A 72,089-nucleotide genomic window follows, 5' to 3' on the forward strand; every position below is an offset into this window, starting at 1 on the left:
TAGATTTTTTTCTTCTTCAGATATTCAGATGTCGATTGGTTCGTGTGCTTGGGATCAGTGTCCTGTTGCATGACTCAGTTTCATTCCAGCTTAAGCTGCTGGACAGCTGGCCTCAAATTTGTCTCAAGAATATTCTGGTATAAAGTGGAGTCTATCATTGTTTCAACAGCTAGAAGTTTCCCAGGTCCTTTGTCTGCAAAGCAAACCCAAATAATCACCCTCCACCACCATGCTTGACAGTTGATATGGAGTGTTTGTGGTGATGCACTGTGTTTGGTTTTTGCCAAACTTGGCTCTGTGCATGTTGACTAAACATTTCCAACTTGCTCTCATTGGTCCAGAACTTTTGTGGTTTGTTCACATATAATTTTGTGAACCTAAGTCATGCATTTTGGAGAGAAGGGGCTTTTTCCTACCCACCCTTCCATGAAAGCCATACTTGCTGTCTTTTCTGATTGTGTTGTTATGAATAAATAAAGAGGTCAACTGATATTGGATTTTACAGATACCGATAAGTTGGTCAGTACCTGCTGATAACCAATAGTTTTTAATATTGTACTGAATGAAAACATAACACTCAAAGTAAAATAATGCTGAACTTTATAAAGTTCAATAAATTACTTTATAAATAAAGTCATTTCTGTACCATGAAAATGTACTGTACTTTATAAAATGATATATAAACTATTAAAGAATACTGGAGAAAAAATATGTACATCTAAAAAGTAACACTCCTTTTCGTTTGTCGATGTTTTAAGTCGGCATCTGAAGTATCCCGCTCTGTGCAGAGTGTAGTCTCACGTGTCAAAATCAAACACCACAATAGAGGCCGCTCTTGTACTGTATGACGACAGCGGACCCTTCTCACCTGTTTATTTATGCAGTTCTCCATTTTGCGTGTCATCTCTACAGTTATCCAATCAGCCAATCATATGGCGGCAGCAGCAGAATGCACAAAATCATGCAGATACAGGCATGGTTGTTGCCAGATGGGCTGGTTTGAGTATTTTCCAAAACTGCTGATCATCTGGGATTTTCACACTCAACAGTCTCTAGAGTTTACAAAGTGTGGAATGATGTGGAAAACAAAAAATACTGAGTGTGTGACAGTTCTGTGGGTGCAAATGCCTCGTTGAAATGATAGGTCAGAGGAAAATTGCCAGACTGGTTTGAGCTGCCAGTGAGGATATAGTAACTTGTATAATCATTCTTTACAACTGTGGTGAGCAGAAAAGCATCTAAAAAAAACAACAACCTGTAAATCCTCAAATACGCTTAGGAGTAGGGATGCACTGAATGTTCGGCAACTGAAATTATTCGGCTGAAAATGGCAAAAAAAAGCACTTTCGCTGTACGAGCTACATGCACGAGTGCTCAGCGAGCGCATGCTCTTCGGCTTTTGATAACCATGACATTGTTTACTGTGGACACGTGTGTTTGTTTTGTTTCTGTTCTGCATCCTATTTTGTCATTGGTGGTTGTTCAGGGGTGTGGCTTTATTGTTTTCAGCTGCCAGCGCTTAGTGCTGATTTATATTCAGGATATATACCGCTCGTGTCCCTGTATACCTCGCGGAGTATTCTGTCACGTCGCGAGACCTAAGGGAGTAGAGTACGGAAGCAGGTGCAAATAAAGACGTATTTATTTAAGGACAGGCAGATAAATCCAAATCGTAATCCAAAAAACTTAGTCAAGACAGGCAAAGGGTTGGGCGATCAGCAAACAGGCATAAAAGGGGCAAAGCAGGAATCAAAGTCGCAGTCACAGAAAACAGGGTCAAAACAAGAAACATGAACTAGTACTATGGACTGGAAGTGGGAGTGGAAAAACCAGCAGGGACTAAATGAACTAATCTATAGATTAAACTAACTAAATCTATCAAGGAACATAACATTAACGTATCTAACTATACTATATCTACTATAATACTCCGAGGTGTACGGGGACGCGAGCGGTATATATCCCGAATATAATAGTGCTTATATTATATATATTATATTATAATATAATATATAGTGCTTTGTTGGTAGCCTATGCCTGCTTGAATGAAAAAAATGTTGTGTTAAATAAATATTTTGAAATTGTAGTTTTTGTAATTGATTATTTTCTTGGAAAAGCAAGACAAAATAGTAAAAAGCACATTTTGACTACTTAATTTATGCAATGGTGAAAAAAATGGCAAAATCAATGGAAAAAAACACAAAAAAAACGTATTCATTTTTCATTATATTCGGGTTCAGCTTCGGCCAAGAATTTTCATTTCGGTGCATCCCTACTTAAGAGTGCTTGTAAGGATACAAGTTTGACTGATATATGGAGGGAGTTGCATCCTGCACTCTTAGAAGAAACGGTTCTGTATAGAACATTAAAGGGTTCTATCGGGTGTTTCATATTTTGAACCCCTAAAAGACAGGACCCTTTGTTAAGGGTTCAATCAAAAGTGAACCCATTTGATTGAACTGTGAAAAGGTTCTGTATAAAACCTCTTATGGGTTCATTCATTTTCATGGATTAAATTATTATATTGTTGCTTTGTCCTTTACTGAAACTATTATGGATATGTGAAATAAATATTTTATGTTATTGACATCTTAAATAACCACAGTAGAATTATTTTTTTAATTAATAACTATTATTTAATAACACAGAATGGGGAAGATTTCAATGACTGTAAACATGACAAATGTCACTCAAATAATGGGGGGGGACAATGAATAGTGCATCGTGTAAGAAGTATGTTACCTATAACAACTATTATTATGCAAACAACAAACACAAAGTAATTTTTGTGTTAAAGCATTCAAAATTAATATTTTCTTAAATGTACAAACTGACATTAAAACATTAACCACAAATAAAGTTTGTTATGGCTAAACTATTTATATACATCAACAGTTTATAATAGTCTTTATTGATCTCACATACACTACAACACAGTTTTCTTCGCACACCCCAACATGTCAGGAAGCTGGGGTCAGAGCGCAGGGTCAGCCATGATGCAGCGCCCCTGGAGCAGAGAGGGTTAAGGGCCTTGCTCAAGTACCCAACAGTGGCGCATTGGCAGTGCTGGGAACCCCCCACCTTCCGATCAGTAACCCAGAACCTTAACCACTAAGCTACCACTGCCCCTAATATTGTAGTATACTATACTATGATAGTTAGTTGTACATTTTGAGAATGTCTTTTGTGGCCACTGGAATGTTTAAACAATGAAATTCATTGTGCGAATGATGTGTTTTGGATAGGTCACACTGAACATGAAATAGATAGCAAAGAGACACTCCACTGCCTCTGACCTTCCATGTCTTCAGTCATGATATTGACACCATCCATTCTGATGCTGGCTCTTTTCACATCAAGCAGGTTTGAAGCTCCATGAAAAATGATTGTGGGTTTTGGATTTGCTGATTTCTGTAAATTGGGAAAAATATTGTACAGATCTGTTGATTAACTGAGAATACAATAAAGTCCTTTTGAGTTAAAGGGATTTTTCACCAACAATCAAAACTCTATCATTTAGTCAAACCCATTTCATCCCAAACCTGACTTTTTTTCCCCTTTGGTGAGAGAAAATATCTTGGACAGAATGATGGCCTCAGTCATTTTTATGGTGCCCAGGAAGGGCCAGGATCAGTTCACTTAGTTTTGTTGTGGGCACGATATATTAACTCATGGGAACGTGATATGTTGTGGCCGCGAGATAATAGGATAATAGAAGCCCAAGATCATTTTGTCAAGGTAACAGCGTCCTTAAGTTGTGTCTATGTAATGTGAAGTCGTGGCCTAGAGACCTTGTGTTGACGGAACGACATATCACGTTCCCGTAAGTTAAAATGTTTTGGCCACAACAAAACTTAGTTAACCCTTCCTGGACACCATAATTTTACTTTTAATGCATCCTTCTTTCCATAAAATCAAAGTGAATGGTGACTGTGGCTGACAATTCCTTAAAGTTCTGTGATCTCAAACATCTACTTATCAAAGAAAAATGCAAGATTGGAATAAAATGAGGTTGAGAAAATGACAGAATTTTCTTAGTTTTCTCATTTTTAGCATAAAAAACAAAACAGAAACAAGACCACTCAAAACTTACATTATCCAGACAGAATAGAAACTTGCTGTCTTCTTGAAATAAAGATGGTAAAATGAGCAGTGCAGCATTCTTCTCCACATCTGCAACACCAGTGTAAACATAAAAAGAAAACATATGTTCTTGGCACACAGTTTGAAACGAACTATAAAAGGATATTTGTAAAGGATAATGTACAGTGAACATGTACACTCATCAAGTTTGATCTTGTTCTCAATTATGTCAACTGAACCTCAGTGTTTCCCACAGGTTGACAATTTATTTGTTGTGGTGGTTGATGCGCAGCATATGACGGTGCGGTTTCTGTAATAAATTAGTCAAACAAAGGTTTATGAATGAACTATTTATTGCAAACGAATAACTACTCAAAATAACTGTCAGCATAAATAACTTAAGAAATGCATAACTGCATATTAAAAAACATTTTCCATTTTCAAAATATATTAAAGAACAAAACACAGACTGATTTTTGATGAACATATCAAAATAAGTAACTTTGAAAATAAATAGCTATTTACATTATGGAATACATTTTCAAATGTCCCTGTTTGCACAGTTGTCATTGCTTGCTGGAATATTTAATTTTCCTTGGCTTGGAAAAAAACTTTTCCAACGCCTGTCTGTAGGGGTATGCTTCAGGGGCAGGCCCATTGATGGAGATTCTGAGGTGTTCGGCCATAAACTGATTACGCTGGTTGCCCACCATCGTTTTCCTTATTTTTAAAAATAGAAATAAAACCAGTTTAGTTCATTTTGCGTATCAACACCCACATTTATCAAGTAAAAAACACTCTAATTTGTAAAATACTAAGTGTATTATCAGTACTTATTTGGATGATGGATGCTACAATTATAAACAAAGTGTCTGCTCCACGACTGTCCACAGCAGCAGTCACAACAGAGTTTAGCAATCAGACTGATCAGAGCAATTCAACCCTGTCATGAGTACAAAGATGTTACTCGGACGAAGGGAGGACGTCTCTCTTCGTTTGATAACGTTAAAAGTAAAGTCAGGCTTGTTGTTGGCTTCCTGACTCATTTTTGAAAAGATGAGAAAGCGAGCTGACAGCGTGGAGCGATAGAGGGAACGAGAGCAGTGGTGGTTGAGCGAGCTAGACAGTGAATGAAGAGAGCGAGTGGTGGTAGCGAGAAAGCTGGTGAATGGGAGCAAAACATCCACAAACGTTGGTAGTTGTACACTCTTGATAATGTTACGTAACGCCAGTAAGCTGTTGTCTTAATTTATCGATAACGTTAGAGCTACGTCACTTTGCATTGAGTGTTCAGTTCGGTGTCGAAGCTAGCTCTAACCTTAGACAGCTAGCTAGTCAGACCAACTAACGTTACTGTACCCTCGTAAGTTAAAATAACGCTTAACGTTAACACGTTAAATGCGAAAAAGCATTCTTTTTTTTAGGCATCCAATACACAAACTGCTAAGTGTGGTGTTTTTATTATCGAGTGTAGGGAAATAGCCCGTGAGGGGCGGAGCACAGACACGCAGGAGACGTTGGATGCAGTGATCAAGGGATTAACTTTATTTTTTCTTACTCGGGTGATGTCGGAAGTGAGGAGGTGTGAGTGTGTGAGGGTTTGTGTGAGGCTGGCGTGGCAGCGCTCTCCAGGGCGTGTCGGGACTTCCCTGAAGCGTGAGGGCTTTCTCGTGCCGTCGGTAAACGCCGCGTGCGAGCTCACCAAGCTGCGTTCTCGTCTGCACCCGAGCCTTCTGGAAAGAGAGAGAGAAAGCGATTAGAAAAAAATGCAGAAGTATGGATATCGGGAAGATTAAGGAGAAGCGACTTCTCCCGCCCGACTCCCCAATCACCGGCCGGGGTGGTGTCGGCGGCTCCGCCCCAGCGTGACGGGCCTTCCGGTTGTGGGAAGGAGCGACTTTCCTACCACGCGCGCCGGCTGTCGGTCCGTCGCGACACGAGTTAGGAAAAAAAGTTGCTGCTGCTGTTGAATACCAACTGAATCGCAGCATTGTCTTGAGTAGCGGGGGGGTTGACCGTCTGCTGGTTTGTGTTCATTATGAACTGACAATTCCGCGTCTTGATTAAAAAGAAAAATTGGGATTCGGATTTTATCTACCTGGGTGGGCCATGCCCAAGTAGAGCCTATGTATGGGAAACACTGAACTTGCCACATGTTGCGTTCCCAAATGTTATAAGTGGCTTAGCACATGCTCAGCCCCTATAGGTTGCATGGTTTTAGTAGATGTGGTTTCTAAAACTAGGACCAGTCTTGTAGCTTCTCTTACACCCCTATATATTACATACTATTTTGAAGTCTCGCTGGTGTTGAAGTTGTAAATGTTTCAGGCACTTGGATATTGTACACTTAATGGCATCACAGAATGGCCATTTGTAGAACTCCATTAAATACCTCTGCAGATTTCTTTGAAATGGGATGGTACCCCGGGGGCCACACAGAAATTCTAGAATTTAAAAAAAAAAAAAAATTATTTATTTTTTTAAATGTGTGTCAGGATTGTGAACCTTTACACTATGATGTACATAAAAATGAGAAATATTAATAAATGAAATCAATTATACACAGCACATTAAGACCCACACCAAACAGAGACATCTGTTGATATACTAGTGTTACAGTACTGTTAGCCACATGCTGATTTATTTAAAATGACTATTTAAAATGGATAAGTTTTTAGATACAGATGTAGTCTCTAATCTGAGAAAGTTCATACAGAAGAGCCTAGTGTGAAAAAAAATTAAACTGCAAAAAATTTGATTACTCTAGGGGGCCACAAAGTGATGTGCCGTACACGAGGGGGTGCCTCACGCTGAAAAGGTTTGAGAACCACTAATGTAAATTCTAGTTATAAGTGGTAATCTAGGTTACTTGTTTCTCTCTTTCTCTTATTTAAAAGTTCTTAGGAAATGCACCTGAAAGACAAAAATAACAAATGTAATTTACAGGGACAATAAAGAAAACAAAATCACAGGATTTTGTTGGTTAAAATAAGCAACATTTTTTGTTACATTTTGCATATATTACAAGTGTTTTGAAGTCATACAATATCTTTGTGTGATAAACAGAATTAATTGTTATTCACTGATAGACTATTTTTATGGTAACTTTTATGGTATTTGAATTCTTCGGACACTTCAAAGCTCCCTGAAATTACATGGGAAGGAGTGGCGATACAAATCTTCAGAATAACATCGTTTGGTTTCTGCAGAAAAAGTAAGTCATACGGGTCTACTCCAACATGAATGAAAATGGATATTTTGCATATTAAACAGAATTATTGAAAGAGAATTATTGGCAGTTGGTTGTGGTTGAGACATTAGTGGTCATAACTAAATGTTACTACAATGAAAAATATTTTGATCTATTTATACACATTAACTTACAACTGTCAAAATCAAGCATAAAAAACCCCACAAAATCCTGTACAGACTGGATAAAGACCCAATATTTAAAGGTGGATCAGAGTCAGAATTTTTTCAGTAGATCAAAGGTAGTTTGGGTGGAGCTGAACTTTTGCATTAAATAATTTCAGTATTGTCTTCTTTCAGAGTCCGCAGCCCTCCCCAATTGTCTTTTGAAGAGAGTGAGCGAAGGGGACTGCTGCTTAAGGTATGGTCCAGATACAAGAACTCCCAGCACCAGGCTGAGATGGCAGCTATTGAAGAGGCTCTAAAGGCCCAGACAGAAGCTTTAAAAGAGCTTCAGCTGGAATCAGAAGAGCTTTACAAAGCAGCACTCAGCCCTGACAGTAGTCTTTTCCCCTTCCAGCACCATGGTCCCTGCTATACTCCACCTATTCCAAACCAAGAGGCCCCTGATGGCAAATATAATAACATTACACGAGTGTACACACAATAATGGAACTTAGTGACTGCTGCTAGTACTAATGAAAAATGTGTGATGGAACTCTACTTCTGGTTTGTAATTTCTGTGCTGTTTGAAATCATTTCATGACTAATATTGAGCAGTTGTATTAAATGCATATCTGTAGAAAAGCAGACTGTGTTAATTTGTTCTTAAATTAAAGTTTGTGTTCTTACAGGCTAAGTGTGCCATAGTACAACCCCTGGCAAAAATTATGGAATCACCACCCTTTTTTATTTCATAATAAATAAACAAATCACAGATATGAGACAAACAATTTTTGTTTAATAGCTGAACATTCTGGCTTCATGAAACATACCTCAAACAAATTAAATTAAATTGTTTTAATTAATGGCATTTTTTCCCAGATCAAGTAGAGGAAAGAATTATGGAATCATCAACAAAAAAAATTAACATGTCATTGAGTTGATATGCCTGTCCTGAAGAAAAGTTTAACACTCTTTGCTCTGTGGCAAGATGCATTATCATCCTGAAAAATGACTTCATCACCAAACCTATTTTCTATCAATGGAACGAGTAAAGTGTCCAAAATTTTTGTGTACACCTGTGCTTTGACTGTTGAGGTCTCCTCTGGTCGTTTACCTGACATGCAACCCCATATCATAAATGTGTGGGGAAATTTTATTGTTTTCTGCAGCCAGTCCTCTTTATATGTTTCATTAGAACAGCAAAAGATAAAAATTCCAGCATCATCTCCTTGGCAATGAATATCACATCCAATCATCCACATGCCATGATTGCTTCTCTTTAGCCCACTGTAACCTTTTTTTCTTCTGTTTAGTGTTTAGGTGTTGGTGCTGGTTTTCATTTACCTTTTCTATATATAGATGGAACGACAATTGAAAGAGTTAGCGCTTATAAATACTTAGGTATATGGTTGGATGAAAAACTAGCTTTTAATGTACACATAATCTGTTGAAGAAGCTTAAACCAAAATTGCGGTTCTTTAATCGTTTAAAAAACTGCTTTCCTTATGAGGCTAGAATGAAAATAGTGCAGAGTTGTTGTTTTTTTTTTGTTTAATCTGTAATTGATTATGGTGACCTTGTTTATATACATGCAGCTTTATCTTTGTTAAGGAAACTGTACTCTATCATGCAGCATTACGCTTTGTGGTGCAGATTCACATACTCATCACTGTATACTATATGAACCCTTGGCATGGACATCTTTGCATCATCGGAGGAAATTGCATATGTATATGTTCATTGCTAAGGCACTTCTAGGTAAATTGCCCTCTTATATTTCTAATTTCTTAACTTTTTATACAAATAGTTATTGTACTAGATCTCAAACACACATTCAGTTAAAAGTCCCGAAGGTATACTCAGAATTTGGCAAACATGCTTTTTCTTCTTATGCTCCCTGGGTCTGGAACAATCTACAAAATGTAGTAAAACTAGAGATATTGCCACCTCTGAATACTTTTAAATGGCTTTTGAATACAGTGTGAAACAAGTGTTGTAAGTGCTTTTCATGATTTTACTCATTGTTTTCTGTGGTTATTGTTTTCTGTGATTATCTCTGTGTGAAAATATGTGCTGCGTCTTGACCAGGTTTCCCTGGAAGAAGAGCTTGTGATATCTCAATGGGATCTTCCTGGTTAAATAAAGGATAAACAAATAAAATAAATAAATTAAAATCCCATTTCATTCAGCCAGTTTCTTGCAGTTCTGTCACAAACATTGACTCCTGTTTCTGCCCTCTTTTTTTCATTTGTTTTGTTGTGCATTTTTTACAACCCCAATTCCAAAAAAGGTTGCTGTATAAAATGTAAATAAAAACAGGATGCAATGAATTGCAAATCTCATAAACTCTCATGTTATTCACAATCTTGGTGAATAACATCTTGGTGAAGATCTTGGAAACTTTTGATGATATTATGTACTGTAGATGATGAGATATTCATAGTCTTCACAATTTTACGTTGAGGAACATTATTCTGAAATTGTTCCACAAATTGTAGATGCAGATTTTTGCAGATTGGTGAACCTCTGCCCATCTTTACTTCTGAAAGACTTTGCCTCTCTAAGATACTCTTTTTATACCCAATCATGTTACTGACCTGTTGCCAATTAACCTCCAGCTGTTTCTTTTTAATAACACTTATTTTTCAGCCTTTTGTTGCCCTGTCTGAACTTTTTTTTAGAGGTGTTGGGAATGAAATTCAAAATTAACTTATTTTTTTTTCTTAAAATGGTACATTTACTAAGTTTAAACATTGTATATGTTTTCTATGTTCTATTGTGACAAACATATGGGTTTATGAGATTTGCAAATCATTGCATTCTGTTTTTATTTACATTTTATACAGTGTCTCAACTTTATTGGAAACGTTGTTGTATTTTCAAGGCATATTGCTGTGAGTTTTCTATCCGATGTTTGGCGTCTTCCTTGGTTGACTTGTATGTTAGAGAGATGAATAGTTGGTATATATTGTAACCTTATTTTTCACAGGTCTAGGTCAAAGGTGAAAAAGATACACATTACTCTCTGTGTACAGGTCTAGGTCAAAAAAGGTCATCACAAACGTCATTGGACAGATGTAGTTAAAGATATCTATTGTTCCATATTCTTAGCTATAGATTAATCATTGATTTTGACAAGCCTAGGTCAAAAAGGTCATCATCAACGTCATTGGACAGATGTAGTTAAAGACTACTAATTTATCAGTAGTAAACTTTAAATCCAGTTCCGGTGCATTCACTCACGCGCGCGCATGCGCGCGCGCACACACACGCACACACAGAAGATAGGTCTAGGTCAAAAAAGGTAATCTCCAACGTCATTGGACAGATGTAGTTAAAGATATCTATTGTTCCATATTCTTAGCTATAGGTTAATCATATTTATTGTGACAGGTCCAAGTCCAAAAAAGGTCATCACCAACATCATTGAACAGACGTAGTTAAAGATATCTATTGTTGCATATTCTTAGCTATAGATTAATCATTGATCTTGACAAGCCTATACCTTTTAGTTATTGGAAATTTATAGCTAAACTACACTTTAGACCCGCTAAACATTTGTTCCGTATGTAAATGATGGATAGGGGCTACGTTCATCCACAGACCTACGTGGATTGTTATGTCCACCAGGCTGGAAACCCCTTCCGGAGTTTCAAGGCACCCCCACCATGTATGGGTCCGGGGTCAGGAGGTCTGTTCAAGGGTCTTTTTAGAATGGCGGTTCCGTTCCTCAAAAGGGGATTTGCTATTGCAAAACCTCATTTAAAAACAGCGGCTAAAGGTTTCGTAAGTGACATAGTGAGAAACATTATGAGCAAGACACAAAATCAAGACGGATTGGGCCTTGCATTGATTGTGGGTAAAAAATGTTAAAGGCTCCCAGGACGTCGACACGTGATTCCGAATAAAAGATGTAAGGTTACTAAACTTAAGACCAGTGTGAAAAAGACCAAGCAGAGAGGCAACAGGCATCCTTCCATCTCTCACAAGAGAAAGCGGCTGAACATTTTCTAACATCATGGCTTTCTTACGCAGTTTATCCTCAGAGTGTACCAAGACAGAATTGGATATTTTCACATTACCTTATACACAAACGAGTATCGAAAAGTACACGTCGAAATACCTCCACTTTCCGCTCTTACGGACAACGGGCCCCTGGAGTTCTACATGGCTGGAAATGGGGAGGATTACCTCGACTTGAACAACACTTTTTTACATCTGGCCTGTAAAATCGTGAACCCAACGGTTCCAACTTAGCTAACAATGCAAACGTTGGGGTCGTTAACTATCCCGTAGCCTCACTTTTTTTGCAAGTGGTTGTCATGCTCGGGGATCATCTTATTTCTCAGTCTAGTAGTACATACCCATACCATGCTACCTTTGAAAGTCTTCTCAACTATGGAAAAGATTCCCTGGAAACAATTTTGCACCGGGCTATTCTACAAGCACACAGCTGGGCATATGGATGCCACAGACCCTGACGGCCGAAACGAAGGTTTCAAAAAAGGGCCAGTTTCAGGGCTGAAAGCAACACCTTTGACCTGATTGGACACATTCACTCGGATATATTTTTTCAGAATAAACTTTTACTGAACTGTATCGATTTGAGGATTAAAATGGTTCACAGCAAAGCTGAATTCTGCTTGATGAAGGAAGGAAATGCAAATTTCATTCTGAAAATACTCAATGCTTCTCTTTTTGTGAAGAAAGTAACCGTCTCACCGTCTATAAAAATCAGTCACGGGCAAGCACTTCTCAGTGCCACAGTCAAGTACCCGATCGAAAGAGTCTGTTTGAAGACCTTCAGTCTAGCTGGTTTTCCTCGGCCCTTTACCTAAAACCATTATCTTTGGGATGGTAGACAACGATGCCTTCAGTGGGTCATACAATAAAAACACTTAATTTTAAACATTACGGTGCAGAGTTTATCGCGCTCTACATAGAGAGTACTCAATATCCTGCAAAACCGTTTCAGCATGTTTTTCAGTCCGGTAACGTGGTCCTTGAATTCCATTCATTAATTTTAGCATCAGGAAAGCAGCTGAAAGATCAGGCTTTGTCAATAAACAAAAAAGAGTACATGAACGGATATACTTTATTCGCATTCAACCTGAATCCTGATGACGATCGTGGGCAACATTTGTCATTAATAAAGTCGGGAATTATGCGACTGGAACTGAGATTTCGACAACTGCTTCCGAGCACGGTGAATCTAATCGTGTACGCCAGTTTCGACAGTATTCTAGAAATAAACAATTGAACAAACGTGCTCATTGATTACCAGTAACGCATGGATACCAGAGAACTAATGGAGGTTATGAGAAGTTGTCCTGAAATAGATAAAATATTTCACGGAGTGATGGCCAGTGACGAGCTACCTGCGAGTACACTGAGAAAGTTTCCTGCTTTGTTCATCGTAAACACACATCCAAGACACATGCCGTGTGAGCACTGGCTAGCTTTATGACTTAATGACGAAAACACCGGAGAATTTTTGACTCGTATGGAAACTAGTCTACGAACGCTTTCCTTGTTCAATTCATTATTTTTTGACAAAGAACTGTTGTAAAATAAAATACAACCCTGTACAAGTTCAAAACTTTACTTCAGTTTGCTGCGGGCAACACTGTGTGTTTTTTCTGTGTCACAAAGATAAAGGTTATTTGTTTAACTGTATTATGTCTATGTATAACGAAGATTTAAATAGAAATGAGAATGCTGTTGTGTCTTTTGTTAAAAAAAATGTACCCTAGATTAAATAAAAAAGCATTTATTTACTTGTGTACAGTGTTAAACCTCTAGATATATTTCATTTACATGTGTAATGGAATGTTAAATGACGACGCTTCACAAGAAAATTTTTAAACAAAAGTTATTTTATTGAAATATAGGGTAACACAATATAACATTCATTGTCCCTCGTCATTTCAAAAACCAAACCAGTCAGAACTGTTAAAAATGGGGGATTTGAAAACTGTCTCAGAATCATTTTCTTTGCTTTTAGGTGGGGAAACAAGGTGAGAGGTATCTTTAGATCTTTTTATGTCAGATATTTTGCATCAAATACCTCCATTAGGTATTGCTGAAAAGGGTATATTTAGGTTGGCTATTGTCTGTAAGAACTCTTTCCAGCCTAAAGGCCTCCGTTCATCGTATATTCGATGAGGAGCCATGAGATTTTTAAATAAATTCACCATGTGAAATACTTTGATAGTGTTTCCTTTAAAAATAAATTCACTGTTATTGTTCCACGAAGCACCGGCTTTTCAAAGTTTTTCCATAACGTACGAAGCGTTTCTTTTGTTTCTTGCAGAAATGTTAGTGAGCACCTCTTGTACGATCTCGTCTTTGGGCAGCTCAATTTTGCCACCGCTTCCATTTTGCTTTCCGGTATTTTAGGTAGGGATAGGGTCAGTTGAGCGGTTTCCTGCTCTCCTAGTTTAACCAAGTTTAAAAAATTTTGTAGTGCCGACGCATAGAGTTTCGCCTTATCATAATCATTTAGATCGGTCCTTGACAAAATACCTCGTATTGCATCGTCCAAGTTGTTTTCGACAGTCTTTCTTAAGCTTTCCTTCTCTGTGGTGATGTTTCTAAGTTTATCGAGCTGACGTTGAGGGACTAAATACATTTTCTCCGTGGTCTCCATGTTAATTGTTGCGGGATGCAATTAAAGCTGCTTATAAACGGAATGGCTACACTGAGCAAAGGTAGAAGAAATCCTCTGGATTGATTAATAACTTTCCTTTTCTTTCTACGGACGCTCTTTTATCCGCAAATAGTTTTTGTTTTTTTAAAACCTGGTACTGTTTTGTCGTCAGTGGTATGTTTCCCCTGAGCACATTTAAAGCTAGTTCACATATGCTCAGGATGAGATCTGTGGGCGCATCACGTAATATATCTTTTCTCCTTTGGGGTGGAGACAGATGTAATGATTTCAGTTACGGGAAGGTTTTTTTCCAGTCGATCAGACATTTGTTGCCGAAACTTTAAAGTTTTTTTTTCTTCTTCGAACATACGCAACCGGATTCTCTCCCGGAAACAACTCCGACCGGAGACGAAGTTCTTCTCGTGTTTGTGCTTTCAGGTCAACAAATAAATACCCATAAGGTCTAGAGACGGCATCGCGAAAGCATTCTAAAAAATACTTGCCGTTACCCGGATACATTTGATGAGCCAGTATGCTGATCTGTGATTTATCTCTAGGGTTTTTAAAAAGAACCATGTAGTTGGTGTTCAGGTTGATTGTTCTGCCAGTCTTGCCTTGAAAAAACAAGTTTTGAACGAGGTAGATGACGCTCAGATTTCTGTGGTGGGTGTATTTTGCAAAAGCCTTTTCTACTTCGCCGTTTTTACTGGCGGATTCCATCAAGTCATCGATTACCAACAAGTTTATTTTATTGGGAGGAAGTAGTTCGTCATCACTCAAAGAATCAGGGATTCCTTGAAGAAATTTTATATTTATTTTGGTCATCAATTCATTGTACAGAGGTTGCCAACACATAACACCAGACAATGTTTTCGGGAACTACTGACATTGCCTCTTTACAGTTTTCCAACAACATTTTAATAAAATAAGATTTTCTGCTATTACTCGGTCCACATACGATACATGAAAAGGGAAGTTGCATCCTAGCGTCAAAAGCAGTCACATTCATATTTTCCATTACAAAACACATCAACAGAAACTATATACAGGAATAGTCTTAATATCCGTAAGGGAGAGTTGTAAAATCAGATAATAAAACACGCTTATCGTACATAACCCCAAACCCTTTCAACTGTGATTTGTTTCTCAAATGAAACGCCTTTTTATCTCTCACGATTTGGTTATGCGTGGTTACGAGTTGACCGGTTTGATCCGGATTTTTCACTCGCTCGTCCACCAGTTCTGTCAGTGATTTCAAATTGACAATTTCAGAATTGATACAATTTAAAGTAATGCTTTTAGTTTTCATGGTTGTTTTTCCTTTTATGGTTTTGTAACCGTAGGTTTTAGGACCTGCACTTACGAATTCTATGATTTGATCACCATCATCTAGTTCGCTGATAAGACCACCCAAGTAATCGCTTAAGGGCAGCATCCAGTCACCTTCCTTACTTTTAAAAATGACGCTGTCGGTGTCTGTGTACAAACAACGCTGACCCAATCGATCAATCAAATTGTACAGCTCAAGTCTAGTGTATGCGGTAGTGAAAATGCAGATGAATACATTAGCGTTCAGCGGTTTAATCAGTCTCTCGTCTGTGTAACGCCACTGCACCATCGCCACCTTCTCATTCAAAAAAGAGAACTGACTCACATTATAAATATCGGAGAACATGAACTGTGAAAACTCGGCAGGATTTAGGTCATGTTTGATCTGTCTGGTCTTGGACACATCTTACCCCACAACGAATTTAGTGCAAGTTTAGCCACGGATCTTTTGTCAGGATTAACGGTGATAAATTTCAGATCCAACGTGATCCCTTCGTTCTCCTTATATTTGTGAATGTACTCACGTTTAGAGGATTCATCAATGACCCAGGACGGATAACCTGAACATTCCTGTTTAGTCTTGAGGAACATTTTAATATACAGTATCTCACAAAAGTGAGTACACCCCTCATATTTTTGTAAATATTTGATTATATCTTTTCATGTGACAACACTGAAGAAATGACACTTTGCTACAAGGTAAAGTAATGAGTGTACAGCTTGTGTAACAGTGTAAATTTGCTGTCCCTTCAAAATAACTTAACACACAGCCATTAATGTCTAAACCACTGGTAACAAAAGTGAGTACAGCCCTAAGTGAAAATGTCCAAATTGGGCCCAATTAGCCATTTTCCCTCCATGGTGTCATGTGACTTGTTAGTGTTACAAGGTCTCAGGTGTAAATGGGGAGCAAGTGTGTTAAATTTGGTGTCATTGCTCTCACACTCCCTCATACTGGTCACTGGAAGTTCAACATGACACCTCATGGCAAAGAACTGTCTGAGGATCGGAAAAAAAAAGAATTGTTGCTCTACATAAAGATGGCCTAGGCTATAAGAAGATTGCCAAGACCTTGACACTGAGCTGCAGCACAGTGGCCAAGACCATACAGCGGTTTAACAGGACTGGTCCTACTCAGAACAGGCTTCGCCATGGTCGACCAAAGAAGTTGAGTGCTCGTGCCCAGCGTCATATCCAGAGGTTGTCTTTGGAAAATAGACGTATGAGTGCTGCCAGCATTGCTGCAGAGGTTGAAGGGGTGGGGGGTCAGTCCATCAGTGCTCAGACCATATGCCGCTCACTGCATCAAATTGGTCTGCATGGCTGTCGTCACAGAAGGAAGCTTCTTCTAAAGATGATGCACTAGAAAGCCTGCAAACAGTTTTCTGAAGACAAGCAGACTAAGGACATGGATTACTTGAACCATGTCCTGTGGTCTGATGAGACCAAGATAAACTTATTTGGTTCAGATGGTGTCAAGCGTGTGTGGCAGCAACCAGGTGAGGAGTACAAAGACAAGTGTGTCTTGCCTACAGTCAAGCATGGTGGTGGGAGTGTCATGGTCTGGGGCTGCATGAGTGCTGCCAGCACTGGGGAGCTACAGTTCATTGAGGGAACCATGAATGTCAACAAGTACTGTGACATACTGAAGCAGAGCATGATCAGTATGCAGTATTCCAGCATGATAACGACCCCAAACACACCTCCAAGATGACCACTGCCTTGCTAAAGAAGCTGGGGGTGAAGGTGATGGACTGGGCAAGCATGTCTCCAGACCTAAACCCTATTGAGCATCTGTGGGGCATCCTCAAACGGAAGGTGGAGGAGCACAAGGTCTCTAACATCCACCGGCTCCGTGATGTCGTCATGGAAGAGTGGAAGAGGACTCCAGTGGCAACCTGTGAAGCTCTGGTGAACTCCATGCCCAAGAAAACCATCCACGCACTGTTGTTAAGGCAGTGCTGGAAAATAATGGTGGCCACACAAAATATTGACACTTTGGGCCCAATTTGGACATTTTCACTTAGGGGTGTACTCACTTTTGTTGCCAGCGGTTTAGACATTAACGGCTGTGTGTTGAGTTATTTTGAGGGGACAGCAAATTTACACTGTGATACAGGCTGTACACTCACTACTTTACATTGTAGCAAAGTGTCATTTCTTCAGTGTTGTCACATTAAAAGATGTGACATCCATTAGACATTGGATGTTAATTAACTTCCTTCTGCTTAATTCTGATAAAACAGAAATACTTTTATTAGGCCCACGTGTAGCTAGAAGTATCCTTTCTGATCACATGGTTACTCTGGATGGTCTTTCTGTTTCATCATGTGCAGCAGTTAAAGACCTTGGAGTGATTATTGACTCCAGCCTATCATTTGATGCTCATGTAGATAATATTACTAGGATAGCCTTCTTTCATCTCAGAAATATTTCTAAAATAAGAAACATATTGTCACTACATGATGCGGAAATACTAGTTCATGCATTCGTCACCTCTAGATTAGATTACTGTAATGCCATACTGTCTGGATGTTCCAGTAGGAATATAAATAAGCTCCAATTAGTCCAGAATGCAGCTGCTAGAGTCCTAACTAGAACCAGAAGATACGACCATATCACACCGATATTATCCACACTGCATTGGCTCCCAGTAAAATCTCGCATTAATTATAAAATACTCTTATTAACCTATAAAGCACTAAACGGTCTCGCGCCACAATATCTAAGCGACCTTTTGGTTTTATATGATCCGCCACGCCTACTTAGATCAAAAGATGCAGGCTATCTGACGGTACCTCGAATAGTGAAGGCTACAGCAGGGGGAAGAGCTTTCTCTTATAGGGCCCCACAGTTATGGAACAGTCTTCCTATTAGTGTTCGGGACTCAGACACAGTCTCAGTGTTTAAGTCTAAGCTTAAAACGTATTTGTTTACTCAAGCCTACCCTGACTAGATTCTGTTCTACTTTCTCCCTCTCTCCTTTCGCCGAGCCCCACACGAATTTATGGAGATACTAGAGATCCTGATCCTTTCAGCCTCTGGATGGAGCTCAAATCTTCTTTAATTCCAGACTGCTGGGACTACGGCTGTTCTTAACACCATACAGACTTCATATAAATCCATAATGAACTTTTTCACAATATCTGTTGTTACCCAGATGAGGATGGGTTCCCTTCTGAGTCGGGTTCCTCTCAAGGTTTCTTCCTCTTAAAACATCTTAGGGAGTTTTTCCTTGCCACCGTCGCCACTCAGTGGCTTGCTCAGTTGGGATAAATTCACACCTTTAATATCTGTATACCGTGTTGATATTTCTGTAAAGCTGCTTTGAGACAATGTCTATTGTAAAAAGCGCTATACAAATAAAATTGAATTGAATTGAATTGAAAAGATATAATCAAATATTTACAAAAATGTGAGAGGTGTACTCACTTTTGTGAGATACTGTATCTCATAAAAAGCTTATCAGACCTTTTAGGAAAGTGCCACACTTCAAACACTTTTAGAATATTGTAAATTTTTTCGACAGCTTTCTCAATTTCGATAGATGCCCATGTTCCGGTAAGATCTCTCTCCTGATCCGTATGATCGCATTGTTTTAGCTGATGCTCGGCGCACGTTCTACATAGAGGAAAGAGGAGTTTGCTTTTTACACGAAACGGTAGAACAGGTGCCCACGGACCCCTAGGCGGTAATACTTTGGCTCTGACGATACCGAAGTAATATTTCAGAGGTTTAAAGTCACGATAAATGATGATAGGGTGATTGATCGGGTACGTTTTTGTCTTATTTACGAATGATTAAAGAGAGGTAAAATCGAAATAATCGATTCTCTCACCGGGCTGAGCTGCATAATGCAAATGTAACGTGATTGTTCGACCGCTGTAAAGAGCATCTTTAGGAAAAGTTAGGAAAGTCAAAGTCTTTTAGAAAGTTTAGCAAGCGGTTGTGGTTTTTCTTCATTTCATTCCACTCATGTTCCCACATCAGAGTGACTTGCAAATTGAGAGTGTCTTGCAAATTCTTAAATCTCTCCATCGATTTTTGACGGACATCTCCGAAGGTAGTATTGGATGAGCTAAGAGGATGCGGGGTCATTGAGGGAAAACACTTTTCACAGCCGTGATAAAAACATCCATGAAATCACATGAAAATGTATCACTTCAATATGAATCTCATGAAAATGAATCTCATGTAAATGAACCATATGAAAATGAATAAATAAATTAAAGACAACTTAAAATAAATAATTAAAATAAATAAATAAAAATAAAAAAAAAAACATCCATGAAACTCAAAATACTTACGGTTTTCCCAATCCTTACAGTAACCATTACGTAATAGGTGCCAAATCTGACTTCACCTTCATTCAATGCGTGGCGAATGGGTAGGTTTTGCATTTTAGAAACGTATTCGAGTAAACGTAAACGTATGGAAGGTGTTGAGAAAGATTTCTGACCGGTGATGTAATTATCAAGCGGCGGAATAGCTAAAGTGTCTTTACGCAGAAACTCGGTTCTAAAGATTTTCATGCACACAGATGCAATCGTTATGCATTTAAAAGGATCGACCTTTGTACTTTCCAAAATTTCTTTTCTGAAAGCTATACAGCCCTTTCTCAAAATTTCTATGCCATTCACACAGTATTCAGCCATCTCTTTCTTGAAATCAAAGACTTTGTCAGAAACATTCTGTACCACTTAAAGAATTCTTCTCTATCCTTAGGCACCAACAGTTTTTCACCATAAAACTTAGGGTCAGGATACGGTCCTACGTAATCCTGATGTTCTACCGTGTTCCAGAAATGGGGAAAATAGCCTTTCTTGCTTTCCTGAAAACCCCATGGTTTTTGGTATGCTGCTCAACTTCATGGGTAAGAACAATAGACTGTCAATGTAGGACTGGCGAAACGCGGTATCGATGAAGCACAAAATTTTACCACCTTGCGCTATGATTTCGGGTGTGATTCCTTCTTTCACTAAATGGTTTAACCAAAGGTATGAATCGAACCCTCTAGCATTATGCGCTATAAACGTATAACCATTGTATGTATTACACCGAAACTTCTTAAAGAAGGCACAGGCGCAATCATCCCCTACAGCCACCCACTCCTCTCCCTTAAAATCAATACAGCATATGAAATAAGCTACATGAGTTCCTGTTTCCTGCCTAGTCTCGAAATCGTAAAACACATAATTCGTTTTTTTACGTTCTTTCCTAGCCCTCTCTATAAAACATCTATGCTCGATATCTTCGTCGAGTTTTTGGCCACAGAGTATGCATTTCGAATGTGCACACACGTGTTTCTCACGATTAGAAGGTTTATCCCATATCACACCTTTACATTTACCACAGTAGAATCCTGTTTCACACATAGAAATTTTCGCGTTTGCTCGACTGAATCTTTGCTTTATACCTCACAAAACAGTATTGTGATCTACATAGTCTCTGACACTCTGGACATTTAGTTACATTCTTAGGGTGCTTGTAACAATCGGTATCATGACAAACGTTGCAGACGTTAATCGCATTTATGTTTCCATAAAATGTCAAACCCCGAGTGGCAGAAATGACAAACATGACTTGTTCCTAAAAGTCCAGTGATACTTTTAACCCCATAATAGTGGTTGTCATGCAAAAACAAGTAAATCGTTTTTTCGTGGGGAGTCTTGCAAGTTTGAAAGAAAGAGTATCCGGCTTTGCCAGCAGAACAGTGTACGATTACAATTTTACAATTCAAATGTCTTTCAAATCTCGATACGTCAGCAAAGCTGATCAAACGAATGATTTATAACGGGGAAGGTGATCTGGATTGGGATTATGAAACACCTCGCGCACCACCACGTAGAACTAAAAGTTCCACTTTCGTATAATTCCAGCGATACTGCTGCTCCAATTTCGAAGCAAAAACCCACTCATGCTAAACTGCCCAGATACACAGTGCGAGCGCTGTCCTGTCGTGCTCTTCTCCAATTGACCGGTCTGGATTATTGTAAGAAACCTGGCCACTGGGCTCGCGACTGTCGTGCTAAAAAACGAGATCAGCAGCAAGGGAGAGGAAGAGGTGGCTGTGGTCATGGTTTTATAGTAAGAGGTGGCCTGCAGTATTTTCCTGCACAATCTGTCCCATATTATCAGCCTGGTCAAAATCAGCCCGCTCCTCATATGTATGGCCCACCTTCTGTCCCCGCTGCTGCAGGGATGGCGAGGTCCCAACCAGACCATCAATCAGTTTCCACCACCTCCTCCTTCTTATTATCACAATCAATAGGGATGCCCACAGAGCTCTTGTGACCCATTGTGCCGATTATACTTAAACGTAGCTTTTAATTCTTTTCATTTTAATTTTAATTCCGTGTGTTTCCCTGTTTGGAAACTTAATGAAAGAGTTTTAAAATCCATGATGATGTTAATCTAAACACAGAGCGAGGGAGAGAGCGCGCGTGAGAGAGGGAGAGAGCGTGCGCAAGATTTTTTTTTTTTGTTGACTTTTTACAATCTTTTATTTATCAAACGTCACACTATACCCATTAAAGTCAAGGTGACTCAATATATAAATAAATATTTAAAGGAGCATGAATAAAAAAACAAACTTCTGTAAAAGTTAAAATCAATCAGAATTCTTGATTTTATCAGTCTGGAGAGGACTTTTATGGCATCACAGTCTGTGTTTTGTGCCACTTTGTTTTTCTGCTCAGGTATATCGCCATTTTTGCCTGACGACCAACGATAAAATTGATCAGCTGACACTTGAACCTGTTCCTTCTGATGTACTTCTGATGTAAAACTGAAGTAAAATCCACATAAAATGAACTCAGGTTGTTTAAAATAAATAAATAAATAATAAAAATAAAAAAATAAAACAATGGCTGCAACCTGGAGCAATGTATAAAAGCATGAAAAACAGTCTCTCTCTGTGAACAAAATGGACTTTCCTGTGTGATCTCAGGGTTTAATTCATGAAACAATTCCATGTAAAATCCTCCACTGGTGGTCAGCCAATTTTTTGGTTAATGGTGGTTTGTATAGTGCCCTCCACTCTGGTTTAATATCATCATTAAAACCCAGTACACTTCGCCATGGGGTGTCTACTCTCCCATTCAGTTTTTTCTTATTTAAAACTTTCACGCAGGCTTTGTACAGAAGCTTACTGGACATTGTCTCAATGTTCATGTCACTGCTGAACTCTAGGAGGGGGCCCCCACACCCATCTAAAGGGAGAGACATGTGTGTTCTGCTGCTGCTCTCGCGGATAGAACAGCGTGCTGATGTGTCATTTTAACGCAAACGAAAGACTTTCTTATTATTGCCATTATATATAATATCCAGGGACTGTTATGAATATGAGTACAAATTATTATAACGTTTGGATCATGAATTAATTTTCACGCATGAATGTGTAAACATGCCAGAGTGTCCTTTTAATTTTGCATTCTCGGACTCTAAATTCCTAAACCTCTGATTGTGGAAATGCAGTAAACCATACTAAATCAGCTGTTCAATGTGTTCAATGTCTCTCATTCTCTCTGTTCTATCACAAAATCAGATTGAAGGTTACAGACACTGCCTAATCCTCTGTGGGCTGATCTGATCACAAGGACATGCGATGTCCTATCAGCTAAGTCAAAAATATTCTCATCCTGTGTATGTAAAACAATATCCCTTAACTGAATCGAAAACCCTTGGCATTGATGATGTTACTGTTAATTCTGTGTTATAGCACGGTGTTTTGAAGCCCTGTGTAAGCACGTATAACACGCCTGTTAAATCCTGTTCCCAAGCCTGTTCAACACAGGACCTCAGGCGGAAGTTGTATTTCAATGTTGTATTTCTCCTATTGTTCCTTCTATTATTACATTACATTACATTAATACCTTCACACCATGCGTGATTTAGCATGGTGGATTTGTGCTCTGTTGTTTCAGTGTTCAGCCACTGTTTGCATTCATGCTCTGGGACGCCAGCTGACCTGGACACGCCTGCCAAAGGGCTACATTGACCCCATGTTTTCTCGTGAGGTGAGACTCCTTGCAAGATCTCCATGACGACGTCCGTGTACTGCAATACTGGACGATCTGCTTATCACTGCTGAGTCAGAAGCTGCTGAACTGCAACCTTGAGGCTGCTTAACATAACAAGCTCACAATGGATTCAAGGTTTCACGTACAAAATTGAACCTATGTAAAACAAAAGTCAAATGTTTGGGTTTTCTCTTATCAAAAGGACAGAGAAGGCTGTCGGATGGCCGGATGTTGCTTGTGATGACTTCTCAGCTGCCTGCTACAAAACAGCTCAGGGCCAACGTACAACATTCGATCCACTTTTGACTCCTGGGACACATACTATGCAAAAAATGCTTTATGTTCCTCTCTAGCCCTGGAGACTACATGGAACCTTACCATCTGCCCACTCATGAACACTCTGGAGTGTGAGCTCAGGTGTTCTTGCACAAGAACATGCTGGACTACCTGGCTGTTTGTGGGCAGTGGCTGGGCAGTGGCTGGGCAGTGGCTGGGAGTAGCGCTCTGTAGGTAGCGCTCTGTAGGTAATAGATGCAGAACGATTGGTCTTGTCACACCCTTTGGTGTTGCACACGGCCCACCAGGTGAAACAAGTATTATCCAACATTGAAAGACAACACATGACAGCTCAGTGCAGAAGTGGTTATGAAACTATTCTCTGTGCTACCACAAATTTGACCATTAAGTTTGTCTGCTAAATTCACAGGATGACACCATTCATTTACCTGAAAATCATGATTGTTTAAAAGATATTGGTTCTTCATGTAGCATTCAATCTGATCTGTCTGATACTCCTTTGTTTAACAGTAAGTATGTTTTTGTAGACGGATCGTGTTCCAAATCCGGCAATCTCAAATTCCACACTAGTCGACAATCTAATCTCTTCCTGTGCTAAACCAACAGCTCTCGTGATCGTAAAAACAAAGACGGCATCTCACATCGTTCTCTATCAGGAGTGTTGTCTAATATGACCTCCAAATTTTGTATACGTGACTTACGTCCTCAAATAAACACACATCTCTCACGATGTTTGATATGTCTACAAAACAACGCCACTGGTTCTGCTGTAAAGCAGAGGCCTTTTGTGGAAGGCCTAGTGTGGAAGGACGAGCGCATTGGAGCGGTTGTGCTGCACGCGGGGACGAACGACACCAGGCTGCGGCAGACGGAGGTTCTGAAGAGGGACTTCTCCAGCCTGATCGAGACGGTACGAGGCAGATCACCTACCGCGAAGATCATCGTCTCTGGACCTCTTCCCACATACAGACGTGGAGCAGAAAAGTTCAGTAGACTTCTAGCATTAAATGATTGGTTAGTCTCTTGGTGTAATGAGCAGAATCTGGTGTTTGTCAATAACTGGAATCTGTTCTGGGAGCGTCCTAGGTTGTTTCGTCCTGATGGCCTGCACCCCAGCAGCCTTGGAGCGGAACTGCTTTCAGACAACATTTCCAAGGCGCTACACTCCAAGTGACTGCCTACCGTAAGTACATCTTCCAATAATAACATTCAGTATAATCAATGTTCAACTAAAAATCCGGCAAAGGTAATACATACTATAGAGACTGTGTCTGTTCCCCGAGCTATACAAATATATAGAAAATCTCGGAAAGTCTATCTTCGTAACCTAATTAACATAAAATTAAATCATATTGAATGCACAGCCAGCACTTTTGATCTGAGGCTAGGACTATTAAACATTAGATCTCTTGCGTCTAAGGCTCTTATTGTTAACGACATCATTACTGATCAGGAATGTAATTTAATGTGTTTAACGGAAACTTGGATTAAACCAAACGAGTACATAGCATTAAATGAAGCCAGTCCTCCTGGATACAGTTATGTACATCAGCCTCGTTCAACTGGTAGAGGAGGAGGTGTTGGACTCATCCATAGTCAAAATCTAGTCGTCACACAAAAACCTAAGCATAAATTTAATTCTTTTGAAATTCTTTATACCAGTATAAGTTATGTAGCCACAAAAAATAAGTCAATTCCTCTAATTATTATTTACAGACCCCCAGGGCCATATACTGAATTTCTTAGTGAATTTGCAGACTTTGTCTCAAACCTGGTTGTGTCTGTAGACAAAGCATTAATCGTCGGAGGCTTTAATATTCATTTTGATAACCTGGAAGACCCTCTAAGAATAGCGGTTGTGTCCATCTTAGATTCAGTAGGGATTAATCAGAACGTAATCGGGCCTACTCATAATGGTGGTCACACTCTTGACCTCATACTAACATACGGACTAAGTATAGAAAATATTATCATTTTTCCGCAGTCTGAAGTTGTCTCAGACCATTATCTTATCTCGTTCATAATACGTATTGATCATAATATTTCCACCTCGTCTCGCTACCGCGTAAAACGTACCTACACATCAGCTACTGCACCGAGCTTCATAAATAACCTCGCAGAAACATCAATTAGATTTGGATCACCGTCAGATCACACAGAACTCGTTCAGGCGACTGAAAGCTTGGAGTCAACACTCCGCTACACGCTAGATAGAGTGGCTCCACTCAAAAGGAAAATAATTAGAGAGAAAAAAAAAAAAAAATTAGCACCCTGGTATAACGATCAAACGCGAACCTTAAAACAGACAACTCGACAATTAGAACGTAAATGGCGTCAAGCCAAACTGGTGATATTTCAAACAGCATGGAAGGAGAGCCTACTGAAATATAGGAAATCTCTTGGCGATGCTAGAAAAATCTATTTCTCCACCTTAATAGGAGACAACAAAAACAATTCTAGATTCCTTTTCAACACAGTAGCAAAATTAACTAGGAATAAAACCACTACAGAGAGAAACACTCAATCATTACATAGCAGTGAAGATTTCATGAAATTTTTCAATGATAAGGTTGAAAATATTAGACGTGAAATACAGGCCATTAAATTAAAACTGGACAGTACTGTAATAAACCCATTACATGACAATGTAGCAATATCAGATCAATGTTTAGAGTGTTTTGCTCCGCTTAGAGAGACCGAACTAGCTACATTAATCTCTTCAGCCAATTCATCAACTTGCATACTAGATCCCGTACCTACATGTTTGTTTAAACAGATTGGTCCAGTAGTAATTGAGCCACTTCTAAATATAATCAATTCTTCCCTAAGCAGTGGCTATGTACCTAAATCACTTAAATTAGCAGTTATTAAACCCTTGATTAAAAAACCTGATCTTGACCCGTCTCTATGTACCTAAATCACTTAAATTAGCAGTTATTAAACCCTTGATTAAAAAACCTGATCTTGACCCGTCTCAATTGTCCAACTATAGACCAATATCAAATCTCCCCTTCATCTCTAAGATTTTAGAAAAGGTTGTAGCAAAGCAGTTATACTCGTACTTAGATAGGAATAACATTCATGAAATATATCAGTCAGGATTTAGACCTCATCATAGCACAGAGACAGCGTTAGTTAAAGTAGTAAATGACCTTCTACTGACTTACGATCAGGGTTGTGTCTCGCTGCTTGTGTTACTCGACCTTAGTGCAGCTTTTGATACTATAGATCACACTATTCTCCTTGATAGATTAGAAAATGTTGTTGGTATTAAGGGAACAGTCCTCTCCTGGCTCAGGTCTTATCTCACCGATCGTTATCAGTTCGTAGATGTAAATGGTGAATTCTCCATGCGTACTGAGGTTACTTTTGGAGTTCCACAGGGTTCTGTTTTAGGCCCACTGCTCTTTACTTTATATATGCTACCCCTAGGTCAAATTATTCGTAAACATGGAATTAGCTTCCACTGTTATGCTGATGATACACAGTTGTATGTTTCAGCGAAGCCAGAGGACAGACATAAGCTTAGTAAAGTTGAGGATTGTGTAAAGGACATTAGACATTGGATGTTAATTAACTTCCTTCTGCTTAATTCTGATAAAACAGAAATACTTTTATTAGGCCCACGTGTAGCTAGAAGTATTCTTTCTGATCACATGGTTACTCTGGATGGTCTTTCTGTTTCATCATGTGCAGCAGTTAAAGACCTTGGAGTGATTATTGACTCCAGCCTATCATTTGATGCTCATGTAGATAATATTACTAGGATAGCCTTCTTTCATCTCAGAAATATTTCTAAAATAAGAAACATATTGTCACTACATGATGCGGAAATACTAGTTCATGCATTTGTCACCTCTAGATTAGACTATTGTAATGCCATACTGTCTGGATGTTCCAGTAGGAATATAAATAAGCTCCAATTAGTCCAGAATGCAGCTGCTAGAGTCCTAACTAGAACTAGAAGATACGACCATATCACACCGATATTATCAATACTGCATTGGCTCCCAGTAAAATCTCGCATTAATTATAAAATACTCTTATTAACCTATAAAGCACTAAATGGTCTCACGCCACAATATCTAAGCGACCTTTTGGTTTTATATGATCCGCCACGCCTACTTAGATCAAAAGATGCAGGCTATCTGACGGTACCTCGAATAGTGAAGGCTACAGCAGGGGGAAGAGCTTTCTCTTATAGGGCCCCACAGTTATGGAACAGTCTTCCTATTAGTGTTCGGGACTCAGACACAGTCTCAGTGTTTAAGTCTAAGCTTAAAACGTATTTGTTTACTCAAGCCTACCCTGACTAGATTCTGTTCTACTTTCTCCCTCTCTCCTTTCGCCGAGCCCCACACGAATTTATGGAGATACTAGAGATCCAGATCCTTTCTGCCTCTGGATGGAGCTCAAATCTTCTTTAATTCCAGACTGCTGGGACTACGGCTGCTCTTAACACCATACAGACTTCATATAAATCCATAATGAACTTTTTCACAATATCTGTTGTTACCCAGATGAGGATGGGTTCCCTTCTGAGTCGGGTTCCTCTCAAGGTTTCTTCCTCTTAAAACATCTTAGGGAGTTTTTCCTTGCCACCGTCGCCACTCAGTGGCTTGCTCAGTTGGGATAAATTCACACCTTTAATATCTGTATACCGTGTTGATATTTCTGTAAAGTTGCTTTGAGACAATGTCTATTGTAAAAAGCGCTATACAAATAAAATTGAATTGAATTGAATTTTGATGCCTTTTGAATTTCTGCAGGTCGATTTTTCCCATATGCCAACTGTTTGGACCGCATAGAATGTTGTTGGACATTGTAGACTGTTTCTCTAAATGGGTTGAGGCTTTTCCGTGTGTGAGGGGAATTGCTAAAACTGTCCTCAGGATTTTGGCGAAAGAGTACTGCCTGGCCTGACCTTTTACCTGCCGTTCTTACTGAAATTAGAATGACGCCATCTAAAACCAAAGGCATTTCACCCTTTGAGGTGTTATTTATTCGGCCGACTTTCCCCATGGCTTGGAAAATGTCTACTAACCTTTCTCAGTCCACAGGAAGTGGTGTCGATATTCATGTAGAAGACTACGTGTCTAAATTGCTTGACATGCAAGTACGTGCTAAATTAAAATTACCTTTACCCCTCACAGTAACCCACACCTCCTTTTGTTCCAGGAGACCAGGTGTTATGACCTCAGAAGGACCGATCCAGAGACATGCAAGTTGGTTAAAAGCTGTTAACAAATGAGCTCTGCCCATTCTATTTTTCCTCCACCTATTCTCTATGACAGGTTGCCCATTCGGGAACATACCTGTACCCCTGACGAGGTCTGAGCATCGGTGAACGTGTCTACAAAAGAAGGAAGTCCTGTCCTGCTGGATGACCTGATTCACATTTTACACATATACATACAGTTTTTCCTGTATTAGCTCTCATCACAAAACCAATATCATGACTTTTCTGTGGACGGGTGATGTTAACCTATGACTTTAGAGAATTCCTTTTGGTTTATTCTATGCTACACTAGAATAAAAGAGAGGAATGAAAGGAAATTCTCTTATATCATGTACTCTCATATTTTGAACTGTATTAAGACAACTTGGATACGGGGAATACTGGCTTATAGTTTCTGTTTGTGTGTCTCTGTGCTATTAAAAACCTATGATTAATGTATACATTTAATTACCTCTTTAAATAAGCTGATCAACTGCCATCCTTTCTTATAGCTGGTACATGTATTTTCTGTCTCTTGAAAAGACTTATTTTCATAGTGTGCTGTGTGTTTTGTTTAGTCTATCTGTCTGGCCCCTGAACCAGTAGGGTCCACGCACTGTTGTTATCAATATGTATAAAAAAACTCCTGCTCTAGACAAAATAAACGAGAAGTCTCTGTGAATAGCATGTGTCAGTGTGTGTTCATTGAGACTCCTCCAGGGGCACCGGAACTCTCTGTGGTAAACCACACTTTCTAGCTCATAGCAGCACAGAACTAATAGTTAATAAGTGTAGAACAGGCTGAAAGGGCTGACGGAGGTCTGGAAGACATAATCTGAGATTTGGAGATTCCTGAGATACATGGAAATCTAACAGTATCGTACCAGATTACATAATGATCAGATAAGGATGTTGATTGTTGTACTCAGAAAGATTAGTTTTAGGGTTATATCAATATCAAATGGATAATTACATAAACATTCTATTTCAATTTATAATTAACTATTTTAATTGTTTAAAATACATCTTCTTACCTGCTGAGAAATCCGTGGTGTCTGGAAGTTTTGAAGGATAGAGTCTGGAAATTCTGTCAAACCTTTGCTGATTGTCCAACTAACAGAGTGCTCGCTTTTATATACAGGGTCATATGTGTGTGTATGTGTGTGTATGTACCAGAACCGGATTTAAAGTTTACCACTGATATGCATCTTTGTCTGTCCAGATAATAACGTTGTTGATGACCTTTTTTGTCAAAATCAATTATTAATCTATAGCTAAGAACGTGCAACAATAATTATCTTTAACTTCGTCTGTCCAGATGGGTGATGACCTTTTTGACCTAGGCCTGACTCATGAGTTTTAGCCTAAACAGGGGATATTTGTGGGAATGCTATTTCCTTTTAACCCGTTTCGCCCCGACACTAGCGTTCATTCCGCCGGCGGAATGGAAAACGACTTATCGGAGATTTTCCATTAGTATAAACAAATGAGTTATTGCATCACCGCAGTTCTGGTAGAAGATTAGTCAGGACACTTGTGGCTTTCTGTGTGTGCAGTTTTATGTCTGTGTGCTTAACTGCTGGTGAGCAGGGGGATGAGAAATGGGCGGAGTTTGAGCTCCCTACTGGGCAAACAATTCACACCTCTCCACAAAAACACTGAGACAGAGATAAATCGGAGAGCACGACTAAGGCTTTTTTGATATTAAAACACCGTATACAACAGCCACAATAAAACTATAACATTTAAACCAAAGATCGGACTTGTGTAAACGTTTACTACCTTACAATACCTAGATAGACGATAATCCAGTTCACTCGCGGTTTTATAAATCATGCATATTTCCACTGGTATAAAGTCCATCAGCTTTATTGAAGAAAACAAATGTAAAGTTCCATATTTAGTCACAAATGTCCTCTTCAAAATGCATTAAGTGTTTTGGTATCCCACCCCTCTGGAATTTAGTAATTAGCCATAAACTGAACTGAGACACCATCTAAAAAATAATAATAATAAAAAAAGCTAATCTGCTTTGGCTATGCTGAACATTAGGCCTCCTAAATTATAATCGGGCAGTCTAACTTGATTGACACCCATTTGGACCAATTGTAGATACTTCTAGCTTTCAAACAACCCCAAACTCGACATGATTGACCACTCAGAGGCTGAGAAATTCAAACGCGTATTCAGCACAACTAAACCTTGTTTATTTGCTACAATGTAACCCCCCCCCCCCCCCCCCCCCCCCAAAAAAAAAAAAAAAAAAAAAAGGGTGAACATCCTCTAAGTGTGGTTTTTTTTGCCAGGAGTTGTATGTGGTAATATTATAAAGAATATGAATGAATGAATATTCATTATTGACCCATAAGGTAATATTACTGTTTAAGTACTGTGCAGATAGCAGATTTATTATTCTACTTACTGTGCTGTAATGCACCAGAGCCTCAGTAATTAGGCAGAAAATCCACTTTGTGTTTCATTTGTAGTAATATCTGCAAGCAGCAGTTAAGGGGGCCAGGCACTTTCTGTCCCCAGGAAGACCAGACGCCATTGGTGCCATTTTTGCTGAGGTATTGCCTCTTCCTCTTTTCATTACACATCCCAAGTTTCAAATAAATTCTTTAGAATACATTGCTAAATTTATGAGATGAGCTTGATGTCAAGAAGTTTGATGTTTGCAGGTTATGGATGAAATGTCACATACATATAAAAAAACAAACTGAGAAACTATGATTAACATATTTAATCATATAAAATATGATTAACATATTTTGCTCAGATTTATCTCCCAATGCTTGCTTCCCAATTTTATTATTGGATGAAATTTGTAGGAGAATAAGCTAAAAACAAACAAACAAACAAAAAAACTGTTTTTGTCAAATTCAAAAGGGCCTCTTTTGACAAATTAAAAATTTGTTAAATCAAGCACAATCAGAATCTTTGAGGGAATCAAGAGAATCAGAAGAATTTTTATTTGATTTTGAGAGATTAAAGTTATGAGCAATTTTACAAATTAATGAATTATAGCGCCACCAACACTTATTGGAGACCCCTACACAAAAAAAAATTGCAGGGTTATTTTTTACAACCCAGTTGCTGTTTTTAGCTTGCTACGACGGTAGTTGGTTTGACTTAACCCAAATTGCATTCATCTTCAAGCCAAACACTTCTTCTTAAAGCCAAAGACGAGACTTTTGTCTCTTTCTACCCCATGAACCAACGTCTTCATAAATTTTAACATGGTGACATCTGTGGATCTTACAATGAGCTCTGGAGCTTCTGCAAAATAAAATCAGAATATTTACAGTGCTGATGAATTTGAGCATTCATTTGTCTTCAAAAGAAAAAAACAAATTGAATGAGTTCTTGTTTGTTCATAGTTTGTGGTTGCTTCTAGGACAAGAGATTTGAATTGAAGAATCAGAGAGAGGTTCTTGTAAGAAAAGAAAAGAGAATCATATGTGTTCCTTTTGTTGGGCTTCTAATTTTTATGACCAAAATGTATTTCAATAAATTATTGTTGTTACATGTTTGATGGAGATTGCTTGTATTTTATTCCAGGGCTTTGAGATAAATTTTGGGTGTTGTTTAAACACTGTGAAACAGCAGTGTCATAGAGAAATATAGCTGAAACAGTGGGTCTGATCAGAAGGTAAGTTATTTCCACATTCTTGTGGTTGGGAGCAGAGGTATTCAAGCCTTAGCATACTTTTTGTAATAATTAATTAAAATGTAATGGTGATCTGTTGAAAGTTGTATTTTTAAACTTTGAAGTTTTGCTAGAAGTATAACTCTTCATTTGCTCCCTAGACATTTACATTTAGAGAACATATTGATGTATTGTGAGGGCGCACGGTGGCTTAGTGCTTAGCACGTTTGCCTCACACCTCCAGGTTCCGGGGTTCGACTCCCACTGGGGCCATGAACATGTGGAGTTTGCATGTTCTCCCCGTGCTGTGGGGATTTCCTCCCCCAGTCCAGTTGCATGGTAGGCTGATTGGCATGTCTAAAGTGTCTGTAGTGTGTGAGTGTGTATTTGTGCCATTGTGCCGTGCGATGGACCTTGTCCAGTGCCCGCCTTGTGCCCGATGCTCCCTGGGATAGGCTCCAGGTTCCCTGAAAAGGAGTAAGTGGTAGAAGATGGATGGATTGATGTATTGTGTTCCCTTCAGTGTATTCTTTAGCTGGTCTTAAAAAAGTAATAAATTTACTGTCATAAAACCTGCAGAAACCTGTTACATTTATAAAGGAAGTTACCAAATTTAGCAGTACTTTTAGCAGTACTTTTAGCTAGTTAAATTGCCTTATGTTTTCTCTCACATTTTACATGATCTCAGATTATCGGTTAGCACTGGAGTCAAGTTCGTTCAAATTCTTGGTTTGATATTTGTTGCTCATGATTTCAAAATATAGACAGGTTTGATATTGACTTATCGTGTTTGTTGTGTTGCTTTCCCATTAGGTGTATTATGTAGAGAAAAAGCACTGCCTGGATCTTCGTTTGTGCTAAAATGAAAAAAAAAAAAAAACCTGACACATACACTACAACCAAATAAGATTACTGTTCTTCTTCTTCTTCTACTTCTACTTCTTCTTCTTCTTCTTCTTCTTCTTCTTATTATTATTATTATTATTATTATTATTATAAAGTAAGTATGGCAAGCATAAGGTCGAAGGTGATGCACCGGTATTCATCCCTCTTCCTTGTCGTTATTTACTTCACTAATGTGATTTCAGCAAATAACACCTTTTTTAAAAAGGTGTCAACACAGTATTCATATCAAGTCTGCTTGCTAAGAAATGTCTGCTGTTGCTGTGCAACACTTAAAATGCACTTAAAATGCAACAGGCTGTAAATGTAAAGCCTGACAACATATCTCAAAGACCAAAGGATTTTTCTTTTTTTTTACTCTCTAATTTTACACTCAGTGTGTTGTTTTGTTAAATTAAATATCTAAGAATTGTATTAAAATATCCATCCATCCATCCATCCATCCATCCATCCATCCATCTTCTACCACTTACTCCTTTTCAGGGTCACGGGGAACCTGGAGCCTATCCCAGGAAGCATCGGGAACAAGGCGGGGTACACCCTGGACAGGGTGCCAGTCCATCACAGGGCACAATCACATACACACTCACACACCCATTCATACACTACGGACACTTTAGACATGCCAGTCAGCCTACCATGCATGTCTTTGGACTGGGGGAGGAAACCGGAGGAAACCCCCGCAGCATGGGGAGAACAGTATTAAGATATGTTTTATTTTATTTTGTGTCTGAAGTGACATATGAATGATTTGTTTAAAACCACGCTGACAGAGTGGAGTCTCAAATCTTTAATTCCCAATTTGAAGGTACAGTGGTGCTTAAAAGTTAGTGAAACCCGTAGAATTTTCTATATATCTACATTATCTCTAGCAGCCTCAGGCTCATTGATTACTGAGGGGCAGGAACATTATGCCCCCTTGGAGGAGACATCATTGGCACATTCTCAGTCTCAACAGTCTCATACAGTGATGAGGGTTCAGTCTTTCAAGGTGCTGCATCTTCAGTACTGCAGGATACAATCAAGATCGCCCTAGCTAGGTTGAATTTAAACCCACTCCCCCCTGTGTTGGGCACTTCAAACCTATTGCATTGTCCAATTTCATGGCCAGAGGACTTCAAGATAACTAGCTGTCCTAATTTTACCAAAGTGGTATTCTCTACATTTTGCTCAGCCCCATCATCCAGGCCGGATCGCGTACCACATACGCTGACAGCAATGGCAGAAGCCCAGGATAAAGGGTTCGGTAACATGCCTCCTGTAGAGCCATGTATTTCTTCCTTGGTGGTATTTCTGGACGAAGCCCTGAAACAGGAACTCCGCTGCCCCAACCTGGAATGCAGGCGTACTGATGGCTTATCAGTCTGTATTTATAACATTGTGTCAGGGTTGAGTCATGAGGGAAATTCAATGGCCCATCTGTTGGTTGCACTCCATTCTACCATGACTATGACACCATCAGATAACATGGCACCAGAACTGCTTGACGCTTCTCCTTGGGATCGATGGCATTCTCCATTGGAAAAGCTCTTGACCTTATAACGCAAGCCAGACGGCAGATGTGGCTTGCCCAGTCCAAGCTTCCAGAAGTATGCTGTAACAACCTTCGCCAGGTGCCTGGTCAGGTCTTTGTTCTGGCTGCCCAGGAAGCACTTGAACGCAGAGCACAGGCAGCAGAATTCCGATCGCAGCATAATGAGCGCAGTGTGAGCTACCCTGGCCTAGTTGCACACTGGATGCCTGTTCGTCATGCAACTTCGCAACATCATAGACAGGGGCAGTCTTACAGGCCACTGCATCAGGCTGCCCGACCTGACTCATCAAGAGGAGAGGCACCCTGCTCTCATTTTAGGCCACTAGCTCTCCCTATGCTTACTCACCATCACCCCCCAGAGATATTGGAAAGTTTCCCTGCTGTCACTAGGGGTTCAGGAACTGTGATGGGCCACTTTTAAATCTCTCACAGAGTTGGAGAAGTATTACAGACAACAAGTAGGTTCTCGACACACTTGAGAGGGGCTATTGTCTTCAGTTCCATCACAGAACCCCAGTGAGCACCCTAGCTCACCTGTGGTGGTCTAGTAAATGGTAAAAGGCGCACTTATATAGCGCTTTTATCCAAAGCGCTTTACACTGGGTCTCATTCACCCATTCACACACCAATGGTAGCAGGAGCTGCCATGCAAAGCGCTAGCTTACCATCGGGAGCAACTTGGGGTACAGTGTCTTGCCCAAGGACACGTCGACATGTGGAGTCACCCAGGCCGGGAATCAAACCGCCAACCCTACGATTAATGGACAACCCGCTCTACCACCTGAGCCACAGCCGCCTAGTACCCTCATCAAGCCCTTGCCATATCAGTGGAGGTACAAAAGCTACTGGAGAAGGGTGCGATAGAGCCAGTAGACCCCCAGACCCACCCAGGGGGATGATACTCAAAATATTTCATTGTTCGGAAGAAGGATGGTAGCTTCAGGCCCATCGTGGACCTCAGATGCTTAAACAAGAGCCTCAAGTGTCTTCCTTTCTGCATGTTACAGGTGGCAGATGTCCAACATGCTATTGAACCCGGAATGTGGTTCACCTCGGTGGACTTGAAGGATGCGTATTTCCATATTCCCATTGCCCTACACCACAGTTCACATTTCAGGACAAGACATATCAGTTCCGAGTCCTACCATTCGGCCTTTTTCTTTCTCCCCAGGTTTTCACATTCAGGTGACACTGGAACCTCTTCAGTGGGAGGGCATGCTGATAAAGGGCAGCTTGCCGTGAACCTGGAACCTTAACAAGGTTCCAGGTTCACGGCAAGCTGCCCTTTATCGACTCCCTATGGATGGTGGGCCTTCTCACGGCAACCTTATCAGTCATCCAACTTGGACTGTTGCATCTTCACCCATTCTAACACTGGTTGATAGCCTGAGACATTTCAGGAGGGAACTCTCAGGGAGACAATTCTAACAAGGTCTCTGCCCTGTCTGCGCCTGATATGAGTGTTTCTACAGTGGACAGATGAACACTTCCTGTCGCTCAAAACAGCACACATCCCCAGCTGTTGAACAGTGTGGTGGACTCACTCTCCCTTGCAGGTCCCAAGCCAGTGTATGTACAAGGAGTTTGTCCAGGCAATCTGGAGGACTTACAGAACAGCAGCCATGGACCTCTTCGCCACCAAGGCAACGGCACAAAATGGCACAAAACCAGGGAGAACTGGTTCTCAGCACAGGAGGAACAAGGTTTGCTGGGCCAGGCCCACAAATGGCCAGACCTCCTTCTCTATGCCTTTCTCCCTATTACACACCTCTGGGCCGTCCTGAGGCATGTATAGGAGAAGCATCACAGACTCATTCTAGTGGCCCCCTGATGCCTTGGTTCAGCCTTCGATCAACTCTCACAAGTGGCCCACCTCAGCCACCGCCAGTTTGAAAGGATCTGCTATCACAGATAAATGGGGTGCTGTGGCATCCCTCCCCGTACAGATTGAATGTATACATCTGGCCCCTGGGATTGAGAGGACGCTCTCCCAGTGCTCAGTTGGAGTGAGGAACACTGTCATGAGTGCTAGGGCTCTTTCAACACATCGCACTTATGCCAGTAAGTGGAAACTATTTGTTTCATGGTGTACAGATCAAGCTCTTAGCCCAGTTGACTGTCCCATCAGCATGGTATTGGAATTCCTGCAGTACTTATTGGACATGGGATATTCCCCAGCCACTCTTAAGACTGCTTTCCTTGTGGCCAGAATGTCAATCAGGAGGGTCAGTGAGTTGCATATGCTCTAAATGAGTCCACAATGTCTCCAATGGGGGCCAGGGCATAATCAGGTTACTCTTTGGCCAAACTCGGCTTTCCAGCCAAAGGTATTGCCAGCTCCGTTCACAAATCAGCCTACTCAGTTGGCAGCGTTTCAACAATAGGACGAGGCCTTCCAGGCAGCCTTCCGACAGCTTTCAGGTGTCATTCAACTTGGGCAGTGGCCACTTCTTGGGCAGCATTGCATGGTGTGCCCGTCTCTGAGATATGTGCAGCAACCACATGGGCATCATCTTGCATGTTCACAAGGTTTTACTGGCTTAATGTGGCTTAATATTTTTGTGGTTTATATATATATATATATATATATATATATATATATATATATATATATATATATATATATATATATATATATAGGTAAATAACTATATTGTACTAATGCATATATACAGCAATCATTTATGTGGATGTTAGTTTTTTGATGTTGTGACCAAATATAGATTTGTCCTATATTTGGTGACCCTTTAAAGGTGTGCACTACCCTTCTTCAGACACATCATAGTCACATCATTGTCCTTGACTTTTAAAATATTTAATTCCTTGAAAAAGACTACACTGACAAGTTGTATTTGAGGTACTTCTCATTAGTTGTCATCTTGGTTTTATTCTAACTTTTGTACTTGTAGTACAGACAAAATTATTTCAAATGTTTGCTCAGTGCTCATGATTATTAGCCATCTGTATCACTACAATACCTATAGCTTTTGCAATAATTTAATTCCCTTAATTAATTTAATTATATTAATGTTGGCCCTTGTTAGTGCCCTTTTTGAATCAATGTTGGAAGTGTACATTTGTTAGATGCTAACGTACTACTGCTAATGCCCATTTCTATTTTCTTATTTTATTTTATTATTTTTTAAGAAGATAGACCAGGACTATCTTCTTCTAATAGATTACAACACCCTGATCTGTCTCATTTCAATAAGTAGGCTCAGACTAAAATAAGTATCTCACAATGTTGCTTCCGTAACTATGCACATGTTTATGGAAGTGCATGTAAATGTTACGGTACCGCCAACAGATGGCGCTGTGGTGACAACATGCACGAGCAGCTTGAGAACGCGCACGTGCACGTGAGTGAAGTGCTCATTCACGCTAAAGCTGGGTTAAGTGTCGCCAGCTGTCGGCAATCAAGGGACTGTGTAGTTAAATGTGCGGCATTAACACAAAACAAAACAAAACAAAATTTAAATTAAATTAAACTAAACGAAACTAAAATAAAATGAGCTAAAGAGTTGTAGTAAAGTAAAGAGGAGAAGTACTAACAGAGAAGACGACGGAATGTATAATGGTGCCAGGTTGTGATATTGCCATGCTCTGTCTGTTTTCCTGTCGTAGTCGAGTGTTTGTATCCAGTCCTAGTTAAATGAGATGTCCCTGTTATAGTTACCTGAGATGTTCCTGTTCTAGCTAACTGAGATGTGCCTGTTCTAGTTTAATGAGATGTGCCTGTTAAATTGAAGATTCCTGCTTTAGTTAAATTAAGTGTTCATACTCTAGGTTAGACTTTTATGTTTGGATCTGGTTTCCTGCCTCCTCGTGTGTTTAGTCAAGTGGCACAATAAAGACTGCTCTCCTGCACTTACTTCCTGTCTCCAAGTCCCTGTTTCATAACAGTAAACTGAAGCAGAGACAGCAGAAAGAGTGCGCTCAGCTCATGAATTCTCTAACACAGTGGATTATCGTCATGTTCCTTAATGATATTGCCACTGAAGAATACTGGTTCCTTTTTTTACCTTTATTTTTGTCCTGATCGGGAAGATTCACCAGCGGATTCATTGATCAGGCGGAACACAGGATATGCTCACCTTCGGACTGAGAACTGTTGAGGACGACCCAAAAAAACCTAAATCCGTTGTATATATTTCTTAAAAAGGACTTCTTCATTTCAAGAGAGACTATGGGTGTGGGTTCATTGTATACATTTAGTGGTTTGTTTTTTGTATTATACACAACAGACGTTGAATGTTATTTGTGGCTTTTGGTGTGCTTTTATTGTATACACTGTTAGAGCCCAGATCATGATTGTAACCAGTGCAGCGCAAATGTGGTGTTTACTCATGCCACTTGTAGCAGGTAATCTGCCACAAGAGCCACAGGAAATTGTTCAACCATGACCAAGCACATGAATGTAAAAACAGACTATTTAACTCAAGATGCAAACCACTGGTAACACTTGAACAAAAAGGCCAGATTAGACTTTGCTAAAAAAAAAAAAAAATCGAAATTAAAAAAAAGCTCGACCAGTTTTGATACAAGATTAACTTAGTACCAGAATGATGAGAAGAGAAAAGTATGGAGAAGGAAAGGAAGGGCTCATGATCCAAAGCATACCATATCATCTGTCAAACATGTGGAGGAAGTGTTATAGTGGTGTTTACTGATGATGTGTATAGAGCTATACTTTCTGCTCAGATTCAGTCAAATGCTGAAAAATAGATAGAACAGTGCTTCACAGTACAGATAGATAATGATCCAAAATGTACCACAAAAGCAACCCAAGAGCTTCTTGAGGCAAAGAAGTGTAATGTTCCACAAACAAGCTGCAACTGCAGAAAAGACATATCAAAGCATCTCAAGGGAGGAAACTCTGCATTTGGTGATGTCCATGGGTTCCAGACTTCACCCAGTCATTGACTGCAAAGGATTTGCATCCTTAAGTATTAAAATAAAAAAATTGCTTAATTTCAAATTCATTGTGGTAGTGTAGAGGCAAAATTATGAAAATTGTCACTGTCCAAGTACTTACCTAACTGTAACTGTATTCAGGACGACTAGCTTAATTTAATTCTACATACTTGTTTTGTTTAATCCACATTTCTGTTAAACACAGTACATTAAATTCCCAATCACTAATATTTTCATTAACAATAAGTGCTTTAGATGTAAGAGATCTCATTTTTAACAGACCTAGCTTCAGATTAAAGGCACTGGCTTTGCAGTCAGATGATCCAATTTTATGTTAAGTCTAATTTATTGTTAGGCTACTAAAACAAACTTTCTGTGTATTTCTACCTTTTCTCTTAGCTCAGCGAACCTGAGTGATGACTCAAGGAAGCTATGAGATGGTCAGTTTAACCTGCTTGTCTGCTCCCTGGTGTTGGCTCTGGATAGTCACTGATTAACTAGGCCTGTTCTAAGACTATGAACTATACTGCAAGAAATGAGAGCAGCACCTTTCAGAGTGGGATGAGTACCGTCCTACCCTAAAAGGCCAGCCTTGCACTCAAAACTACTCCAATTATCTATAAACCCCACATTGTTTTCAGAGCACCACCTGGACATTTTGCAGTTCCCTATCTTATTTACAGCACATATGTGTTTAGATGGTTAATAGTTTTACCATGTCTATATCGGCACAAATATTGGCATCACATGTAATTACACAATTACTACATTGTATACTACACTAACAACCTTACGTATCTTTTGCCTGATCTTCTTCACTATTTGACACAAATACAGTTAGGACCAGACTGTAATTTTTACACAGATTTTAATTATTAATCAATATTTAATTTCATCTCCGCCGACGCCAGTCCCAAGCCTGGGTGAAAAAGGAGGAGGGTTGGGCATCAGGCTAGCACCCTGATCCCGTAAAATCTATCTTGCTACGGAAACAACAAGCAAAAACCAGCGGTCTAAACAATACCGGCGCGATGACCCTGTTTCTCCCTTGATGACGGTGCTGGAGCAAAGCCGAAAGGTCGTCCAGCGCCCGATGCAAAATGGGATACTCTACGCCAATACGATCACACGAATTGGAACCTGGAACGTGCGAACGTTGTACCAGTGTGGGAGACTGGAGCAGCTTCTGCACGAATTCGACAATTACCGGCTTGACATTCTTGGTGTCAGCGAAATGAGGTGGACGGGTAATGGAAAAATGATAAGCGACGGGAAGATCGTCCTGTATTCGGGAGCCAAAGAACATCACGTGCACGGCGTCGGGATGGTCCTGAGCAAAACCGCGGCACAGGCACTCGTTGGATGGAAACCGATCAGTGATCGCATAATTACCACCCGATTTCAGTCTCGCCATGCTAAAATTACTGTTATTCAAGTCTACGCACCGACAAATGAGGCAGATGATGAAGAGAAGGACGCCTTCTACGACCAGCTGCAAGACACAATCGCGGTTATCCCCAACCATGACATAAAGATCCTCCTTGGCAACATGAATGCGCAACTCAGTAGCGACCGGCAGGGCTGGGAAAACGTGATTGGACCTCATGGATCGGCAGCAGTAACGAGCGATAATGGAGAGCGTCTCCTATCCCTATGCAATCTTAACAACCTTTGCATCGGGAATACATATTTCATTCACAAACGGATTCACAAAAAGACGTGGCGGTCACCAGATGGGGCCACTCACAATGAAATCAACTATGTATGCATCCATCGACGGTGGCGCTCGGCTTTACGTGACGTACGGGTTTTTCGCGGCGCCGACATCGGATCTGATCACCACTTGCTTGTGACTTCAATCCGACTAAAATTGAAAAGAATGGCCGGACACAACACCGTTCGGTCATTTGCCTCCGAGAAATTGAAGGACCGCGTGAACGCCGAGCACTTCCACATTGAACTCGCTAATCGATTCCAGATTCTTGACAACTCGGCCAGCATCGAAGAACAATGGGCACAGATCAAGGATGCTGCCATAGAGACGGCAGAGAGAACGATTGGTCGACGGCGTGGAACGCAGCGAGAACGGTGGATTCAGGACCGGACATGGTCGTTGCTCGATGAAAGACGGGTCAAGAAACATCAGCGCGATCAAGCAAAGACCGAAGAGGAGCGAAATGAAGCATCGCAGGCGTACCGAGAACTCGACCGCAGGGTCAAGAGGAGTTGCCGAGCAGACAAGAAGGACTGGCTGGACCGGAAGGGCACTGAAGCACAACTGGCTGCGGACCAGGGTGACAGCAGGACTCTTTTTCGTGTGGTCAGAGATCTCACTCGGGCCCGAAGCGGTTCCACTGGGCCGATAAGGGATACAACCGGCAGGATGCTAGTTAGCAAAGAAGAGCAGGACGCGCGTTGGGTGGAACATTTCAAAGACACCCTAAACCAGCCGGCTCCCGTAGCCACGCACGACTTTACAGTCTTTCCTCCTCCCTGTGAGCTGGAAGTGGACATGAGCGACATCATGGATGCTGAGGTCGCTGCAGCGATTCATCATCTGAAAAACAACAAAGCACCTGGTCTTGACCAAATCTCGGCAGAAATGCTGAAAGCGGGTGGTGATGAAGTTGTACGGGTGCTCACTACGCTGCTCAATGACTGCTGGCACATGGAACGTGTCCCAAATGACTGGAGACAGGGTGTCATCGTCAAATTACCTAAGAAAGGTAATCTCGCAGACTGTAACAATTGGAGAGGCATCACCCTTCTGTCTGTTCCAGGCAAGGTATTTTGTCTCGTCCTCCTCAAACGGATACTGCGAGCAGTCGATCAGGCTCTACGGGACGAACAGGCCGGGTTTAGAAGCGGTCGGTCGTGCACTGAACAAATCTTTGCTCTTCGAAACATCATTGAACAAAGCTCCGAATATCAGAAACCGCTCTTGGTCAACTTTATAGACTTTAAGAAGGCGTTTGACAGCGTCCACCGGAAATCGCTTTGGAACATCGCACGGCTATATGGCATTCCACAGCGGTTTATCGCCATTTTCCAGAACTTATATCAGGATTCTAGCTGTTGCATCCGGACGGACACAGGTCATACTGCCTTTTTCACCATCGAGACTGGAGTCAGACAGGGCTGCATTCTTTCACCATTCTTTTTCCTCATGATGATGGACTTCGTCATGCGACAAGCACTAACACAGCCAGCGTCTGGAATTCCGTGGACAGGCCAGGGACGCCTGACCGACCTGGAATTCGCCGACGATATTGTGCTATTGGCGCAGAATGGGAAAGTCTTACAGGAGATGACCACTAGCCTGGAGCACGAAGCAGCCAAAGTTGGGTTACGGATCAGCACTGACAAGACCAACGTCATGGCCGTCGGCCGAATGACGCCGGTGCGGATCGAGGTGAGCAACCAGCTGATCGAAGAAGTCAAACAGTTCACCTACCTTGGCAGCATTGTGGCTGCGGATGGTGGGACTAACGCGGATGTCAATCGCAGAATCGGCAGAGCATTTGCAGTCTTCCAACAGCTACAACCGATTTGGGCTAGGCGAACTATCCACACCAACAGCAAACTTCGCCTGTTTAATAGCATCATCATCCCAACCGCCATCTATGCATCTGAAACTTGGAAGAGCTTGAGGGCAGTCATCCACAAGCTGAATGTGTTTCAACAACGATGCCTGAGAAGAATACTCGGTGTATCATACCGTGATCGTATTTCAAATAAAGAAATTCTAAGAAGAACAAACTCCCGCAGCCTGGCAGAAATGGTCGTAGAGCGAAGAATGCGCTTTGCAGGACACATTCTACGGATGTCTGACCACCGCCACGCAAAGATCGCGCTGCGCTGGACGCCGCCACGGGGGAAGAGAAGAGTAGGGCGGCCGCAGAATACATGGCGACGAACATTCATGGAAGATCTACGAGCGCTTGATGTCAAGTGGGAACATGTGGAAATCGACGCTTCCGACCGAGCCCGCTGGCGAATGCTTGTTGCCCGATGCGCCCCGCTGCGCGGACGGAACTAACTATTTAATTTTTCAAGGATGAGAGTGAAATCAGATTTTACAGACACTGGGAAAAAAGCTCAAATCCTCTGTAGACAACAATTAGTAAAAAGAGCAAAAACAATTATGTTGATGTTACAAGAAGGTGATTCCAAATACACAGAAAGATATTGCTCAGTATCGCTGAACTCCTCAGCATGAAAGGCACTACCACTGACCAGATGATATTTGGGTGGTGGTTTGTTCTTAGTACAACTGTGTGTGGTACAGCTGTGTTGTTGTTGGTATTTTAAACACTTTGTACATTAAGTGCACTTTATTACATGCGTACCTACTATGTAGGTCCATTTTCTAGGGGTACAATAAGAGACTAAAGCTCATCTGTGTCCTCATTTAAGTTGTCCTCAAGCTTTTTTCAGGGTCAGTTTCTGACTATAGGACAACCCACTTTCACAGAAAAAAATGGTCACATGCAACTTACCTGCAGCACCTTTGATACAAAACTACTTCCAAAGTATTTTAACCAAGCTAACCTCTATGCACCCATGATACTGTACCGCATTATGACATGACTTGCAAGCTTGATTGTGTTTGCAAAGAAGAGAATTTTGACTTCTTCTTCTACGATCAAAATATGTTTAAAAAAAAAAATTGGTAAAATTATTTATTACATATCAGTCTTTTTACTCTCGTCCAGAACATACAGAGCATTCGAGTGAAATTTTGAGACTTTGCAAACCAAGGTATGCTTTGATGAACATCAGAACACTGATGTTCAACATATAGAAGGTGCTGCTAATAGGTTGCATGTGAACATTTTTTCTGTCACTACCAATGTCACTGCTGTTCCAAGACAAAACATCTGCTATGTCCTGTGTACCACTATACATTTAAAACAGTAGGTAATGTGAATGATCTTTCTTTACTCAGTAGTTTCAGTTGGTACTCTGATCTGCCATTCTTGATCCAGCCCATAAAGCCCTGATGATAAGCTCATAAATAGAATCAAGAGGGGCAGAGCAGGGAGAGGTCTACAATATACAATTTTGGTAAAGGAGTGAGAAAATTTGCTCCATAAAAGCAACATATCATACAAGAGTTGCGTTCAGAAATTACATAGTGTCCATAAGTATTTGGAGTGAGAATTTTTGTAATTTTGAATCTGTACACCAACCAATGGATTTGACATGAAGCAATCAAGATGTGATTGAAGTGTAGACTTTAAGCTTTAATTCAAGGGGTTTAACAAAAATATTGTATTAACCGTTTAAGAATTGAGTCCCTCCATTTTTACAGGCTCAAAAGTAATTGGACAAACTATCATAAATATAATGATTATTTTGCATACTTGGATGCAAATCCTTTGCAGACAATGATTGTCTGAAATCTGGAACCCATGGACATCATTAAATGCTGAGTTTCCTTCCTTGAGATGCTTTGCTACTCCTTTACTTCAGCTGCCTTCAGTTGCTGCTTGTTTGTGGGCCTTTCTGACTTCAGTTTTGTCTTCAGTAAGTGAAAAGCATGCTCTATTGTCATCGGACATTTAAGAACATTTTATTTCTTTGCCTTAAGAAGCTCTTCGGCAGAGGTCGGTAGAGTAGCCAAAAGATTTTACTCAAGTACAAGTAAAACTACATACAAACATAATTACTCATGTAACAGTAAAAGTAGTAATGTTAATAATTACTTGAGTTAGAGTAATAAAGTATCCAATTAGAAGATTATGCAAGTAACAAGTTACTAGTCACTTCAGAAATTATTCAAATGAAGAGAAAATCCTGAATCTCGGGGCATTTTCACACCTGGCTTGTTTGGACCATTTGTTTCGGAACCTGGTATGTTTTCTCCCTTGGTTCAGTTTGTTTAGCCAAATATGAACACGGCAATCATGCTCGGATCCGCACCAAAACAACTGGGCCCCATTAACTAGTTTGTGTAATGTAGATGCATGCTTCAATGAACCACTGCTGTATCCTTAAAACAGCATATGAACACAACACTTTAAATGATAATTCTTACAGTGCTGTTTAGCTTTATGTGACGAATAGTCCCATGAATAGTCCCATGAATAGCTTAAAAAAAAAGTAGTATGTACATTCTGAACTATTCCCCAACTTACTTGTCTTTTTTTGCCAGTAAAAAACTGCTTTATGTTTGTGTGGGGGGAGGAGTGGCAAGGCAGCTCACATTAAGAAAAATCTCGAATAAAGTATTAAAATATAGCCAACTACGCCACCTAGGCACTTTCACCCAAAGATATATCACTCAAATTAACAGGTTCATTCTTCCCAGAGAGGATCAAACATTCACTGATGACTACCTTTAATACATTTACCTCTAAATTACCCACAGATAATAATACAGAAGAATATATTTAAAAATTTTAATTTAATTAAAAAAATTTTTTAAAGGAAAAAAGATATCAAAAACTGAGGGGAACACACAGGTGGTCGAAAACACTAACAAGGGGGGAAAAAAATCCCCTAGCACACCCCAACAAGCACTCACTCACTACACCCACACTCCAGTGCTCCACACTAAAAGACTAATGAGAAACTCACACTCAAGTGTGTTTAACACTACACTCAAAAAGTGAGTGGACAAAGTACCGTTTTTACCAACATCTCCGGGGGAACCCACATTGCTTACCAAAAGTACAAACATTAAATATTGCAAAAAAGAAAAAAAATAAACACCAAGGGCAAATTATATAATCTCCTGTAAATAATCGTTCGTACAATTGATCATTCATTAGCAAACTTTCCCTGTCTCAGTCATCCCATTCCCAGAATTCAAATTATACAACAAGAAAATAAAATAACAAATAAACAAAAAAGCACTAACAAAGGAAGAAAATACCCAAACAAAAAGAATAATGAAGCAAAACAAATTCACAACGAAGACAAAACAGCAGCGTAGTCTGTGTCCGTGTATCCTGCCAATTAAAGACACGCTTACACCGCTCAGAGCTGAAATTAAGCCATTAGGCACGCTCCCACACACGGTCCCACACACACACACACACGGTCCCACACACACACTCACACACACAGTCCCACACACACACGGTCCCACACACACACGCTCCCAAACACACACGCTCTCACACACACTATCACACACACGCACGCTCCCACACATGCTCCCACACACACACATGCTCCCACACACACACACACGGTCACACACACACACGGTCCCACACATGCTCTCACACACACGCACATGCTCCCACACACACATGCTCCAACACACACCAACACATACACACTCCCACACACACACACACAAACACATGCTCCCACACACACAAACACATGCTCCCACACACACCACTTTCCACTCATCCACATACCTGAGATTGTACAAAGAAGAGAATCATCTGTTCCCTTTCTCTTACTCATGACATCAGTGTTAAATGAAATCTGAGTGCAAAAAGGCCTCTGTTATTTATATGTGAAAAGGTCACTGCATTAAGTTTCAATATATTACTAACCTGAATTATACATGGATAAAATGGACATTCGTGAGTTTTTTGGATGAAACACCACCTCAGTATGTCAAAGTTATATTGAAGTGATTTGTAACCATTTCACCGCTGAGTGGATGATCATGAGAGAATGTGCGTGCACACATAGCTTACTGTTACTATATTAAAAGACGTAGCTTCCATGCACAAGATGTGTATGGTGTAATTTACATTTTTGAGGTTGTAAATTATTTGTTAGTTGTGTGCTATTTTAATTAAAAATATTTTTATCAGCTTGCTTCATTGACACTCAAGACTTAAAATGACCTCAAGACAACAGGTAAACTTCATGGTAATCATTTCATCATAAACATTTCATTTTGATAAACTGTGCAGGAAATTTATGCTTGAGATACAACTATATTTAGATTATGACATTTATTTTCCAAGAAAAAATGTCCTTCGAATATTTGTGGTATCTCCCGTACTATCTCCATTGCATTCGACTCATTGAGTGCACGATTACGTGGTATTTCCCACATTTAGCCTACTGGGCATGCTCATGCATTGCCAATAGTATGACACATTTTAGTGGTGGTCAAATTTATATTGACATTTTCTTTTCAGATAGACTGAGCAATACAAACTATTTTCACTATTCAAAAAACATAGTAGTATGTGAAAATTTCAAAACTTTGAAACAATAGGTGCTGTTGCCAGAAAGCAGGTCTTATATTTGGTCTCACATTAAACACAAACTAGCCAGGAAACATTTTTCAAATACTCACAGTTTTAAGCCATCAAAGCTAAGTGGCACAATGTTGACTCTTCTTTCTGTTAAAAGCTGTCCGCAAGAAATCAAAAGGAAAAGCCATTCCATACTAAATTACTTTATCTATTTGTTTATTTCCTACTAATTTACTAACCAGTGTTTTGTTGTTAAAACAATTAAAAGCTTTATGTTTTGCCATTTTGGACTTGGCCCATTTTTTAAATTTGTTTATTTATTTAGTTTTGCAAAGGACCGTATATATTAAATGACTTCAAAATACATCAGTGTCAACATCGCTTCAAAAGGACTCAGACATTGTGGGTGGTGCCACAGAGAAATGCACAGCAGGAAAACCCAGCAGTTGCATGGAAATCCATGATGTCATAGCAGTGTTCAATCCAAGTGCCATTTATCTGTTCAGCATAATGATCTGTTCTTGGTAAGGTGACTGTGTTCATACAGGATACCCATATCTGCTGTTGTATCTTAGTGGGCCTTGTGATGGTGCTTGGTTAGTACTGAAGCTTCTGCAGTTTGAATCAGCCCTTCTTGGTTTACTGTTCCTAATTGAGCTGTAGGTGACTCCCTGATGGGGCTGGTAACCCATGATGGAGCGGAAACTAGAGTGCCTGCTACCAAGATGGCTCTCTGGTGCTGCAGCATCCTCCCTGCAAGGAATTGCTCATGATTAATTGCAAAATCAGGAAGTCTGTTAATTATTTTGTGTGGTATTGTGTAGTTAGAGAAAGTAATGAAACTTAATGAATTACAACTGTTTGTAGCCACCATACGCATGCATGTCAATGCTCCTTTAATTATAGATACACACACAATTAACCATATATAGTAATTAGGACTCAGACATTTTGCTAGTGCTTCAGAGAAAGACTTTTATTTTAATCAATAAACTGCACAAACTGCACAATGGTGCAGCGGGTAATGCTGACACGTCACAATTCCAGGGTCCTGGGTTCAGTCCTGAATTCAGGTTACAGTGTGGAATTTCTTTGCATGTTCTCCCCATGTCTGTGAGTTTCTTCTGAGGTCTTTGGTTTCCTCCCACCTCCCAAAAACATGCCAGTAGGTGGAATGGCTAAGATAAACTGCCTGTGTGTGTGTGGTGTCCTGCTATGGACTAACATCCCAATCAGGGTGAATTGGTCATGCAATTGCAATAGACATTGAGTTACTAACAAACATGTTTTGTAGGTCATCTGCATGTTCATGCAATAGAAAACATTGGGATTTATATAACTGAATTCATTTTCTGCTGCCATTTTAACTGAGGCAAAATAGTTTTAGGCATCACATTAGTAATGATCTGTCCCATATTTGTGGTGCTTGAAAGATGCACTGATGTGGTTCCCGCACTTTGTTTCAAAGTAAATGGAGAATGGTTTGATTTATTTTTCTTTCTTTCTTTCTTTTTCAAAATTGCTCTAGGTCCTCAGTAACTCTATTTTGACCTCTCTTTTTTTGTCAATTTCCTGTTTCCCTGGAGGCAAAGAAGAACCTAATGATCAAAGTTCCAGTTATTGCACAGTTTAGATGATTCATGGGGCTGTCAGTTCAACTATTAGATACCACCTCCATCTGTTTTGAAGAGTTACATGAAAGAAGCCATTCCAAAGCACAACCTAAAAAATTACACCACCTGAACAACACTGAAGCTATAATTGAAACTGTGTGTTGTGGTCATCAGCATGTTTGGGGCTGAATATAAGGATGCACAGGTATGCTGGTGGGTCATTTAAGGTTGTGTCCAGAAAAAGAGTGTACTGATATTACTGATATTTTATCCCAAAAATTGTACTTAGTCATAGATGGATCTAACCCTAATATTGCAGAAACACAAAATCAATATTATCCCATGACCACCATCTCTGTATTTGAACCCTATGGAAAATCTGTGGCCTCAATTGAAGAGGGCAGGCAACATGATTTCTGCATAGAACACTGGGCCAACCTCCATCTACAAGTGTCTTTAACCTTGTTAATCATCACAGGAAGATACTTAGTGCTATTATTCTTTTCAAGGTAGGCTTACCAAATGGTTATTAGAGAATAAATATTTTACCCATTCTCTATAAGCAGGTCACTTTTAAAGTCCCCATCAAGACGGAGCTGTTACTAGAACAGTTGTGGGGCACTTTGGGAACAAAAAAGCAATAAAACCAAACAAGCTCTAACTTTTGTGGAAATTTAAGTATGGCTAGGACTTGGAATAACTGACATTTATAGGAAAATAGATAATAGTACACTAGAAAACAGTAAACTGAATGTCATGTGGAGAAAAACATTCCTCACTTGATCTCATTGGCAGTTTCCTTTTCATAGCGTTGCTTCTGGTAGCAGCATACAAGAAGCCAGACTAGGAATAGGAGTAGGAGCAAAAGCAGCAATGCACCTATCACAGCCCCAGCAATTATTCCTGCCTTACTGGTTGCTGTGAAGGAATAAACAAATATTACATAAAAAATATCACTGAGATTACAGTGTTGTGAAAAGCATTTGGCCCTTCCTGATTTCTGATAAAGACAACCTGAGTAAACCCAAACTACAGTTTTCAAATGATTTCATTTATTGAAGGAAAAAATTTGGCAGGACAGTAATTGGGCAATTCATGCTAGAAAGCCCTCAGTGGTGGCTGAATTAAAGCAATGCTGCAAAGAAGAGTGAGCCAAACCTCTGAACAGTCTGATCTCCATTTATCAGAAGCATTTAGTTGCAGTTATTGCTAAAATTACTGCTAAAGGTGGCACAACACTTTCTTAAGTTGGGGGGGTTTACATGGGTGAAATAAGTGTTATATAACCTTTTTCCTTCAATAAATAAATCATTTAAAATTGTGTTTTGTGTTTCCATGTTGTCTGTCCTATATTACATTTTGTATGGGGATCTGAAACTATTTAGTGTGACAAATATGCAAAACTAAAGGATATACTTTTTCATGGCACTGGATAATCAAAATGTAAACATTTTTGTTTTACTGTGTACAGTGATAATTTTACATCAGAGGAGGCTTGGAACATTTGAAAAGAGGCAAAAAAAATGTATTCACCATATTTTCCAAACTAACCCAAATGTAATTTTAAAAAGGTGTATAAAACACAAACTATCCTGTATTAGATTCAATATGTTGTAGAATGGTTGCTCTTTGGATTAACTTCAAATTGTTTTACTTTGTCACACAACCACTGACACACCCAATATTCCAAACATACTTACTGCCCCACCCAGACTTACAATTATATGCTTTCAATGTGTATTTGCACTGCTCCATCCCTACGTCATTGCTGACCACACACACATAGTTCCCTGTGTAGCTCTGTGAATGGTTATAGATCAGTAGTTCTCCAGTCTGAGGATCTTCAAAAAATCAAATCAAGAATCATTCAGATAATGATCTTTGATTAGATGAATCAATAAATAAGAGTAAAAAGGTAGTTTGTTAAAAAATATTCAAGAAAAAATTCTGTTGCATGACTTTTGTTAAATTTTTGAACATGCAATGACATAGGAAAAACATGCTTAATGGGACAATATGCAATTAACTGAAGGTATAGTCCACAGTTATATGAAATAATAAGTGTGCATGAAATTGTCATGTAGGTACTTGAATTGAACCAATTTACTCTGAAGAAAAAGCAGTCCAGTGCAGATAAAAAGAAATCTAATACTACACAAAAAATCATCCTATCAAATTCAAAATCTAAATATATTAATCTTGAAAGCATATTTATCTTAAAAACCCAAATGATCTTGCTATTAGAACAAGAGAAGTTACTTGTTTTTTTAGCTTGAAACAATAGAGATGACTTACTCTGGAATGCTGTGGATGGTAATGCCTCACCATTCTCTTTTGTCCACTTGTAGATTAGAGGAGTTGAACCCTCAGATGATTTGCACCACAGTGAGACAGTACTTCCTACCTCCTCACCATTTTTAACCCAACATTTGGGCACAGAGGGGGGTACTGAACACAGGGTAAAATTATAGGTGAAATGATGAAAGAAGTGGGCACATTTGTTTTGTAAACATAAAAAAACTTATTTTTGCACATATTAGTGTCCTCAGTGATAGCTCAGTAAGGCTTGAATTATTGTAATCTGAAGTGAATTGGTTATGAAAACAATAACAAAATTTGTAAAACCTCTTACAAGAAGCACATCCTCCACCCAATGCTCTAACATAGTCGCAATGAAAGCAATGTGATTCAGGGCACTGGCTTGTTAAAGGGAGGAGTGGCAGAACTGAAAAAAACAGAAACTGGGAAGAATGCCAGACCATTGTGAAATAGGCATGTCTCAATCTTTACCAAGTATCACTAAAGTGATCTTCCGTGAGTCTATACCAGGTGGCTTCTTCACTTTGCACTGGTAGGTGGCTGTATCAGAGACATATAGGGAAGAGATGACAATGGTGGCATTTCCTTGACTGGGGTCACCCACAAACTTTAGTCGAGTCATTAATCCTGGGTCACCAAGTTTATACTCCTTCCCCCCAGAGTAAGATAGGATCTGATAAACATACAGGGACATAGATTCATTATCTTAAAAAATACAATTTATTTAAAAACACAAATTATACAGTCCCTGAAAGCCCTCTGCTCAAGGCATTTTCCAAATTACAAAAAAAAAAACAATAAACAAGAGATAGTAGTATACAAAAAAGCTAGATAATAGTTTAAATGCATGTACAATATTTTTTTTGCTTTGTATATACATACTTTAGTTTATGTATATATTCTGTAACATGGTTAGTGACATAAATTGATTGATTATTTATATCAAGGGGATAATCAAATTAATTTATCTACTAAATTTAGCTTTTTTTGTTCTATTTCTTGGTTTCTTAAATAATTACAATTTATTAATACAATTAAGGTTTATATGTTAGTCTTAAAGCTTTTCACATATGAGACTCTACTACTGTTTTCATATACAGTCCCCTCTGAAACTATTGGAATGGCAAATCCAATTCTTTTGTTTTTGGCTATACACTGAAGACATTTGGGTTTGAGATCATATGATGATTATGAGACAATAGAATTTAATAGAAATAGAATTTCAGCATTACCATGTCAGAACTGAATTAAACCTAGATGTGTTGAACAACTTCGAACATGTCACCATTTGTTTGAACCCACCCATTTATCAAGTGATCAAAAATATTGGAACATGTGACTGACAGGTGTTACTTGTTGCCCAGGTGTGCCCTGTTAGAGTGGTTGTTTAAATAATTTATAATGTTTTTTTAAATAATTAATAATGTGACACAGTAATACTAACCATTGGGGAATTTTATCGTGCATTATTGTGAAACTAGTAACTGTTTCATCCCTAGTAGGTAAGCATTCATTTTGAGAATGTTGTCAAACCTGATAAACATAACACAGTGCTCATTATAGATGTACAAAATTAGACCTAAATAAAAGTGGAGAGTTCTGTAGATGCAGTTGATCAACACAGTTGATTGAATGAATTTAATTATTTCTCACCAACTTGTCTTTCTGAGTCATGTCTGGACTGACAATGGACCACTCAACATCCAGCTGTCCAGTGTCAGATGGGCTCTCACTATAGGTACAGCCCAAAATAATTTCTGATCCCTGTGGTTTCTTGATTGTTTGTGGCCCTGTGGAGGTCACCTGTATGCCCACTGAAAGTGCAAAGAGTATGTTATGGTGGTGTGAACTGGTGTATGTAGCCTACATCACTTTTCTGCAAACAAACAAGCAAATTTTGAATTACATGAAAATGTATTCAATTAATATATTTCCACTCAATTTTAATATTAACAACTAACATTAACTCATTAAATCTACTCATTGAACTGACATGAGATGTAAGTTAAGTAAGTTAAGATCAACTGAATCAGATTGGTGAAGGTTAAAAGGGCTTAAATGGTTCAATGAAACAGCTGAAACAATTGCATTTATTTCACTTGTTTCATGATAAAGTGTGATTATTACTTCTTATTGAATTAAGAAAAAAGTAAATTGAGGAATAAATAATATTGTTTGCAGTGTGTTATGCCATGTTACATTCCTTCCCACTTATATTTACTTATACACCCAAGTGTACAGTAAAGGACATAGAAATAGAAATAGCACAGCAAAATAAATAAATAAATAGATAAACAACTGTCAAAATCCAAGTCCAGCTATGTTAATTCAATGTATATTGTAACATAATTACATTAAATATAAAGACATAATCTGTGCAAATCATTGTACAATACCATTGTCCATATCATATATGTTTAAAATACATATGTAATTTATGGTTAATTCCAAATCTCTTTCATAAATTCAGAAGTTAACACATCCAGTACAGTGTTGCCAATGTTGTTCTTTAACAGAAAAGCACAATGACAGAAGAATACTCACCCACATAATTTAGATAGAATGATGTTGCATATAGTGCAACCAAGGAAACTCTAAATCCAGTGCAATGCTTTATCATTGTCAAGTATATCTGTCAGTATATCAACCTGCATGGAAGAACAGGTGGGATAAATAGTGAGACATACCTTACCATCTCAATAAAGCAGATTGTGGGGTATGAACCATATAAAGTAGAAAATGCAGTTTTGGTGAGGAGTGACACGTCATAATTCATTCTCAGAATATTTAGGAATTAAATAGCAGAGATCTTCAGCTGGTAGTTGTAAATTAGTGGTCACTATTATTATAAATTATCCCCCACCAATGCTCTAAGGCTTGCCAAATCAGAAATCATATAGTCTCATCAAACCATACATAAAGAGAGAGAGAGAGAGAGAGAGAGAGAGAGAGAGAGAGAGAGAATCACAGTGAACAGAATCCTGTTCTTATGACAATCTCATGCCACCATTGCTTAAACAAATCAACACATGAGAATAAGTCATACATGGCAAGGCTGATTAATGATTAATGAATTCTTATATAACATCATAGCACACTACACTGAAGATTGTTTTGTCAGGGGTAAATATCACAAGTTGTACAGAAATAGAAATACAGATATAGAAGTTCAAAAATAATAATTTATCATTATAGAACAAACAACAATATTTACCTGCTAAAGTAGAATCCAAACAAAGCCTAAAATGGACAGTGATCACTGGCTTCTTCCCAATACTTCCTCTTTCGTTCAAAACAGAGAGAGAAAAAAATGTCTCCTTTTTAGCTCCACCCTCTCTCTACATTCCATTCATAACCCAACCTAAACTCAAGCTAAACTTGCCAGGCTATCAGGATTCACAACCAGAGTTGGGTATAACACGTTACTGTATTCTAATTACTTTTTCTGATAACGCAGTAATGTAACACATTACATATTAAATTTATATACAACCCCAATTCCAAAAAAGTTGCGACAGTATGGAAAATGCCAAAAAAAAAGCAAAAAAAAAACAAAACGAGTCATTTAAAAACTCAATTCACCCTGCACTATATTGAAAACACATTATTAACACATTATTTGATGTTTTACTTTGTGAATTTATTTTTGAAAATATACACTCATTTCAAATCTGATGACTGCAACACACTCCAAAGATGTTGGGACAGTCAACTGTTTACTACTGTGTAACATCACCTTTTCTTTTAATAACACTTAAAAGAACACATTAAGCATTTGGTCATTGAAGACACCAGTTGGTTAAGTTTAGCAAGCGGAATTTTCCCCCATTTAATCATTATTCATTTCTTCAGCTGCGCAACTGTACGGGGCCTTCGTAGCCTTATTTTGCACTTCATAATGCACCACGCATTCTCAATTGGAGACAGCTCTTGACTGCAGGCAGGCCATGCTAGCACCCGCACTCTCTGCTTACACAACCATGCTCTCGTAATCCGGGCAGACTGCGGTTTGGTGCTGTCCTGCTGTGGATGGCAGCATATGTTGCCCCAAAATGTGCACATATCTTTCTGCATTAATGTTGCCCTCACAGATGTGCAAGTTACCCATGCCATGAGCACTGACATACCCCCCATACCATGACAGATTCTGGCTTTTGGACCTGACGTTGATAACAGCTTGGATGGTCCTTTTCCTCTTTGGACCGGAGAACACGATGGCTGTTTTGTCCAAAAACTATTTGAAATGTTGACTCATCGGACCACAAAACACGGTTCCTCTGTGCTACTCTCCAGCTCAGATGAAACCAAGCCCAGAGAAGTTGGTGGCGCTTCTGGACAGTGTTGATGTATGGCTTCTGCTCTGCATCTGTGGATGCAACAATGAATGGTGTTGACTGACTAAGGTTTATCAAAAGTATTCCCAAGCCCATGTCAGAATATCCATTACAGACTCATGACAGTTTTTAAGAAAGTGACGTCTGAGGGATCAGAGATCACACGCATTCAGAAGTGGTTTTCGGCCCTTGACCGGATTCCTTGAATCTTTTAATTATATTGAGCACTGTAGAAGATCCTACAGATTTGTCTTTGGGGAATGTTATTTTCAAAGTGTTGGATTATTTACTGATGCATCTGTTGGCAAATTGGTGAGCCTCGACCCATCCTTGTGCTTGAAGGACTAGGCCTTTTTGGAGGCTCCTTATATACTATGATTAGATGATTGCCTCACCTGTTTCACATCACCTTCTTATTTCAACTTGTCACATTGCTATTAGTCCTAAATTGCCCCTGTCCCAACTTTTTTGGAATGTGTTTCATGCATCAATTTCAAAATAAACATTTGCCTTAAAAAAATATGAGGTTGAATAGGTAAAACATCAAGTACCTTGTCTTTATATGTTTTTTGTTTAAATACAAGTCAAAGTACATTTACAAATCACTCCTCTTTGTTTTTGTTAGCATTTTCCATACTGTCCCAACTTTTTCAGAACTGGGGTTGTAATTTGATTACAGTTACTTATGTCAATAAAATTACATTACTTGCATTACAAATTTATTGTTAAGAAAACAATTTTACATAAAATGCATTTCTAAAATAAATCAAGTTCTGAGGGGCTGCCAGGGGCGTAACCTGGCCTGGGCATTGGCCATTGAAATAGAGAGTTGCGACACGCTTTGATCTCACTGCAACGCAGTCACGTGATTCATGTAGCTCTCAATAGTTCCAAATAAGTCAACCTGTTTGAATGGGTTTTAGCTGGACAGACAGCAGCAGTGACTACATTTGCAGCAATTTTCTGTAAATATTAACAGCATTTTTTCTGGGGAGTGATGGAGAGACAGCATTAATCAGTTTTTCTGTGTTCACTTTTCAAGGAAAAGGGGTTTGCTACCTTAACGTAGAATACATTTACAGTATGTATGCATCAATATTTTTTTCATGTTTCTATGGTCATAATTACATAATTATGTTAAGACATTCACATAAGCATGCACAACAAGTGAATATCAATGAGTGTAAGCAACTGCTCAATTTAACCAATGAAAGAAGTTTGCTCAATAGTGCAAAATAAACAAGGCAAATAATGGCATTCAGCAAAACATTTTATTATATAATATATCCAGGGAAAGGGTAGATAACTTTTTTATTGAATGGGCAGTCTTCATAGAAATTCATTCAACCTCCTACAGGGAGAGGAAAATGACAGAAAGCAGGCCACTTTTATACAAGTCCTGCAAAGTGATTAGGCTGAAATTAATAAGTGAAATTGATTTTAAAAAATGACAGTGCCTATAAAAAAAATACCATACTTCTTATTATTTTTTACATTTATTTTTTCCCTGAATGTTCAATGTTGATTGTGGGTTGGAGTCGGGGAGTGTTCATTCAATGCCAAAAACCAATAAATATAATGTTAATTATAACATATTAATGGCTTACCATGGTTGGCTGTGCAGCATTTGGATACAAAAAAATGAATAAGAAATAAGAAAGAAAAAAAGGACAGTATTAATGAGCATTGGTCATTTTAATGTCCTTCATAAACAGCAGAATACCTGCTTATATTAACAGACCAGTCTGATGTCTGTAGATGTGTGTATGGTTATGTTGTATTATTTGCCTGTATTAAATAAATAAAAGAAAGAAATAATAAGAATATCCCATCTGTTGAACAGCTGGAACTTGAGATTGACTGTATCAATAACTATAGGAATATCTCTTGCTTTAGACTTCTCTATCACCTCCTAAAATAGAGAGAAATAAGGTGCCATCTTAAGATAATGTAAAATTAACTGTCATCCAAATATTTAAGTGATGTTTGTCCAATAAGCACACTGTAATGTTCTCTTGAGGTTGCATTCAACAAAATCTTTATGTACACACATAAATGTTTCATAAGTCTAATCAAAGTTGGGCTGCAATTCCAACCATCAATTTATTAGGTACACCGAGCTAAAACTAATACAGTCTAACTTTAACAACAAATCTAATCACCAAATATAAACTAACTGCAATTAATTTGAGGTAAATCTATGTAGGCCAATCGACATCTGGTTATGGTAGCTAGTGAAGTGTTGCTCACACTAGCTAACTGCAATTAGAATATAAGTAGCTATTATTTAACAATAAACATCAACTAACCTGGCTACATAAAATATCACTATTGACTAGATTCATGAGAGGTCAGCTAATGCGTTAAAATGTTAAAAATGTTAAAATAATCAACTTACCATTGAAATGAATGGGAGAACTATATACCCGTCAGTGTTTGGAACTATTCAGTGCTGGAACTATTCATTGTTTGTAACTATCAGTTGCCCCATGACACACGTCACTTCCACATTCTCCGATACCTACAGAAGTCTAAGGGAGTGTCGCAACGCTCTTTTTTAACTGCACTGCTGTAGCTCTGAAATTTTTTATATTTAGCCAGGTCCGAAACCAAGGCCTGGTTCGGCAAGCAGGGCTCTGAAACGTGCTAGGAAGTAGTTTCGTGGGACCGTGGGCTACGGAGATCGACAGTGGGAGGCAGCACTGAGCTGTGACTGGAGCAGAGATGGCAGGAAGTGATAATTTTTCAGGAGGTGAGATAAATTTGGAGGAGAGGGAAATTTGAAAAACATAGGTTGGAATGTAGTAACTAGGAAAGGGAAAAAAAATAAATCTCGGGAAAATAGTTGCAGCATGAATATCAACGCAAATCGGAAAGTACAAAAAATGAGGGGGGAATATAGGGTAGTCGTTAAGTTTGAATTGCCAGGATTCCGAAATTCCTTGACACTAACTGATGCATTGAAGGCTAAAGTCCTCTTCACACCAGGACGATTTTCGCAGCGTGAAAAACAGTCAGTTTAACGCCCCAATGGCTGTCAATGGGAGTGTTCACACCCAGGCATAGAACGGGTGGTGTCAAAGCATCACATTTTTTTAATATTGAGGGGTTCGTTTATTTGGCCAACCAATGAGATTTGTGCTTTTATTCACGTGCCTGGAGTTAGATAAAAGTACGACTTGATGGCGCTCAAGTACAAAACTGTCTTTCTGATGTAGAAGAAGAAGCTGAAAAAGAAGACGAAGAAGAGGGTGCATACATGACATACCCGAAATAAAAAGCTAATAAATCTTTCTGGCTACACATATAAACAAGGTATCCTTTGAAAGCACCAGATTCAAAATTACCCACTATATATATATATATATATATATATATATATATATATATATATATATATATATATATATATATATATATATAGTAATGATCAGCTATGATGATGTAATGTGGGGTCAAGGGGCATGGTCACCACCCTGCTCTCTGTGACCTCCACATTGTTTGCTGACACACGGTCTCATGTTAAGGTACCATTTTTTGGGAAGTTTTACTTGGTTAATCCTCTTCTAATGACTGACCTGTAACCATGCGTAAGCCTATGGTATCCTTCAATGTAATAAACGAAGAACAGCACTTTCATTTTGTGTCCGGCTGAGTTATATTAACTTTCCTGAGAAACCTGTGAGGATCTAGCCGGATCCTTACAATATGTATGTACACACACACATAAATGTATTTATGTTGTGGCTATTTTCTTGTGACACTGAAACGCAAGTATACATTCATGTATAATATTATATATGATATATGATTCTTTCAGTGTTGCTTTCTACACTAAATAGCATTGTTTGTTTCTTTGTCTCTTCCCTGCAAATGATAATCCGCTGATTAATAGTCCATTGTACTTATTTTGCACCTGGCATATATATGCATATAAGTATTCTTGATTCAAATAGCTAAGTGCCCCATTATTGCGTCTTTGTATTATCATATTGACCATAAAAAAGACTATTCATAGTCAACACTTCATCAATTTGCAGGAACATTAACATTTTTGGGCACAACAATAGTTGTTCAAAAATTTGATTAAAAAATAAAATAATCTGGGTCTTCCAATAAGTATGTGAATGCTATTGCTGTGACTTTGATATAATTCAAATCATTAGTTATTTAAAAAGAGTATACTGTTTAAAATGAGAACTTTAAGGATTTAGCTTTAAAGAAGTATTTGTTGCAGTAGCCAAATCACCAAAAGACTTTATATTTCACAAAAGTGCATACGTGCTTTGGCCAGTTCGCAAAAAGTGTGTGAACATCTTAAAGACGTAAATACTGGCTCTCTTCTTCTTCTCAGTGATAAGCGGGTGTCAGAAACAGAAAGTTGTGCAGAGCTACCTTGTGTACTGGGGTATTTCTGATTTCCAATAAGTGCCATGAGGGAGTGACTTTACACTTTCATTCAGCGTGTCACCCACATTTAATGCCTGGATATGAACACAAAAAAACGCGTTGATAAACATCCAGGTGTGAACAGGCCTTAAGTTGGGTAATACTGATCATGCAAAATTGTTAAGGGATGTAATTTTGTTGGTGTTTTGCAGAGATAGCAAATAATATGATATGGCTTTAGTTCAAAACATTAAAATGGCAGAAGGAATTTCATGTGTGGAGGCCCTCAAAAGAGTTAAGAACATTCCAGTATCAGGTTATGACAACGTAACCAGTCAAGCATCCAGAGAAAGAAGTAAACCAATGCAGATATCGCGTGGTGTATTGGGATAATGTGTATTCATAATTGCCTGATTCATGTGTTGCATTCATTTGTTCCTGTTCCTAGGAGCCAGTATTTAAGTCATGTGATGCTCATGTCGGTGTGACATATGTATTTTTGAACCTGAGTATGGAGTAAAGCGTGCTTGATGGCATTTTCGGTTGTCTGCCTCGTTAATACACAACACATACCAAAGATGAACAGAACATGAATGTGATGAACAGAACAGAATTTTTGACATTTATGGCTGAAGTGTTTAATTGTTCCATTGAAAGGATAAAAATTATCATCAGAGCAGCAGAAAAATGCTTAAAAGTAGAGGTGTTATAGTAGAATCAATTAATGAAGCATTCAAAGGCAGAATAGCTGGAACAAAAGGAACGTATGGGGAAAGTATATGAAAGGAATAGGCATACTATAGTGGAATGCATTAAGTCACAGCAAATGGACAAGAGTTTAAAAAGTTTATTCTGGATTTACATCAGAAACCAGATATTATATGTATACAGGACACATGGCTCAAGCCACATCTTGATTTTGTTGTACATGGTTATGAGGGTATACGGAAGGATAGGAAATCAGGAAATGGGGGAGGCGTAGCTTCTTTTATAAAACAAGGCATGAACTTCAGAGAAATAAATAATAATGAACTAGAGGTGATATTTATTACTTTAGTTTCTGAGGATGTGACAAGAAAGCGTATATGGAGAGTTATAAATCAGTCTACATTAGGTTGTGATCATTATCCTATTGATTGCACACTAGGTTTGGAAGTACAATTGATTGAAGAGAGGGTATACCTAGATCAGTGGTTCTCAACCCGAGGGGCACGGAGAGATTGTTTTCAAGAAAAAAACACAGACAGGGCATCATTTGGGTACTCGGTGTATTTTATTGCTTTTCAGATAGAATGTGCATAAATGAAAAACTCCCTCTCCCTCTGTATTTACTTTTTGCTGGGGAGAGGCGGTGCTTAGCCTTCTTTTTATCTAGCTGTCAGTGCAGACCAGTGTTGCCAATTTAGCGACTTTTCAGACCCCTTTAGCGACTTTTTTTTTTTTTTTTTTGTTAAACGTTTTTTAAAAATATATTTTTTAAGCGCATAGCGATAAATCTAGCGACTTTCTGGACAAACCTTAGCAACTTCCCAAATGTCGCCAGTACTGTCCTGCAAGTGCGAGGTCTTGATTTCCCGCTGCACTCCCACCTCTCTCTGCGTCTGCTCTGTTCACATAGACGTGAATGTAAAAAGAAGCAAGCGCAGGTGTCCCACTGATTGATTTAACAATGTCATGGATAACGAGACGTGCCCTTCGTCCAAATGAGCATAATTCGTATGCGAATGTTTGTAGAATGCAAGACAAATGGAATGCAACACAAATGGAATGCAACATGTTTATTTTCTGCAATAATCCAAAAGCCAATGGAAAAATCCTATTGGCTTTTTGTCGAGGGAACCAGCGTAATGCTAACTTCTGGGGTGGCCTTCAAAAATACATCATCCCTGCAGGATTGACGACTTCCACATTAGTCTTTTAAGACACTTTTAAGTCATTTCTAGACACTTAAGAAGAGGACATCCCTCTCTCTTAATGCGGAGATAAAGTCCATCTCTACACCTGGCAATTATTACACTTATGATGGCGAAGATGCCAACGTGCATGTAACACCAGTCCCATTCACCAAACACCAGATTTTCGTGAGATCACAACTTTTGATTGTGAGAAAACAACTTTTGTTATGTCGAGATCATGAGAAAACAACTTAAATTAAGTCGTGATCAGGAGGGGAAAAAAAAAACAGAAAAAAATTAATAATGCATGGCTGCTTAGGTCTTCTGTAGGCGAGACCAATCAGACAGGGTTTACAGGAAAATACGTGGAAACATTCGTCTTATTGGATGACAGTTTCTCAGTTCTGCCAAAGGCTAACTCACAGTCAGTGTGAGGAAAAATGGATATATGCCGAATTTCTTTACATCAGTAAAGGGGTTGAAACTGAAACAGTAACATGTAGATGCTGAGCAGGAAAAGAAGGTGTGAAAGTGTCTATATGAATTCCAGTTTACGTGAACATGATATGAGCAGAGCATAAGGAAAGATAATGTACTTTGCATGGCACTGTAGCAGCTAAACCCAAACAGTGACAACGTAGCTGTACCTCCCCTTGGCTAGCCACACCGAACTACCCTAGTTAGAAAAGTTATTTTATTTTTTTTGGTCTGGTAGTTCTCCAAACAGTGACAACACCTGAGGCAGGTTTATGATAAATACAACTTTTTTTTTTTTTTTTTAAATCATGCCATACATTGAAGTGTGCTAAAATTACAGAAAGAACTATTAGTTTCACTTTATAGTGTATTTTTGTAGGTTTGAAAGTAATTAGTAATCTGATTATTTTTTACATACAGTAATCAGTAATGTAATCAAATTGCAATTTTAAAGTAATAATTCATAATCTGTAGTGGATTACTTTTTTTTAGTAACTTACTAAACACTGTTCACAACAAATGCTAATGTGGTTCTCATTTCCTGACTTCCGTTGGCATAAACTTGCACCATAAATTACACTTTTTTTTTTTTTTTTGGAGGTCATGAACAATGACCACTAGATGGCAGTGTGGTTCCACAATTGGGGGTACATTTTGCGTCTCCCAGATAAACCTTTTGCCATTTCACCTCCCAAAAACTCTTTATTGAATCAGTTTTGAATAATAACCCTAATTATATTAAACTTTCACTAATAGTTATGCTTGATATATATTTTAGGGACAACTTATACAGAAAATATAACTATTGTCCTTGGCTCTTTTCTGACTTGCTGGATGATTCATCGCTGTACTCTTGGAGGAATTTTGGAAATTCTGTCATTTATGGGAAGATTCACTATTATGTTGAGTTTTTCCATTTGGAGATAACACTGTGGGTTGTTTTTTTTTTTTTTTTGTACTCCCAGAGCCTTTGATATAGTTTTGTAACCCTTCCTTGACTGATGTATTTCAATCACCATCCTCATAATTTCTGGAATTTCTTTTAATTTTGGCAGTGTGTTAATGGCTAAGACCTTTCAACCCCCCAAAAAGTTGAAAAAGTTCTATTTAAGTGTTGATGTGATTGAACAGGGTTTGCAGTAATCAGGCCTGGTTGCATCTAGTAAAGCTGAACCCCATTACAAATGCAGTTTCATAGATTTGGGGAATTAGTAACTACAGGGGCGAATACATTTTCACACAGGCCCAGTTGGTATTGGATATCTTCTTTGTTTAAATAAGTAACTATCATTTAAAACCTGCATCTTGGATTCTGTTTTAATTTCGGAAACAATTTAGTATGAATATACACAAAAACAGAAGCAATCAGGGCAAATACTTTTTCACAGCACTGTATGTCCCTAAAATTTCTGATCTTATTTCCATGCTAGGAAATAATTTTGTCTTCGTAATTAAGATATTACTGTCAAAGACCACGAGAATAATAACTTTCCAGAATTAATGCATGAACTCAAACATTTTAGCTGGACAAAAGTTGGTTAGTTGCTGTAAGTTCATTGATAATATTTCCCTCTAAATAATTGTTCCCTAATAATGTAGCTTTCCCTACAATAGATGGCATAAAAATAAAGGATGTCTGAAAAACAACTTGAGTTTTTTAAGTTTAAATCTGGATTTCTGTAAAACTGCTTTGTGACATCTATTTTTTGCATGTTTTGCAACCTGCGGTACAACCACTTTAGACCTTATTTACACCAACATTCACCCTGAGAGCTGGGACAATGTCTCGGTTATGCTAATCCCAAAATACAGACCACTCCTGAAATGTGTGAAACTGGTTCTGAAACAGCTGAGAACCTGGTCTGTGGGAGCTATCTCAGCACTTCAGGATCGTTTTGAACATACAGTTCAGAGTGGTCAATCAGGAAGCAGCGTCTTTCTGAATATAAACGCTATTATATTCATTCTTCTAATCTCTATACTTTAAAATTATTTACCTTACGTTATACAAATATAACTGACACTACCTTAGATAAAACAATCGCAACGTTGCGCTGTCTCTAAATTTGAGCTATTTTTACAAACATCCGCGAGTAGCTTGTAGTCCGCTAACATCACCTACCGCTAGCCTTGTTTACGTTTCACATTTCTCATTTACCGCTGTTCTGTTAAAAAAACAAATATGTCTGCTGTTTCTCCGGTTTTGAGTGCAAATGAGGACTCGCTTGAGCTTCACATGGTGCTGTTGGAACTGGAGGATGTGGAGAAGCAGATCTGCGGCCTACTCGACAAGCAGGCCTAGCTGCTGGAGCAAAGAACTGCGCTGGAAACATCTTGTGCCTCTGCCTACACACCCAAGGTAAGCACACAGCGTGGTATTTCCACTCCCAGCCCCACTATGCTGTGTGTTTCTCTGTGCAGGGACCGTGCACCTAGGACTTTCCCAGCCGAGGTCTCTGTAACGCTGGCGCCAACACACCACGGGCCTTGGGTGAACCAGCGGCGGAAGGCGCGGGCTAGACCCCAGACGAGGACCTCTCCACCTCCGGTGTTCGAGGTTCCAACCAGGAACCGCTTCGCCCCTTTCCGTCAGACCAGACCTAACGCTGTGATCGTCGGGGACTCCATTGTGTGGAACGTCCGTGTAGCTTCATCTAAAGGTAAGGTGCACACACACTGTTTTTCTGGTGCTCGTGTCCTTGATGTCGCTACGCAGGTATTCGGGATCCTGAAGAAGGACGAGCGCATTGGAGCGGTTGTGCTGCACACAGGGACGAATGACATCAGGCTGCGGCAGACGGAGGTTCTGAAGAGGGACTTCTCCAGCCTGTTCGAGATGGTATGAGGCAGATCACCCACCGTGAAGATCATCTTCTCTGGACCTCTTCCCACATACAGACGTGGAGCAGAAAAGTTCAGTAGACTTCTAGCTTTAAATGATTGGTTAGTTTCTTGGTGTAATGAGCAGAATCTGGTGTTTGTCAATAACTGGAATCTGTTCTGGGAGCGTCCTAGGTTGTTTCGTCCTGATGGCCTGCACCCCAGCAGCCTCGGAGCGGAAATGCTGTCTGACAACATCTCCAAGGCACTACACTCCAAGTGACTGCCTAACGTAAGTACATCTTCCGACAATAACAACGTTAATTATAATCAATGTTCAATTAATAGTCCAGCACCTGTAATACATACTATAGAGACTGTGTCTGTTCCCTGAGCTATAAAAATACAGAGAAAATCTCGGAAAGTCTGTCTTTGTAACCTAATTAACATAACATTAAATCATATTGAATACACAGCCAGCACTTTTAATCTGAAGTTAGGACTATTAAACATTAGATCTCTTGCGTCTAAGGCTCTTATTGTTAACGAAATCATTACTGATCAGGAATGTAATTTAATGTGTTTAACGGAAACTTGGATTAAACCAAACGAGTACATAGCATTAATTGACGCCAGTCCTCCTGGATACAGTTATGTACATCAGCCTCGTTCAACTGGTATAAGAGGAGGTGTTGGTCTCATCCATAGTAAAAATCTAGTCGTCACACAAAAACCTAGTTATAAATTTAATTCTTTTGAAATTCTTTATACCGGTATAAGTTATGTAGCCACAAAAAAATAAGTCAATTCCTCTAATTATTATTTACAGACCCCCAGGGCCATATACTGAATTTCTTAGTGAATTTGCAGACTTTGTCTCAAACCTGGTTGTGTCTGTTGATAAAGCATTAATCATCGGAGATTTTAATATTCATTTTGATAACCTGGAAGACCCTCTAAGAATAGCGGTTGTGTCCATCTTAGACTCAGTAGGGATTAATCAGAACGTAATCGGGCCTACCCATAATGGTGGTCACACTCTTGATCTGATACTAACATACGGATTAAGTGAAGAAAATATTGTAATTTTTCCACAGTCTGAAGTTGTCTCAGACCATTATCTTATCTCGTTCATAATACATATTGATCATAATATTTCCACCTCGCCTTGCTACCGCATAAAATGTACCTACACATCAGCTACTGCACCGAGCTTCATAAATAACCTCGCAGAAACATCAACTAGATTTGGATCACCGTCAGATCCGATAGAACTCGATCAGGTGACTGAAAGCTTGGAGTCAACACTCCGCTACACGATAGATAGAGTGGCTCCACTCAAAAGAAAAATAATTAGAGAGAAAAAATTAGCACCCTGGTATAACGATCAAACGCGTACCTTAAAACAGACAACTCAACAATTAGAACGTAAATGGCGTCAAACCAAACTGGTGATATTCCAAACAGCATGGAAGGAGAGCCTACTGAAATATAGAAAATCTCTTGGCGATGCTAGAAAAATCTATTTCTCCACCTTAATAGGAGATAACAAAAACAATTCTAGATTCCTATTCAACACGGTAGCAAAATTAACTAGGAATAAAACCACTACAGAGAGAAACACTCAATCATTACATAGCAGTGAAGATTTCATGAAATTTTTCATTGATAAGGTTGAAAATATTAGACGTGAAATACAGGCCATTAAATTAAAACCGGACAGTACTGTAACAAACCCATTAGATGATATTGTAGCAATATCAGATCAATGTTTAGAGTGTTTTGCTCCGCTTAGAGAGACCGAACTAGCTACATTAATCTCTTCAGCCAATTCATCAACTTGCATACTAGTTGTCCAGGAGTAATTGAACCACTTTTAAATATAATCAATTCTTCCCTTAGCACTGGCTAGGTACCTAATTCACTTAAATTAGCAGTTATTAAACCCTTGATTAAAAAACCTGACCTTGACCCCTCTCAACTGTCCAGCTATAGAGCTATATCAGATCTCCCCTTCCTCTCTAAGATTTTAGAAAAGGTTGTAGCAAAGCAGTTATGCTCGTACTTAGATAGGAATAACATTTATGAAATGTATCAGTCAGGATTTAGACTTCATCATAGCACAGAGACAGCGTTAGTTAAAGTAATAAATGGCCTACTACTGGCCTCTGATCAGGGTTGTGTCTCACTGCTTGTGTTACTCAACCTTAGTGCGATAGATTAGAAAAAGTTGTTGGCATTAAGGGAACAGTCCTCTCCTGGCTCAGGTCTTATCTGACCGATCGTTATCAGTTCGTAGATGTAAATGAAGACTTCTCCACGCATACTGAGGTTACCTTTGGAGTTCCACAGGGTTCTGTTTTAGGCCCACTGCTTTTAACTTTATATATGCTACCCCTAGGACAAATTATTCGTAAGCATGGAATTAGCTTCCACTGTTATACACAGTTATATGTTTCAGCGAAGCCAGAGGACAGACAAAAGCTTAGTAAGGTTGAGGATTGTGTAAAGGACATTAGACGTTGGATGTTAACTAACTTCCTTTTACTTAATTCTGATAAAACAGAAATACTATTATTAGGATCACATGTAGCTAGAAATAATCTTTCTGATCACATGGTTACTCTGGATGGCCTTCAGTTTCAACATGTACAGCAGTTAAAGACCTTGGAGTGATTATTGACTCCAGCCTATCATTTGATGCTCATGTAGATAATATTACTAGGATAGCCTTCTTTCATCTCAGAAATATTTCTAAGATAAGAAATATATTGTCACTACATGATGCAGAAATACTAGTTCATGCATTCCTCACCTCTAGATTAGATTACTGTAATGCCTTACTGTCTGGATGTTCCAGTAGGAATATAAACAAACTCCAGTTAGTCCAGAATGCAGCTGCTAGAGTCCTAACTAGAACTAGAAGATACGACCATATCACACCAATATTATCAATACTGCATTGGCTCCCAGTGGAATCCCGCATTAACTATAAAATACTTTTATTAGCCTATAAAGCACTACACGGTCTCGCGCCACAATATCTAAGCGACCTTTTGGTTTTCTATGATCCGCCATGCCTACTTAGATCAAAAGATGCAGGCTATTTAACGGTACTTCGAATAGTGAAGGCTACAGCGGAGGGAGAGCTTTCGCTTATAGAGCCCCACTGTTATGGAACAGTCTTCCTTTTAGTGTTCAGGACTCAGACACAATCTCAGTGTTTAAGTCTAGGCTTAAAACATATTTGTTTACTCAAGCCTACACTGACTAGACTTTCTATTATACTAATTGCCAGTCCTAATAATCTTTTCTCTCCCTCTCTCCTTCTGCCGAGCCACACACGATTTTATGGGGATACTAGAGATCCAGATCCTTTCTGCCTCTGGATGGAGCTCAAATCTTCTCCAATTCCAGACTGCTAGGACTACGGCTGCTCCTAAGGCCATACAGACTTCATATAAGTCAATAATGAACTTTGTCACATTATCTGTGGTTACCCAGATGAGCATGGGTTCCCTTCTGAGTCTGGTTCCGCTCAAGGTTTCTTCCTCTTAAAGCATCTTAGGGAGTTTTTCCTTGCCACTGTCGCCACTCAGTGGCTTGCTCAGTTGGGATAAATTGGCACCTTTAATATCTGTATACCGTGTTGATATTTCTGTAAAGCTGCTTTGAGACAATGTCTATTGTAAAAAGTGCTATACAAATAAAATTGAATTGAATTTAATTGAATGGTCTGTCTGTCTGCAGTAGATGTTAGGATAAGTCTGTGGAAAGTTGACCTAAGTAGAGCTGCAGGTCATGACAACATACCAAGCCGGGCTCTCAGGGATTGTGCTGATCAGCTTGCGGATGTCCTCAGAGACATCTTCAACATTTCCTTGAGCCAAGCAGTCATCCCTGTGCCAAAGAAATCATCTGTGCCCTGCCTGAATGACTACCAGAATGTTATACTCACACCTATCATGAAGTGCTTTGAGCAGCTAGTCATGAAAAAGATGTCAAACAGTCTTCTGACCACACAGGACCCATTACCATCCCAACCGCTCAACAGAGGATGCCATATCTGCAGCCATCTAACTTTCTCAGACACATCTGGACAAAAAACTCAACTATGTGAGGATGCTGTTCATAGACTTCAAGTCAGCAGTCAACACAATCATCCCACAACGACTGAAAGCTGAGCCTGTAGGGTCAGACCACTTCCATCTTCAACTGGATTCTGGACTTACTGACTGGGAGACTCCAATTAGTCAAGAACGGCAACTCCATCTCCAGCACCACCAGACTGAACACCGGTACCCCAGGGCTGTGTGCTCAGTCCACTGCCGTTTACCCTGCTGACTCATGACTGTGCTGCAAAATTCAGTTCTAATCACATCAAGTATTCTGATGACACTACAATTGTGGGCCTCATCAACAATGAGACAATGAAAGAGGTGACCCAGCTCGTAGAATAGTGTAGAAACAAACAATCTCTCTTAATGTTGATAAAATTAAAGAAATAATTGTCAACTTCAGGAGAACCCGAGTGGACCACTCACCACTGTACACCAATGGAACAACTGTGGAGAGTCAAAAGCTCAGGTTTCTTGGTGTGCACATGACAGGAGACCTCTCCTGGTCTCTTAACACCACCTCACTAGCTCAGTAGGCCCAGCACAGTCTGCACTTTCTGTGGAGGATGAAGAGAACCAACCCTGCCCCCCCCCCCCATTGTCTATTTATTGTCTTGCGCTCGTTTCACACTGTTGTGCACTTTCACTTTATGTAGTCGTGTACTGTTCTGTGTTGCACCATGAACCTGAAGAAACATTTCGTTCCAATGTATACAAGCTATATAGAGGAATGCCAATTAAAAATCCACTTGACTATTGTTAAAAATAATAAAATAAATGGAACTGAATATTTTTGTGGTTAAAAAAAATCTTGATTTTTGGTATATAGCAATATTATTTAAAGGAGTCTTGATTTTTAATGTTTTCTTTTGTTTGGGTGTGTAATGTATCTGTTTTGGTTGTAATTACATGGAACAACTCAATTTTCATGCAAGCCTTTTGTCCCTTCAGCAAACATTTTTAAAACTTGGAGTGGAGTTTGTAGTCACATTGAAAAAACACATCAGACATGCATTCAATGCCTAACAAAGCAAACTCAGTACATACATTTTTGGACTTTTATTAGATTAGATTATAGGCAAAGGGCTGCAACCAAAAAAAAAATTGCTTTAAGAAATATTTTTCATTTACAAGCCTTCTGATGTCAAGATTAAGCAAAGAATACACAAACGTTGATAAAGCACATAAATGTGTACTGTTCATAATGCAAAAATCATTGGTCACATAAAATGCAATCATTCTTTATACTAAGTAACAAAAAAATAAAAATAGGAAAACCATCTAAAAGCCATGCCTTTCATGAAATACACTGAAACACTTTAAATGCACAATATGAAGAAGAAAAAAAACAAACACCCAAACTTGTACTGATCCCTCATTAACAGACTAACTTCATAACGGTTCAATTTTATTATTCTAAGATCAGTCTGAGTCGCTGTCTTTGTCACTGTCTGCCTCCTTCACATCCACACTGAACTTGTACTCCTGGTCACAACCCATGTAAGCATCACTCATGAAATACAGTGTATAGTTATGGACTCCAACAACTGGGGCTACAAAGTCCAGTTTCACCTGATGAAAACAAATGAGAGAATTACATATACTCTTGGTCATTATCTTCATGGTCAATACAATGCTTCAGTATTAGTTTGCTTTATTAATGTAGTGTTAGGAGAGCAAGATGAAACCTTGGCTTTTTGTTGCAGAGTCAACCTCTTGATGGAGATAAGGCTGTTAGATTTGGGGTCTCCAATCACAACCCACCAGCCCTCTTCACGTTTCTGAAGGGGGGGGAAAAAAAAACGAAAAAAAAAAAAAAACAGCCATTAAAAATATTACAAAATGTATTTTTCAGGATAACAAATTGAATACACTACACATTTCATGTTACACTTCTTTTGGCAAGTCAATTTGTGCATCAACTTTCTTCACATCAGAGTTAATTTTAAAATAATCTATTAGAGACAAAATAATTTCAGCTTTAATTCACACTCAA

General features: G+C 39.1%; 3 protein-coding genes across 4 annotated transcripts in view; 1 reads left to right on the forward strand and 2 right to left on the reverse strand.

The window, feature by feature from the left end:
- Positions 1 to 9,616, forward strand: part of mrpl40 (mitochondrial ribosomal protein L40) — a 15,500-nt gene extending 5,884 nt beyond the window's left edge. The window contains exon 4 of the mRNA XM_017467978.3: positions 7,633 to 9,616. Coding sequence (XP_017323467.1) covers positions 7,633 to 7,942 — 310 coding nt within the window. The 3' untranslated portion in view covers positions 7,943 to 9,616. The remainder of the gene's footprint in view (positions 1 to 7,632) is intronic.
- A 38,711-nt stretch (positions 9,617 to 48,327) lies between these two features.
- Positions 48,328 to 55,403, reverse strand: vsig8b (V-set and immunoglobulin domain containing 8b). 2 transcript variants are annotated; one of them, XM_017468755.3, is made up of 8 exons: positions 55,275 to 55,403; positions 54,605 to 54,708; positions 53,714 to 53,874; positions 52,532 to 52,733; positions 52,037 to 52,189; positions 51,460 to 51,582; positions 50,521 to 50,659; positions 48,328 to 48,881 (listed from the first exon to the last, which is right to left on the reverse strand). In XM_017468755.3, exons 2-8 carry the CDS (start codon positions 54,678 to 54,680, stop codon positions 48,668 to 48,670), a joined length of 1,068 nt encoding a protein of 355 aa, XP_017324244.1. In that variant the 5' UTR covers positions 54,681 to 54,708; positions 55,275 to 55,403; the 3' UTR covers positions 48,328 to 48,667. The 2 variants fall into 2 exon arrangements, with proteins under 2 accessions (XP_017324244.1, XP_047011418.1); XM_047155462.2 differs by lacking the exon at positions 55,275 to 55,403 and having other exon boundaries at positions 53,714 to 53,936.
- A 15,734-nt stretch (positions 55,404 to 71,137) lies between these two features.
- snrnp200 (small nuclear ribonucleoprotein 200 (U5)) overlaps positions 71,138 to 72,089 on the reverse strand; it is a 120,760-nt gene continuing 119,808 nt past the window's right edge. The window contains exons 44-45 of the mRNA XM_053680237.1: positions 71,782 to 71,874; positions 71,138 to 71,665 (exon numbers count right to left, since the gene is read on the reverse strand). Coding sequence (XP_053536212.1) covers positions 71,516 to 71,665; positions 71,782 to 71,874 — 243 coding nt within the window. The 3' untranslated portion in view covers positions 71,138 to 71,515. The remainder of the gene's footprint in view (positions 71,666 to 71,781; positions 71,875 to 72,089) is intronic.

This window comes from Ictalurus punctatus, chromosome 5, assembly GCF_001660625.3.
Source record: "Ictalurus punctatus breed USDA103 chromosome 5, Coco_2.0, whole genome shotgun sequence".
NCBI lineage: Eukaryota > Metazoa > Chordata > Actinopteri > Siluriformes > Ictaluridae > Ictalurus > Ictalurus punctatus.

Bases quoted from the DNA above. Each gene is read 5' to 3' on its own strand.
- vsig8b (XM_017468755.3), bottom strand. From the start codon at position 54,680: ATGATAAAGCATTGCACTGGATTTAGAGTTTCCTTGGTTGCACTATAT. The intron at 50,660-51,459 runs GTAAGTCTGGGT...ATTCCTTCACAG, and splicing joins CACATTGAAAGCATATAATT to CAACCAGTAAGGCAGGAATA. The intron at 48,882-50,520 runs GTGAGGAATGTT...AATTCCTTGCAG, and splicing joins GAAACTGCCAATGAGATCAA to GGAGGATGCTGCAGCACCAG.